Below are 69,948 nucleotides of genomic sequence, written 5' to 3'. Positions count from 1 at the left end.
GCCTTTCCTACCATGTGGGGAGGCTGTACTGAGGGAGGTTCCATGGATCCAGATTTTAATCCCAACTTTGCCCCTCACTGCCTGTGTGACCCTGACTCTCTTGGTCCTCATTTTCCTCATGACTAAAAGGAAAGGGTTGTACTGCATGGATTCAAATGTTTCTTTTAGCTCTTAATTCACAAACCTGGGTTTCACGCCCACTTTCATGTCCCCTGCCTTTTCCTTTACTTTATGGAAAAACCAGAATGTCTGGAAAGATTGTCCACCGATCCCCTGCTGGGTTCTTCTTCCCCCTTCCCACCTTTCCAGATGCTGGGAAGACTTTCTCTGAATGCACCATCCTGTATGGAGACGTCATCCTCAGCCCCTGTCCCAGAGAACTGACTCAGAAGTGTTCCTTGGATCGATGTTGGCCCCTGTGGCTGGGACTAGGGGTCAGGCTGCATCTGCAGACAGGGGACTACAGCTAGGCAGACTAACTTGGCCTCACTGGCTCCACCTCCAAACACCTTAGCTGGGTCATAGCCTCAGAGCTGGAAGGGACTCCTGTCCCACTAATCCAACCCATTCATTACAGCTGAAAAACCTGAGCCGCAGAGCACTGAAAGGATTTGCCCGCCAGGACCCAGGGATTATGGGGAGGAGGCCCAGGGCCTCTGACCCCAGGCTGAGCCCTTTTGCTGCTGAATGAGAAGGAGCAGCAGTTTTAGAATGGACCCTTGTGCTTGTCCTCGCGGATCTGAGTTCAGGACCTGCGCCCATCCCTCAGATGGAGTCTGGGACTCCAGAGGCTCAGAATCTCCATGATGGAAGGCACTTCCAAGGCCACCTAGCTCAAGCTGAGCAAGGATAGATCCCCCCACAATGTCCCAGAAGAGGTGTCCCTGGCCAGCAGGGGCCGGATGATGTTCAGTGACAGGGAGCTCGCTCATTCCACTGTTGTGAACAGAAGTTATTTCTGACATCAATCCAGGTTGGACCTTCTCCCTTTTGCCCTCTAGGGCCAATCCTTCCTGGAAATACTTGAAGACAACCAGCATTCATCCCCTCAGGGGCCCCCTCCCCACCCCCATCTTCTCTTCCCAGGTCCCTTGACTGGCCTTCATGGCCTTGAGCTCTATCCCCATCCTGGGTGCTCTTCCACTCATCAGAGTCCCTCCCACAGCGCAGCACCCAATAGTGCTCCCAGTTCTCTAGCTGGGGTCTGACCAGGCTCTGACTGGAGCTTCTCACTCTTTCCCTGGCTGGCTGGGTGACTGACCAAGCCATCTGCTGGACCTCAGTCTACTTATCTGTCAAATGAAGGCCTTTTCCCAGTCTATTCCAAGTCTCACAAGCATTGTTACTCCAAGGAGCTGTGGCTAGACAGGAGTCCATCCCCCTGCCTCCAGACAGGGCTTCTCCCAAACTGCCTCACCCTGCTTAATTGGTGCCCTGAACAATGGGCTGAGGAGATACAACTGCTGTAAGCCCAGACTAGTAGAGAGGCTGCCCTCTTGTGACCTGACCTAGACTGCCCCAAGCCCCAGTCACAGGAATTTGGACCCTGCTCAGAGCGGGCTTGAGTGGAGGAGATTCTACAAATGGGGAAGCCTGGAGGACCTTGGGAAGGTCACAGTTCCAGGCCTAGATTGTGCTGAATCTGGCCAATTTCTGGGGATTCTGGCTCCTTTTCAGAAGGGATCCTGGGGACTGTGTCCTGCCCTCTGCCCTCCCCACACTTCTTCCCAGCATGATGGCAACAATGGGATTCTGAAGAGAAGGCGTGAAGGGCCCGTGTCCCTGGGAGCTCTCAGGAGCCATGGAGGGTGGCAAGCCTTTCCAACTTGGAATTTGGGAGGAGCCTTGGGATGTGCCCGACTGGTGATTCATCTGCATTCCTGCAGGGTAAGGGGGGGGGGGTGGACAGAAACAAGAAAGCACACTCCTAAGCCCTCATGGCTCTAACCCCTGCTCCCTTCCCCACCACTTGCTGGGGGCCTCCTTCACTTTTCTGGTGGAAGGCTTGGAAGGGCTACCATGCAGAGGGGTCTCGGGGACTGGACAATCCATTTGAAACAGGAATGATGGCGCATAGAGGGGATCTAGCCTTTGATGGCAATCTCATAGAATTCTGGCAGGGCTTGGCAGCAGCCTCAAAAGGCCAGGGCCCTTCTTGGTTTGACTGTGACATTGTGGACTAGACAGTCTCTAAGGCCAGTGATTTGTTGGAAGAGAGGAGAAATGTCGGGGATGGGTGAGATGAATTATATCGGTGTTCAGCATCTGAGGGCATCCCCTCAGCTTCCCTCTCACCAGCCCCCCTGCCCTGTGGATGTGGGGAGGCCTTGGGCAGGACTTCCCTCCTTCAGTTTTTGGTTTTCCAGCTAAAGAACCCCTTTGTTGGGGTCACAAAGAGCAGAACTCATCTTGGGCACTCCTGTCAGGAATCATCAGCCAGTCGATCGATGAACGTTTGTCACAGAATCACGGAGTTTTGGAGTTGGAAGGGGCTTTGGCACCTGTCTGGTCTAGCCCATGCCTTCTGCCACAGATCCAGCCTTGGTTGGAAAACATCCAGGGAGGTCTCTGCCTCCCCTGCCTCCTGCAGACCCACCAGGTGCCTACAAGGCATACACCAGGTCTGGATTCTCCTTGGTGAACCTGGGGGATGACCTATGTGTCCACATCGTGTTTGGATTTCCCAGCCTTTCCCTTGCTGAGAGGAGAACTGTGTATGATTCTCCTTCATGTACTTTACAGTTGGGACAGATTGGCCAGCCCCTGCCTCCATACCTCTTCAAAGGCATCTGGAGTCAACTTGCCTTTGCCCTGCACCCTCAGAATCCTCAGCCTTCCTCAGACACAGCCCAGGTAGTGCCTCCTTCAGGCTCCTCCAGGTGTTCAGAAGGGCCACCTCCTCCAGGCTGCCCACCCTGGGGGGCACCCACTGGAAGGCACACATTTTATTGTTATTTCCTATGTACACAGTGATTCCCTCCTGCCCCCCATCCCCACCTCTGCCCCCAGAACAAGTCAGAGGGCAGAGACTGATTTTTGCATTTGTGCCCCCAAACCCTTGGGTAGTACTCGGCACACAGTAGGTGCTTAATGAGTGCAGGTTAATGAAGGAGGGTCAGCAGGGATGTGGGCTCTGCCGCTTCGGCTTCCAGGGCTGGCAGAGCCGCATCCCGCCACCAGACCAGGATGCTGCCTATGCAGGCTCCCCACATGAAGTAACTTGTTGGGAGCTGCCACTCTCATTTCCTTGCCTCCCTGGCATGGCTCTGCCTGGGCACCTTGCCATTGGGCTCATTGCTTCTGAACTCTAACCACATCCTCCTCCTCCTGGTCCCCAGGGCCTGTTGTCTCAGGAGGCTTGGCCTGGGTACTGACCTGGCTTTTCCCTTTGATCACCTGGGAGCCTGGAGAGCTGAGCTCCAGCACCACCTGAGGCAAAGAGCCAAGGAGCTTCTGGGGGTCAGGTTCAGGAAACAGAGGAGGGGGGCCCCAACCCCTCGGCCTACAGGCTCCTCAGCCTCCCCAGGATTCGGTTTTGGGGAGCCGACTGGGACTACGGTTTCCTCCCTGTCCTACCTCTGAGCTCTTGGCCGTCAGCGCTTAAGTCCTAGACGCAGGGCCTGCTAGGATTGGTGCTCCCACTTCTGGCCCCTGAGCTCCCGCCAGGTGAGGACATGCCTTACCAGAGCCCTAGTTAGGCCCCCTTCGCCAGCTTCCTTATTGGTCAGAATCAGATCCTGGAGAACAGTTCATATAATGGCAAAAATATGGGCAAGAAAAACAGCTTTGAGAGACTTGAAACTCTGATGCAGCCAGTAACCAACCAGTGGACAACTGATGAACTACATTCCAGACATACTGGACACACTCCTGACAGAAAGGCCGGCAACTTAAAGGCAGAATGAAACATGCATACAATGAGGCAGCCAGTCCTGGAGTCGGGAACACTCACTTTCCTGAATTCAAATCCTGCCTCAGATGCTTCCTAGCTGTGTGACCCTGTACAAGTCATTTCACCCTGCTGCCTCAGTTTCCTCATCTGTAAAATGAGCTGGAGAAGGAAATGCCAAACCACTCCAGTGTCTCTGACAAGAAAACCCCACATGGGGTCATGGGAGTTGAACACAACTGAAAACAACTTAATAATGACAAAATGTGGGTATTTGTCGGGCTTAACTATGCCTCTTTGTTATGAAGGTATTTCTCTTTATTTTTTCCAGTGGGCGGGAGTAGCAATAGGGTAGCCCTCCAAAAAAGAGCGAAAAGAGCCTCCCTGAAGCAATGCTGCACAGAAGAGCAGGCAGAAGGAAGGGAGCACAGACCGGCAGGCCTGCTTCAAAAGCTACACGTCCAAGTTCCTGATCGATTCTAAGAGAGAAGCAGGCTGTGGCCTAACAGAAGTTCACCATTGCAGGCTCAAGCTTCTTGTTCAGTTCTCTTGTGGGTGTGGACATGCTCATCTTATCTGGTTTGGGTAAGTTCAGAATAAAAGAAAATGATGGAAGAATCCAGAATCCGTGGCTACTTGGCTTTCTGGGATTTCTGCAAGTATTCCCCCTCCCCCATTTCCTCACTGCCTCTCCATCCGTTGACTCTCACTCAAATGCTCTCTCCCTCCTTGCCACATTTCCCAGAGCAAGTCTGGGCATTTCTGCTCTGCACTGCGTTGCTGTGATGGACCATGTCCTCCACGGGCCCATCTCTGTCCCTGGTTCCTTTCCAAGGAGGAGTGTGAGCCCTGGGGCTGCTGTTGTGGACCTTTAAGCCTCAGGAGTGCCAACGAGGCTGCAGTGCCTCTTCTCAACGGCAGATCTCCCCCTCACTGTGTTCCTCCCGCAGAACAGGAGATCTGAGCCCACTGGCTTTCTCAGCCAGCTGGGTGTCTTCACTGCACACCTATCCCTGCACATAGGCCATGTCCTTTCATTCTTTTTCACTCTTAGTTACTGAGTTACTCCTCCTTTCTCTCTCTGCCATCGAAATCCTAGCCCGCCTGTCCCTGGGAGAATAAAGCATCACGGAATCCAGAACTGGAATATGACTTGCCCCTCTAACGTTTCTCACCAAACGACAATCTGCTTGCTCAATCCCATCCACCCACTTTGGAGCTGCTCTCAGTTAGGACATAGGAAACTTGCCTCTTTTCATCCCTCGCACTCTGAGGTCTGCCCTCTGGGGCCGAACAGCATGAGATCAATTCCTCTCCAATCACTGGATAGAAATTAAGCTCCTGCCAGAAGCGGGGCCCTGGACTAGGTGCTAACACCTCTCACAAGGGCTGCCCTTCTCATACTGAAGAAACTTCGAAGTTCCTTTGATTCAGCTAATTGTTTTGCTAAGCATTCAGGGGCTCTTCCCTTCTACCCTGCTCCCTAACCTCTGCTGCAGCAAGGTGCAGGTGCGCTGTCCTTCCTAAACGGTGCTGCCCGCAAATCCTGGGGGCTTCCTCACGGAAATGGGACTTCAGCTCAAAGCTGCGGCCTGGACTGACTGAGCCACACCCTCCAGCCTGGATCACACACAGCTTTTCTCTTTCGTCACTCTTCATGCAGACAGAAAACGTTGCCTCTCCTCCTAGACTGGTTCTGCTTGGCCCTGGAGGGCAGAATGAGGAGCAGTGGGAGGTGGGGTGGGGGAAGGGGAGGGGAGGGGAGTGGCGGGGAAAAAGACTGAGGCTCTGTGAGCCCAGCAGCTCGGGTTAGGCTTCCTGACAGCTACAGCTGGCCCAAAGGGGCAGAGGCTGCCTGCCTCAAGAGAATTTACCATAGGTCCTTGCACAGAGCTGGATGGCCACTTGTCAGGGATGTTAGATAGGGGTTTTTGGTCTGGGTGACCGGCCTCTGAGGTCCTTTCCAACACACAAATGAACACATAGACACACCCGCTTTCATACACAGTTGGACACACACTCCATTGACACCCTGTTGGGTTGACCCAAACTTACACCCTGCAGGTCCTTGGGCAACTGGAGAGTGGGGAGGAAAGAAGTTGATGGCCTGCTAATTCCTTTCTTGAGATTTCTTACCAAGGGCTATGGTCTCTGGTCCTGTGAGGGAATAAAGGATGAAGCTGCCAGGTACCACAGAATCATGGAAGCAGCCTTGGAAGGCTCAGAGGTTCTCCAACAATCTGGAAAAATCACTGGTTGTTGTAACCAACCAGTCCTGGGAGACCGACCAGCTCCCTGCTTGCTAATACACCCTTTGCATTGTTACAGAAAAAGGTTTATTAAAATGATTTAAAAAAAAAAAGTAAAACAGACCCACAAATGCACATCCCTCTGTCCCAAGCACCAGGCAGTGTAAAAGGCAGAGTCACTCGCAGTTTCCAATGTGAGCCTTCTTTCCCCTGGCTGAAGCGCCACCCCCATCTTGTTTTCACTCTGTTTACTGCTCATTCTGAGTGGGGAGAGAGGGTGATGACGGCTGCCTCTGTCTCCCCGGCTTTCTGCTGGTTTCCTGGGGAAGCAGTGCTCCTCAGCAGGGACTTATCCAGCCTCCATGTGAAGACACCAAATGATGGCAGGATGTGAGGAGGTGTGGGGGGTGCTCGGCAGCCCCTTCCACCTTTGGACAACTCGATCATTATGAGGGCTTCCTTCTGTGGAGCCCAGATCAAGCCTCTGCCCGCTGATCCTAGCCCATCTGTAGGGAGCCATGCGGATATCTTTCCTGTGGTCCCACCCATCATCTGGCCACCCCTCTTGCCCTTCCCCCTCCTCAGCCCCCATTCTGGAATCATGAGCCAGAATCAGTTCAACTTTAACTTTGCTCCCGGGATGGGCTGTGCCAATCTGCTCCCCAAGGGCCCTGCTCACCACCCTGGTGACTTTCCTGGCCAAGCTGCCCTTCCTGCCCAGCACTAGACTTCTTGTGCCCTCTCCCCCATTAGAGTGGAAGCTCCTTGAGGTTTTGCTTTTGCATTTGTGTCCTCAGGGCCAGCCAGCACCTGGCACAGATCTACTCCCTAGCCCCCAATAAGCCGGCTTCTCAGTCTTGTTTTCTGTTGTTATTGTGTTTGGTTTTTTCTGGTCTTACATGCAGTCATATATTTCTATCAATTCCATATTGCTCAACCAATCAATCAATGAGCACCTATTTATTTATTTATTTTGGCTAGGCAATGGGGTTAAATGACTTGCCCAGGGTCACACAGCTAGTAAATGTCAAGTGTCTGAAGCCAGATTTAAACTCAGGCCTTCCTGACTCCAGGGCTGGTGCCACCTAGCTGCCCCTCAGTGAGCATTTATTAAGGGCTCACTAGGTACCAGCCATGGGTACAGATACTGGATACAAAACTGGTTTCTTTTCTTCCCCAATAAACAATTTCTCATTTTGTCTGCATTGAAAACTCAGGACTTTCCCCACTATAACACGACTGGCTGGGAAGCACTGCAGGAGGCCCCACTGCTTGTGGGGTCCCCATGAGCAGCTCTCTGGCTCATTTGGTGCAGGGATGCCTGGGAGGCCCATGGAGCTGGGCTACAGGGGATGAGGTGGTCTTTCCATGTGCCTGGACCAAGCCTGGGGGAGCTGGAGCTCTTCCTGATGCCAGTGCTCTGTTGGATAAATACAGCACAGGATGGGTCAGCGTGTCTTGACTCCCAACAGCCAGCAATAACCAGGCTAAAACACGCTGAAAGGAGCCGGGAGGTCCCAGGCTATGGCCCAGACAAGATGGGCCCCTGAGTGAGGGAGCTTTTCTGACCTGGCCACAAGAAACTGCAGAGGGGGGATTCACTGGTGCCCTTCTTAGGCTTCTTGGTGGCAGGTGCCACCTCCCTGCTCCCCCAGCTCCATTGTCCTTGCTCCCTGTTTGTGGTTACACAGAGGCTCAGATTGTGTATGCCACAGGGGTTCACAGAAGGAGGAGCTTGGGGCTGGCTGGAGTGGTCAGGGAAGGCTTTCTGGAGAAGATGGAACCCAAAGTGGGCCATGAAGGATGAGTGGGATTTGGCCAGGAAGAGGCCGGCGTCTGGTGGTGGTGGTGCTGGTAGATTGTAATTCCAGGTAAGGGGACTGGGGAGAGCAGAAGCAGTGTGGGAGGGACAGCCTCCTGTTTCCTAAATTGGAGCTCAGGGGTAGGATGGGGGAAGGGGGCAGAATGTAGAAAGGCCTTGTCATAGCACAAAGGAGAGGGCGGTCCCCGCCCCTCTAATTCCTGGCTGCCTGCTTCCCTGGCTCCTGACTGAGCTGCACGCATGCTCTGCACCTGTTTTGGGGGCGCAGATGGGGTGAAAAAGGGAATCAGAGATTTTCGCCCCCTCAGAGCAAGTTTCTGCCTGTAACTTAATAGTCAGGGGTATTCTGACTTTATGCTAAAGCATCTCCTTTCCTTTATCTAAGTTGTTCCTGCAAGCCTGTCTCCTCCTCCAGGAAGCCTGCCAGAGCTAAGAAGATAACCCATAGGAGATGGCCTTTGACCTCTGACTAAATCAAGGGTCCCTTAGGGATCACTCCCAGAGAGGTGTGAAGGTAAATGTACTTGCAGTGAGGGGACAGGTAGAGGATCCCAGGACTTAGCTGAGGATAATGTGTGAAATGTCCACTTTGGTCCAAACTCTAGGGTCTAGGCGCCCCCTCCCTCCCACTGGGGACATCAGCTACTCTCAGGAGGGTTGGGGGAGGTGTTCATAGTTCAGCGTTGGCCTAGAATCCCAGGGCTGGGGCACTGCATTGAATTTCTCTGCAGCTCTCCATAATGGACTGGTGGGAGGGACCCTCTTGTGTCAGGGGAGGGAGTGGGTAATCGGGAGCCGAGAGAAACAGGCTCCAGGGATTCCAGGAGGAGCTGTCAGTCCTTGGGGACCAGGCTGAATGAACAGATTGGTGTCAGTATCCAGGGAGATCTCCAGCAGAGTGGCCCAAAGCAAAGTCCTTGGTGTCACTCTTTTCAAAATTCTTATCAGGCCTTGGAGGAAGTCATGAGATGCTTCGCAGATCTGTATGTGAGATACACGTCTGCTATCGAATACAGAGATACAGAAGACATAACTTTCCAGTGGCTTGGACAGATGTGATCTGCAGGACTGTGCCAGCACTACAGCCAGCCCAGCTGGAGTGAGAGAGGGCTGGACAGTATTAAGGACCTCTGAGATGGGGCAATACATCCTCCAGTCTCCAAGTGGGGACATCTGTGTGCCCTTCCACGACATTGTCTAGGGATAGGAGTCTGGGTGCAGAAGGAAGCCATTTTCCTAATTGCTTTCAAGGGGGATGATACCTCTTAGCTGACCCTCAGCAGCCTAGGCCCTTCCTCCCAACTGCTAGTTACATTAAAGATGATCACAGGTAGCCAGGCAACCCCAAAGAAAGCAGTAAACAGAAGGCCGGGAAGTTATACTGATTAGAATAGACCAAAGAACATGGAAGAAGTCCAAGAGCTCTTTGGCCATGAGTCAGAGTAACCCCTCAGCTCCTTGGGGGGGGAGGGAGGGAGGGAGGAAGCCTGCCCACCTGCTCACCTGCATCCCCCCATGCATTACAGAGCCCCCATCCCAAGAGGTGGGCTGGAGTGAAGGCCAAATCCAATGAAGTCCAAGATGCCCCCCCCCGAACATCACTAAGCCTTTGCTATCCCAACCCCAAAGCATCAGAGGTATGACCACCACACCCAAAGCATGCTATGGACACCCTCCCCCACCCCCACTCTCTCTTTTTGGTTGTTCTCTCCCTATTAGACTGTAACTTCCTGGAGGGCAGGGTCTGCCTATCCTCAGTTCTCAGTATTCCTTCCCATGGAGTTAGCCCTTGGTGGATGGCTTCTCATTCACTCATTCATAACAAAAACTCAAAATCCATTTGTTTTAAAGGGGAAAATGATCGTCTTCCTGTTCCCCCTCCCCCATTTTCACTCCAAACATCTTCTACAGACTTTTTAAAGGAAGATGCCAAGCGTGGAGGAGGCAGGCAGAGGGAGGAAGAGGGAGGGAGATGGTGATGAGTGAGTTGAAGAAGCCCTGCTCAGCACAAACATCTCCTTCCTCTGATGCTGAAGCCCTTTAGTTTCAGGGTTTAGGGGGGAGAGAGCCTAACCCTAATTGCCCTCCTGAGATTGGGGGTTTTGGCTTTTTACAGCACTGGGGGATGAGAGCCAGAGGAAGAAGGACTGGCACTGAGCTGGCTGTCCTCTGGTTCTGTGGCCACAGGCAGGGCTGAGGCACTTGGGTCTCGGGCCTTCTTGAACCTGCCAAATCAAGGCAGGCCGTTCTAGGATGTCCCTGGCTGCCTGCTATCCCCCTCCTCCACCCCCCTCCATCAGCCCCCGAGGAGGCAGGATGTGCTCTCTGAAGCCAGCAAGTTGGTTTGGTTTTTCTGACAAAGGAGGCTTGAACAGGTCAGCTTCCAGTTACCATGACCCCTTCCCATTTCTTTGAACGTTGACCTTGTCTGGAAATAATGTGAGACCTCTGGTAGAAACCAAAGCACATGCATGTGATTGCACGTGTATAACCTACATCAAATTGTTCATTGTCTTAGGGAAAGGGGAAGGAGAGAGAGAATTTGGAAATCAAAATTAAAAAATAAACATTAAAAATTTGTAATTGGGAAAAATAAAATATTATTCAAAAAATAAAATAAAGCAATAGGTGAAAAAAAAAGCATATGCATCTCTTGGTTTTTCTGTTGTCCTGGGCCCTGAACAACACTCCCACTCCCCACATCAGAAGTACAGATTTTCCTTCTCTTTGAGGTAACTGCTCCAACCTATCATAGATTTAGAGGGCGGAAGGTCTGACACTACCACTTTGTCTATGAGGAAACGGAAGCCCAGGGCTAGGAAGTGACTGGCTGAAGGTCACACCAGTAGTCCAGAGCAGAGGCAGGATTCGAACCCTCAGCTTTCTGATAGCAAGTGTGGCATGTACGTCCCACCTCGCTGCTTGAAATCTCCTGTTCCCTCCTCAGTCCCATCCTTGAAGACCCACCCAGAAAAGTCAAGTCAAAGCCTCGGGAAGACTGGGCCCAGAGGAAGCTTCTTGCCAGTGGCCTGTATAGGGGCACTGTTGAGGCTGCCAGGATCTTTGGGAAGTGGGTCTCCTCTGTGCACCGTGGATGGATTCTCCTTGGTCCACATGGGACAAATTTGTCCTTGAGGGTGGAAAGAGTTCTCCAAGGTGAAAAATAGGCAGTGGTGATGATTGTCTCTTAAAGGACGAGCCTGGAAGTGTAAGTGCAGGTAGGCAGGGCTGGCTAGGTCTGTTTCACAGTGCAGGAAGTCAGCCAGAATTCTAGTCATCCATCACTGGAGGCAACTCTGTGCCCCTCTTCTCTCCCTCCTCCCTCTTCTGACAACTCCTTCCCACTGCAGAGGAAACAGCTGTGGCCCCTGGGGCAGTGGACAGGTGCTGTTGCAGAGGCCGGACAAAAGGTCAGGATTTGGAAAGATAAAAGGTTTGCAGTTCAGAGGCCGCCTCCACTCCCGAGCTGGACAATACCACAGGGGTAGGACGATCCCCTCCTGTGACTGAGACACCTGTATCCTGCCAGGGTGGGGTCCTCATGGACAAATGCCACAGAAGGCTCACTTCTGAAGGGCAAAAACCTGAATCTTTCATCACTTTGCCTGGAAACATTATTCTAGGGTTTTTTACTTTCCAAGATCCTTCATCCCCAAAGTTTCCCAAACGTCTATCTCCTCCTGTTCCTTTGTCCCTGTCCCCTTTGTCCGGAGGTGGGCATGACCCACGTCATCCTCACTTACCCGGAGTCCTGGTGACTAGCCCTCTTCTTGGACTCACAGAACGTCCAAGCTGGAACAGACCCTGGGGGTCACAAGCCAATCCCCTTATTTTACAGTTGAGGAAATAAAAGCCAGGTGACAGGGTGGGTACACCCGGGCCTGGAGTCAGGAAGACTCATCTCCCTGGGTTCAAATCCAGCCTCCAACACTTACTAGCTGTGTGACCCTGGGCAAGTGACTTTACCCTGTTTGCCTCAGTTTCCTTGTCTGCAAAATTAGCTGGAGAAGGAAAGGACAAACCACTGGAGTATCTTGTCAAGAAAACCTGGAACGAGGCCAGGAAGTCAGACACAACTGCAAACACAGCCTCAGCTACCACCACCACAAAAGGCGGCAAAGAGCTTTGGCCAAGGTGCCCATCCCTGAGCCACAGAGCCTGCAGCTGCAGCGGCAGCAGGAGCAGCAGCAATAGTGGTAATAATAGTAGTGGCTGTTTCCTTGTCTGCCAAAAGGCCCCAGGCTGTAGGGTTGTTGCTATGTGAGGCACCTGAAAGCTGGTAGAGGCTTTGGGCTTTATGACCCCTCCTATTATACATCAGAGAAGCCGGGAGGAAGGGGTGGAGGGCTGGCCTTGCTGGGTTCCTCATTGGCTTAACTCTCTTCATCCCCAGGGACCTGCACAGGGCTTCTAGCTTCCACACTGCTCTAAGGGTGTAGACTTTCCCTGAAAGGAAAATGAGTTTGGGCTTGCTGTCTGGGACTTGGTTCTACACTGTTGTTGGAATAACTCAGATATAGTGAAGAGGTGGGCTTGGCCCCTGGGCCTCAAGGTGAGTGTGTCTGCCTCACCTCTCCTGGAACCAGGCTCCCCTCCCTCACTGGCTGACCCTCTTTTCCTCAAAAGGCTGATTCCCAATCCCCCTTATTTCTTCAGAAGGCTCAGGTTGAGAAGCCCCTGTGTCTGGGCACTCCTGTGCCCTTCTCCTGGGCCATGTTGTTGAGAGCTAAGTCTCTGCAGTTATAGAACTCTGGCTGTGCTGCCACTGTCTGGGCCTACCCCATCTTTCTGTGGTTTCCCCCTCTGGGGCTGGTGGGGGCTGCAGTGAGGACAGCTGGTTCTTGGGGACTGCACCCAGGCTTTCCTGGCCATGACAGAAGTCTGCTCTCTCTGCTCTTCTGGAGCTCTTCAGCTGCATATGAAAACTTGGGAATCAGCTCCCTTTTGTACAGGCCCAGTATGAAAAGGTGGCCAAAGGCCGCAGCCTGAGCTAGTGAAATCCTCCCATATGCTGGCACTTAACCACTCATCTCAGTGAGGGGCAAATCAGCTGGCAAGTGGCTAGGCTCAGGAGATGACCTCAATTCACTCTAAGAGGCTCCCCAGGACCTGTCCACATCCTCCTTAGGTCAGTGTTCAAGACCCCAAACAATAGTCCAGTCTCCTTGACCTCGACCAGAGGATCAGTTACCACCCGGTCCACTCTCTGCATTGCTGGTTTCCAATCTTTATATTGAGATTCCTTCTCACACCACTTTTCCCAAAAATCTTGTTATTCCTGGTTCTCCGTTAGCAGAGGGATGGCACCGCCCATCTGTGGCATGGATGGTGGCAGATTGCACCTTAGCTGAGATTTGATGAGAACTCAGATCTGAGCTCATTTGTGCATGCTGGAGCAAATATTCCATGTGTCATTTGGAGACTTCCTTTGGTTGACTTTGATTTGAACTTTGTTTTCATTAGAAGACAGGGATGTATTTATGTGGGGGTTGCACTAAGAAATCTCCAACAATTTGGGTCATGGCTTTATGCCCCTCCACCCTTCCCCTGTCCTCAAGAGGGACTCCATCCCCCTTAGACAACTGCCTCACACCAGCCACCCAGAGCACACTGAGAAGGTGATGACAGGAATGGAAAGGGATCTGGAAGCCATCTTATATGAAGAAGAGTAAAAGGAATTGGGAAGAGAAAAGACAGGAGTAAGACCTGGCAGCTTGGACCATGTGCAGGAAACACGTCTTGGACATCTTTTCAGGACATTCCTTTAACACCTAGCACAGTGCTTTGCATGTAATGGGTTATTCAATAAACATATGCTAAATGAATGAATCCCCATTTTATAGGTGAGGAAACTGAGATCCAGAGAAATGATCTAACTTCACCAAGATCACATATGCGATTAGTAGCAGACACTCCCATTAAAGAGCTCAGTTTCCTCACAGGACAAGGCTGAGATCAATGAGTATGGAAGAGGAGGGGGGAAGGGACTGAGTATTTATATAGTGCTTATTACATGCCAGGCACTGTGCTAAGTGCTTTTTACAAATATCTCATTTGATCCTTACAACAACCCTTTGAGGTATGATCCCCATTTTACAGTCCAGGAAACTGAGGCAAATAGATATTACAGAGTCACACAGCTAGTACCTATCTGAGGTGGGATTTGAACTTAGGACTTCCCAACCCCAGGCACATTGCTCTATCCACTGTGCCTGCAGCCTGTAGGTTCAGCTCCACACAGGGGGCAGGCCAGCCTTGGTCCTGCTCTAGCAGAGGGGTCAGAAAGGAGGTGGAGGAATTGTGTCACCGAGTGGGAGGCTGGCCTCTGGGCAGCCTCCCAACTCTGAGGCTCCACAGACCCAGCAAGCCTCGGGAGGACAGTCCATTTTGTCCACAGACCATTATTAAGTTCCCAATATGGGATGCTCCTGGAGGGTGAGGCTGCCGTCTCCTCCCCTTCCCCTGATCCCTGTTCTGTCTGCATGCCTCCATGCAGGGGCTCAGTAACACACGTGCCACTGCATGGGCTGGCCCAAGACAGGGATGGGACGGTGGGTGGAGAGGCCTGGCCTGAAAGGCAGGAGGCCCAGGCTGGAGGCACCTTGGACAGGTCTCTGGCTGGGCAGATGCTGCTGCCATGGAAGGAGGCAGAGAAATCTCGGCATCTCCCAGCAACGGTGCAGACTCGCCTGAGCAAAGGCTGCCTTCTGCTGCCTCTCCTGGCAGGAGGGGCCAGAAGCAAGGGTGACCTCAGCCTCTAGGCTCTCTCCCTTTTGGCCACCAGGGGCTGCAGGCTGTGTGGATCTGTGTGCTCGTGCTGCCCCCTGCTGGACGAGATGCGGCCTGCGCCTCCCCTCCAGCCTGGGCTCCAAGGGACTCCAAACTGTGGGCCCAGAAGTGAGAGGGATCTTGCAGCTCACGGAGTCGGAACTCCCTCTTTTTTCAGAGGAGGAAACTGAGGCCTAGATGAATTGTGCAGTGCAAAGAGGGCCTGGGGCAAGTCCCAGCCCTGCTATAGATTAGCTAGGAGACCCTGGGGCAGTCACTCCACCTTTCAGGGCCTCAGTTTCCCCCTTCCAAAGCCAAGCAGCAATTAGACTTGGTCTCTACACAAGCTCTCTGCAATTTGTTCAAGGCCTCCTATTTACAAAGGAGAGAATTGTGGAGCTAGGGCAGGACCCAGGTCTTCTGATTTCCACTACTGTCCCCTGAAGGGGGTGTACCTCTTCTCTCCTGAGGCTGGGCAGGGTAGGACAGGACAGGGCAGGACAGGGCTGGGCAGGGCAGGGCTGGGCTAAGTGGGGCTGGAGGAAAGACTGAGAACTGATGTCCAGTTCCTAGAGAGAAGCTTTGGGAGGCTCTTGCCGCTGGGTCACGTGCCAAAAGGCTGACTGCAGGAGCAGTCCCAGAGACCACCTGTGTGAGGCCGCATCTTGGAGGCCCTGGATGAAGAAAGGAAGGCCCAAAGGGTGAGTGAGGAGTATAGCCAAAACACCAATTGGGCTCTTGGCATCTGAGCTGGGCACTCTTTCCACTTTAGAGGAAGCAGGGATCTGGCTGCCAAGTGCCAGAAGCCCCCGCCTCTTTCTTTCTAACCAGGTCAGACCCCAGGACGATGTCCAGACATGCCCACAGCTATTGCTTCTTGGGCCCAGGAAAGGAGCCAAGTAGAGCTCTCCTGGGAGGCTTCAGGATGCTCCCCCTGTTTGTGCCCATCCACAAGAGGATCCTGCCTTGAGAACCACGAAGATACAGCTTGGAGGGCAGCCTGGGGTTGGGAGCTCCTGGGCAATACAAGGAAGGGAGAAGGTCTTAATTATCAGGGTCTGAGGACCACGATCAACATTGAGGTCTCCTTTTAAATTAACTGGGTCCAAGACTAAGCAGAGGCTGTGTCCTCTGCCCAGCTGAGGTCAATCATGGCAGGCTTCGCGTGGGAGCGACGTGTCCAGGTCGTCTGCAACCTTGGCGGCGGTGTGACTGCTCAGCAGGATGGAGAAGAGCCTCTCCCCGACACACCAAAACCCATCTGTAGCTTCTGGTTAACTCGATAGAGTCAACCCACAGGCTGGTCGAGCCGCCCACCTTCTCCCTGCTTTTGTCACAGTTTTAGGGAGTTAATCTCTTGATGAGCAAGTTCACTAGGGGCCATGGTGGGCCCTCCCTAAACACTGCAGGCACCCTGACCTGCAATCAGCTCAAGCAGAAATGACAAGCAGCTTGCAGAACAGACAGTGAGCCCAAAACACACACAGAAGGAATCATCAGAATTACAATAGGGTAATGACATCCAGCAGCTTTTAGGAAGTCAAGTCCAGGGGCAGCTGGGTGGCGCAGTGGATAGAGCACCGGCCCTGAAGTCAGGGGGACCTGAGTCCACATGCGGCCTCAGATCAAACACTTGACATGTATTAGCTGTGTGACCCTGGGCAAGTCACTTAACCCCAATTGCCTTAAAAAAAAAAAGTCAAGTCTTTTGGCGTTATCTGGTGAGCACTTCCAGCCAAAGCAGGCTAGTGGTGCCAGGCAGCTTGGAGGGACTGTCTAGGTGATGCTGCAAAGGCCAGCTAGTGATGAGTCAGTATAGTTTAGTGAAAGGTGACCAAATCTGGTCAGATTGGCCTTTCAGCAATTAGCTCACAGGGCAAAAACCCGTTCAGACCTTCTGGCTCTCATCCTGTTAACAACAGAGCTATAAGAACACCAAATTAGGAGCCTGTGATTTACCTGAAACTTCTGAGAATTTCCATTTTTACATGGCACTTGCTCTTTCTATCTTTGCCCAAACCCTGTGTCTGATATTAACAAAGGCATCAGTAGGCTGAAGGGAAAATCTTAGAAAGATCCATGAGGGCGTGACCTGGAAGACGGGCCCTTCTGTCCCTTAATATTATCAGACAGAGATGTCAAAATACAAAAAAGAGGCTTTACAAATTTCTTTATAACTATTAATGCAATTCTATAAATAAAATCCTTAATCCAATTTTAAGGTTTATTACTAAAACATGCTCAAAGCCTGTATTTCCCATCAGAAACACTTGAAAGTCAATTGTTTATATGTGTATCCCAGTCCTTAGATTCTGAGTCTAATCTTGTTGCTTTCTCAAAGTTTACTACTCCATTAAAAAAAAAAGTTCACACCTTTATCCTCTCCTTCTCTGATGAGGAAGTATATAGTATGGTCGCATCATCTTGAAAGAATGAGATACTTCAAGCCCCTAGTCTTACGTGTGTTGCTGCTGTTCAGCTGTGCCCAGATTGTCATGACCCCACTCAGGGTTTTCTTGGCAAAGAGACTGGAGTGGTTTTGGTTTTTCCTTCTTCAGTTCATTTGACAGATGAGGAAACTGAGGCAAACAGGGTGAAGGGACTTGCCCAAAGTCACACAGCTAGTAAGTGTCCAAGGCTGGATTTGAACTCAGGAAGACGTCTTCCTGACTCCGCCCCGTGCTCTATGCACTATCATGCCAGCTGGCTGTGCCTATCTTACACATAAACATGTAACTACTAGCAAGGGCTCACCAAGCCTAAGAACTCACTTGTTATTGCTGGCAGTCCTCCAGCGATGTCACGGGGTGATGTCTTGTCTTGCTGTGAACTGGATGTAAGTGAGGCAGAGCTGCACCAGGTCATCAGCCTCACTCTCTCTTCCCGAATCCTCAGAGTCCGGTGGCAGGACAAAAGTCAGGGTGACCAGTGATGGCTTGGGATGCAGCGGATGACCTCGGCGTCTTCCATGTCTAAGCCAACTCTAAGCGCTGCACGGCGCCTGCTTCAGCCCCCTTCATGGCTGCTGGCACAACTGTTCTCATCCACTCATTCTCCTGGGGGAATGCTAATTCACCAGTGGCTTTGAGGCCTGTGCAAGGTTGTCCCCTCAACTTTTCCCAGGCACAGAATCCATCCGTAACAGCTCTAGGGCCACATTCCCTTTTGTCTAACACAGGGCATTTCCTCTGAATGAGGGGCTATTGGTTTAATGACAATTCAGACAATCATACCTGAAATCAAAACTCAGAATAATAGCAAATTACAGTCCCAAGAGATTTTACCTCAAATAGAAAAATTTCCCTAGGCTATTTTTCTTATGTTGAAATAACAGTTATTGATGAACAGATATCCTTCATTTATAAATGAAGAATACTCACATTCTGGAGTTTCACACATACAGTCAATACATGATAGCGACCTGAAAACCCCAGGAAAATGCTGACTAAGTCAGCCTCCAACCTGTCCTGCCTAATGAGCCCCAAGGCAAACGTGACATCTTCGAGTCCAACGCCTGCCATTTCTAACTTGGCTCAAAGATGTAATTTCAGTACATACTATTTACTAAGAGGCACAATTTCATCATTTTCATAGGTGACCACCAAACAGTCTGTCAGGTCAAACTCACTCTCTACTAGAAACAAATTGGTAAGTTTGCCCCACTGGCCGGAGGGCTGCTAGTTTCTCCAACTCCATTCCAAACAGTTCTCACTTAATGTAAATTTGCATTGCCCAAATTCACCTTTAAGTAAAGGATTCTGAAAGAAATCTGCATTCCAAAGACCCACCTATGCTAACTTTTCCATGCAGTGCTGTGCTCTCTCTGCTCAAGTCCCTAGGGCTTGGTCCCCAACAACCCACACCCTCCCCAGACCAACCCCTCCAAGTGAAAGCAGATTGATGCTTAGAGAGATCACCACCCCTGCTGCCAGCGAGAACTTTGCCCCACTCTGCCCACCCACCCGCAACCCTCATCTGTCCACACTCAGTACTGTGAGTCTGTTCCTGGCATCTGTGTGTCTGCTCCCCGACCCCCTGCTCGTTCTTTCTCTTAGGTCTGGCCAGGCCCCATGACTGGCCTCTGCCCTGCTCTTGATTCTGTCCCCAGGCCCCAGGTGTCCTTGAACCATGTGCTGGCTACCTCCCCTCCAGGGCCCCCTTCCTGCTTTCCTCCTTTTCCCCCTGTCTTCCCCATGCCCAAGGGTTCCAATTTGCATTATGTAAAAATCACTTTCCCTAGAGGTCTATGGGACAATCCACTTACTTAAAGAGAGAACTGTCTGTATGCTGGATTTCACATGTTGTCATCAGGGCTAATCAGATCTCATGGCCTTGCCAGAATAGAGAGTCCTAAAAACTTCACAGATGAAGAGGAGGTTGTTGCTACTTCCCTTCCAGTGTCATCATTATTACTCATTTTAAAGAAAAATAGGCCCAATTAAATACAGAACACTTTTCACACATTGGGATGACATCCTTTTCCAGCTCAATTCATAATTTAACAGTACCCAGATTAGAAGAGAAGTTACTTTTCTAACGATACAGTTGTATCCTCTTGGATATATGTATATATATCCAAGCATGGATGGAGCCCAAGCCCAGGCTGAGGCCAAACACGGCCTTTCCACCTGGCCTTGTGGCAGCAGGTAAGCATGCCCAGCTTCCGTTTACCCCTCTGTATGGTGTGGGAGGGGTGGGAGGGGGCTGGGGGCAGCCATCCTGGGCCTTAGTTTACCCTTCTGTGCAGTGTGGGAGGGTGGCTATGATTGTGGGAAAGGTCTTCATATATATATATATATATATATATATATATATATGCAATGTTTCTTATACAATGGTTTCCCAAAATTCACAATGTAAGAAAAACTAGGAGTCTATTGACAATAGAAACAATATCATGGATTGTAAAAAAAAATAACAAAACTTCTTGCCACTCAAATATTATCAATTCATTTGAGTGCATTTCTGAATTCCTTTCTACATCTATGAATTTTGACATTCTATACCAAACACGTTAGAGAGTAATGAGACCTAATGTAATAATCAGTAACATTTATGTGGTGTTCACCACGTGCCAGGCTTATACTAAGCATTTTACAATAATATGTCATTTGACCCTCACTACAACCCTGGCAGGTAGGCGCTATCACTATCCCTCTTTACAGATGAGGAGCGTGAGGCAAACAGGTGAAGTAACTTGCTTAAGGTCACACAGCTAACAAACTTCTGAGACCAGATTAGAACTCAGGTTTCCATGACACGTGCAGTTTAAAACGAGACCACAATATGATTTAGTTTAGGGACAGACTCTAACCGGCCAGACCTGGATTTATGATCACTCATGGTAACCCTCCACATCCGCACTTTCCCAAGGGCCATTCACTGCCGCCGCCTCAGACTTTAGAGTCCATTGCTGTTAGCTAGCTCCCTGCGAAGACTCAGGTGAGCATTTTACATTCTCATTGCCCTATTGTTGAAACTCAGGGGGCTCCAAGGATTGAGACACACCCTCCTCATGTCCTTCAAGGACAGAATTTTAGTATGCTATGCTTGAATAATTTCCTGCTGCAAATTTATTTCTATATTTTCCATATCATGAAGAATGATATTCCTTGTATCATCTTATCTCAATGAGATTAAAAACCCCATCAAAACTCTTTTTCCAAACTTTACACTCTTTACTTTTTTTTTTTTTAGGCAATTGGGGTTAAGCGACTTGCCCAGGGTCACACAGCTAGTAAGTGTCAAGTGTTTGGTCTGAGGCTGGACTTGAACTCAGGTCCTCCTGACTTCAAGGCCAGTGCTCTATCCACTGAGCCACCTAGCTGCCCCCACCCTTTACTTTCAAACCCTCCATTCACATACAGTGCAAACAGACTTCAACTTTCTACCCTTTCTCCTCTCATTGAGAATATTCACTCTCAGTATTAAAAACAAAATACAGACTGTTCTGTGTCCTCAGCCTAGCTCTGGTGCGGTGGTGACACAGGGTGGTGGTGAGGCTGGCTGGAGGTGATGGGGGTGTGAGGGTGGCAGTCCATGTGGCAGCCGGTTTTAAGGGTACTATGGTCTTTGCTTCTGAGACATCCAGATTGGCTGGATCTGGTAATAAGGGGCAGCCTTGGTTTGGAAGTTCCGCCCAACAGCCTCAGGCATCCATTTTGCCCAGTCTGTAGATCTGCAGGTCTGGTTTTTAGCATACACAACTGACAACAGTCAAAGGTCTCACATTTATCTGGCTGAAGGCCTTTCCCACAAGTCCTTGCTGAGCTTCCTTGCTGGAGTTCTGGACATTAACTGACAGTTTTCCCTTGACCCAAGCTTTAAGAATTTGCCTAAGCAGGAGTCTGTAGCAGGTTTAGCTTGACATGATACCAGTATCCCCTTGACCTTTCTGTTCCTTGGCAAACCAGTGTTGGGCAGGACCATCTACTCACCTCCAACCTGCCCTTTATATAAGCAGCTTCCATTTTTCTTTGTGCACAAGGGAGAATCAATTTTGGGCTCATGACGTATGCCTCTGGGAGCCCTTTTCTCCCTCCAGGGAGTTTCTCCCACCAAGTTCACTTCTGGGTATGGTATAGCCAGTAGACCTGTTACTCTGTTTCTCAGCTGGGTTGCCTCTTTGCTGGACTAAGTCAAGCAGGTCATTTAGCTTTACCAGACTCCTTACTAGGCTTGGTGGCTGACTCTGTTACTGACTGGAGCTGCTGGACAGAGCTCTGCAGGCTCTTCTGACCTTTTGAAGTTCACAGAACTGTAACCAGTTATGTCTCCAAATACTCACTCACCCATAATGAGGAAAGAATAAACCTACGAGACAGAGTTGTGTGTTCATAACCATATGGCAGCCAAGTGAGGAGATAAGGCTCACTGACTGGAGGTTCTCTGTTCTTTCTCTCCTGCCTCAGAAAGCTTCCAGGAAAGAGAGTGAGATGCTCCATTCAAACTGTTTTGTATGAAAACTCAGTTTTCCCTTAGTGGCCAATTAAGAGGCTTTTGGTCATAGCAAACTAACAGGAAACATGGAGTATACTGACACTGCCTTGAAAGGGGGGAGCTGGGGAGGGAGAAGAGCTCCTTCCCTTCACACATAACTGGAAGGAGTCTTACCAAGCCTCCACTGGAACCAAAGGGGGTACGCTCTAAGGAAGCGGCCCTCCTCACACTTCCAGATACACTTGTCTTTCCATTGAAATGGAGATTTCTTGTGGGTAGGGATTGTGTCTTTACCCTAGCAATCTTTAAACTCAGCACCTCGCCTGTCACGGAGTTGATGCTTAATAAAGACTGGTTGACTGACTGGTAAAATGTAGTCAGTTTCATTCTCTGTGACACCGTTTGATGGCATGACTTGATGTTCACCACATCTCATGCTTTTCGATCCCTTTTTTGAAGGATGAGTTTGTGGCATCGAAATACATGAGGCTTCTGCGTCATCTGCAAGTCTTTGGCTTCTCACCTGGGCTTTCCCACACATTTCTCCCTTTTGCACCTTTTCCCACTTTTGTGGTGAAGTCACCCAGGGTCACAGGGACTGAGGAGGTGATTTGAACTCTTCCTAGAATTTCTTCCCTACTTTGTCTTTAGTAACTGATGTTGGAGCAAAAACTGTGATTATTTTTATGGCATCTTTTTGCAAATGCCTATCATGAAATATTCATGATGAATCCTGCAATACCGATCACCAAAATGTCCTGTGAAATAATACTTTTTCCTCCAGGGGACATGTGTGTGAGAAATGCTAACAGTTTGGTTCCCATAGAATTGATAAGAAAACAGGACAGGGGGAGATAAGGTTATTGATTAATTGGTTTATTGGTTTATTGGTTTATTGATTTACTGGTTTACACAAATATGTAAACAAGATGAGGGGGAGATTGGTTTTCACAGACTCTATAGAAACAACAGATATTGCATTGCAAACATAGATGTTAAATGGGACGGCAGGAATGTTGGGACAATTTGGGGGTTAAAGTCAAGTGATCCTATAAAACCGCTTACTCTGCTCCTGTATAGGTGTGTGATTCCAATGAGGGAACACACCCAATTCTCACAAGAATTGCTAACAAAAGTATCTCTTTCACTCCACAACTATGATTTCTTTGTGACCCAGATAACTCTTGTGCGGGGAATTCACCAACCCCAGTCTCAGGCTGAATTCTGAATTGAGTCTAGCATTTCTATAACATGTGGAACAGAATGTGAAGAAGGAAGCCATTCAGCTCTTGCAGCCATGTGTTCACTTCTTGGTCTTTGGACAAGGATCTCACATTTAAAGGACCAAATGGCAGGCTAATGTTTGCTGTAATTCTTGGCTCCCTCGGCTAAGCCCCTTTCCCACCAGTCATTACAGAAGTGGAAAGGGACTGCAAGGGTCTGAGAGCCATGTAAAAATTCTGATGCACGTATAGTTGTGACCAAACGTTTCATCAGCAGGTCCACTGGTCCATGTGCTTCTCTGAGATTGGCCAGACTGGTCCTTGGAGAACAGATCTGGGCTGCTCCAGGGCATATCCTCCTGGAAGACTTGGAATTTTGGTAGAAGCTGCCAGAGGTTGGGCTTCATGGTCAGAGTCTTTAGTCACCTCCATGTTATGAAGAATCATCAGGAAAGCCAAGATGGCGGAGTAAAAAGGTAGTCGCTCTCACTCTCCCCTATCAACCTCTGAAAACCCAGAAAATATTACCCCAGAAAAAAACCCTGGAACACTGAACTAGAAGAAAGATGGGAGCAGCGGAGCGGGAGCCCCGCACAAACCAGTGCCTCAGCAAAAAAAAGGGAGGCAGAACTACAAGGGGCCCCAGGCAGATAAATACCCTTCAGCATTCATCTGAAAGGAGCTGAAGAAAGCAACCTAGAGTCTTCCTAAAGTCCCAGCCTTGCTGATTCCAACCCAACACCAGGTGAGCTGTCAGAGCCCTGCAGCCTCCAATTGTGAAGAAATCCTGAAGCCCAGGTGGTAGAGCAGGCAAACACCAACACCTGGACCTCCGAGTGCCTCAGTGAGGGGGGGAACCGTGGAAACCAGCTCAGAAAACCACCAGGTGCCTCGCACTCTACCCAAAGGAATCTCCCAGTGCATTAGCAGAAAAGGGAGACAACACTGCAGGGGCCCCAGGCAGATAAACACCCTGCAGCACCCATCTAAAAGGAGCTGAAGAAAGCTAAAGGAAAGGAAAAGCAGGCAACCTAGAATTGCCTGAAAGTTCCAGCCTTGCTGATTCCAGCCCAACACGAGGTAAGCTGCCAGAAACCTACAGCCTCCAATTGCCAGCATAAGAGGCCCCAGCACACAAAGCCAGTGACCAAGACCTAGGCTCCCAACACAAGAAGCTTGGGTCAGTGCCCTCTGTTCCCCAGCAGGAGAGCTCAATCTCTTTAAAGGCCAGGGAATAAAGAAACACCATGAGTAAAAAGAAACGTACCATAGATTCATATTATGAGAAGAGTGAAGATCAAGACAGAAATTCTGAAGAGGACAACATTGTCAACAAACCCACATCTGCAACAACAAAAGGGAATATGAACTGGTCTGAAGCCCAAAAAGCCTTCTTAGAAGAGCTCAAGAAGGATTTTAATAGTCAAATGAGAGAGGTAGAAGAGTCCTTCAAAAATACAATTGGCCAATTGGAAAAAAAATACACTGAAGAAAACAAGTCCCTAAAAAACACAATTGGCCAATTGAAGAAGGAAGTACAAAAACTAACAGAAGAAAACAATCTGTTAAAAACTAGAATTGGACAAATGGAAACTAATGTCTCTATGAGAGAGCAAGAATCAGTCAAACAGAAACAAAAAAAAAAAAAAAAATAGATGAAAACATAAAATACCTCATCGGTAAAACAACCGACCTGGAAAATCGATTCAGGAGAGACAATTTAAAAATTATTGGACTACCTGAAAATCATGATGAAAAAAAGAGCCTGGACAGTATCTTTCAGGAAATCATAAAGGAAAACTGCCCGAAGTCCTAGAACCAGAAGGGAAAATAACCATAGAAAGAATACCGATCACCACCTGAAAGAGATCCCAAATTGACAATGCCAAGAAATATAATAGCAAAATTCCAAAATTACCAGATGAAAGAGAAGGTGCTGCAAGCAGCCAGAAAGAAACAATTTAAATATCATGGAACCACAGTCAGGATTACACAGGACCTTGCAGCTTCTACATTAAAAGACCACAGGGCATGGAACATGATATTCCGTAAGGCAAAGGAGCTTGGAATGCAGCCAAGGATCAATTACCCAGCAAAAATGAGCATCATTTTTCAAGGGAGGAGATGGATATTCAATGAAGTAGAAGACGTCCAAACTTTTCTGATAAAAAGACCAGAGCTCAACAAAAAATTTGATCTTCAAGTACAGGACTCAAGAAGGACATAAAAAGGTAAATGGGACAGAAAGATACAATATGTTGTTAATAAGGGGGGCTGTTTAAACCCCTACAAGGGAATATGACACTTGCAACCCTTGAGAACTGTATTGTTATTACACCATGTTAAAGGAGTATACATAAAGAGGGTGGATATTAGTTGACTTTGATGTAATGATAAAAAAAAATCTAATCAAGTGGGTTAAATGGATCCAAATAAGTGGATCAATCTGATCTTAGAAAATGTACTGAGAAAGGAGGAGGCAGACAAGGGTAAATTACATTACAGGAAAAGACACAAAATCCTATTACAGCAGAGGGAAAGAAGGGAGGGTGAGCATTGTTTGAACCTTACTCTCATCAGATTTGGCTCAAGAAGGGCATAACATAATCAGTTAGGTATAGAAATCTAACTTGCCCTATAGGCAGTAGGAGGGAAAAGGGGAAAGAAAAGGGAGGGGGAAAGGGGGGGGGAAGGGAAGAAGCAGTAAGAGTAAAGGGGAAGAAAAGGGAAAGGGATAATAAAAGGGAGGAGGGACTGAAGGAGGCAGTGGTCAAAAGCAAAACACTAGTGAAGGGGAGGAAAAAGGAGAAAGAAAAGCATAAATGGGGGGAAAAAGGATGGAGAAAAAGACACAGATAGTAATCATAACTGTGAATGTGAATGGGATGAACTCTCCCATAAAATGGAAATGGATTGCAGAATGGATTAAAAACCATAATCCTACAATATGTTGTTTACAGGAAACACATTTGAAAAAGAGTGACACATACAGGGTAAAGGTAAAAGGCTGGAGCAGAATATATTATGCTCAGCTGAAGTAAAAAAAGGGGGAGCAATCCTGATCTCAGACAAAGCAAAAGCAAAAATAGATCTAATCAAAAGAGATAAGGAAGGAAACTACATCCTGCTAAAAGGCACCATAGACAATGAAGTAATATCATTACTAAACATATATGCACCAAATGGTATAGCATCCAAATTCTTAGAGGAGAAGTTCAGGGAGTTACAGGAAGAAATAGACAGCAAAACTATACTAGTGGGGGACCTGAACCTCCCCCTCTCACTAGATAAATCTAACCACAAAATAAACAAGAAAGAAGTTAAGGAGGTGAATAGAACATTAGAAAAGTTAGGTATGATAGACCTCTGGAGAAAACTGAATGGGGATAGAAAGGAATATACTTTTTTCTCAGCAGTACATGGCACATACACAAAAATTGACCATGTACTAGGGCATAAAAACCTCACAATCCAATGCAGAAAGGCAGAAATATTAAATGCATCCTTTTCAGATCATGATGCAATAAAAATTATATGTAATAAAGGGCCATGGAAAGATAGACTAAAAAATAATTGGAAACTAAATAATCTAATCCTAAAAAATGATTGGGTCAAACAACAAATCATAGAAACAATCAATAATTTCATTCAAGAGAATGACAATAATGAGACAACATACCAAAACTTATGGGATGCAGTGAAAGCAGTTCTTAGGGGAAGTTTTATATCTCTAAATGCTTACATAAATAAAATAGAAAAAGAGGAGATTAATGAATTGGGCATACAACTAAAAAAACTAGAAAAAGAACAAATTAAAAATCCTCAACTAAACACCAAATTAGAAATATTGAAAACCAAAGGAAAAATTAATAAAATTGAAATTAAGAAAACTATTGAACTAATAAATAAAACTAAGAGCTGGTTTTATGAAAAAACAATAAAATAGATAAACCTTTGGTTAATTTAATTAAAAAAAAAGAAAGAAGAAAACCAAATTACTAGTATCAAGAATGAAAAGGGTGAAGCTACCACCAAGGAAGAGGAAATTAAAACAATAATTAGGAATTATTTTGCCCAACTATATGCCAACAAATTTGACAATCTTAGTGAAATGGATACATATTTACAAAAATATAAATTGCCCAGATTAACAGAAGAGGAAGTAAAATACTTAAATAACCCCATCTCAGAAAAAGAAATTGAACAAGCCATTGATGAACTCCCTAGGAAAAAATCTCCAGGGCCAGATGGATTTACATGCGAATTCTATCAAACATTTAAAGAACAATTAATTCCAATACTATATAGACTATTTGGGAAAATAGGTGAAGAAGGAGTCTTACCAAATTCTTTTTATGATACAAATATGGTGTTGATACCTAAACCAGGAAGAGTCAAAATAGAGAAAGAAAATTATAGACCAATTTCTCTAATGAATATAGATGCAAAAATTTTAAACAAAATACTAGCAAATAGATTGCAGCAACTTATCACAAGAATAATACACTATGACCAGGTAGGATTTATACCAGGAATGCAGGGTTGGTTCAATATTAGGAAAACTATCAGCATCATTGAGCATATCAACACACAAAACCAACAGAAACCACATGATCATCTCAATAGATGCAGAAAAAGCTTTTGATAAAATACAACACCCATTCCTATTAAAAACACTAGAAAGCATAGGTATAAATGGAGTCTTCCTTAAAATAATAAATAGCATCTATCTAAAACCTTCAGCAAGCATTATATGTAATGGGGACAGGCTAGAAGCATTTCCAATAAGATCGGGGGTGAAACAAGGATGTCCATTATCACCACTGTTATTCAATATTGTACTGGAAACCTTAGCTTTAGCAATAAGAGAAGAAAAAGAAATTGAAGGCATTAGAATAGGCAAAGAAGAAACAAAGCTATCACTCTTTGCAGATGACATGATGATATACTTAGAGAATCCTAGAAAAAAACTACTTGAAATAATAAACAACTTTAGCAAAGTTGCAGGCTATAAAATAAACCCACATAAATCATCAGCATTTCTATATATTACCAACAAAGCCCAACAGCAAGAGATAGAAAGAGAAATCCCATTTAAACTTACTGTAGATATTACAAAACCCAGGAACTCTATGAACACAATTACAAAACACTTTTCACACAAATAAAATCAGATCTAAATAATTGGAAAAACATCAGTTGCTCATGGGTAGGCCAAGCTAACATAATAAAAATGAGAATTCTACCTAAGCTAATTTACTTATTCAGTGCCATACCAATCTAACTACCAAGAAAATATGTTTTAGAATTAGAAAAAATAATAACATTCATTTGGAAAAACAAAAAGTCCAGAATACCAAAGGAACTAATGAAAAGAAATGCAGGGGAAGGTGGCCTAGCAATTCCAGATCTTAAATTGTATTATAAAGCAGCAATCATCAAAACTGCTTGGTACTGGCTAAGAAATAGGGAGATGGATCAGTGGAATAGGTTAAATATGCAAGACACAGTAATCAATGACTATAGTAATCTATTATTTGATAAACCCAAAGACCCCAGCTTCTGGGATAAGAACCCACTCTTTGAAAAACACTGCTGGGAAAACTGGAAAAGACTATGGCAGAAACTAGGCATACACCCAAATCTCACACCATATACCAAAATAAAGTCAAAAGGGGTTCATGACTTAGATATAAAGGCTGATACCATAAGTAAACTGGGAGAACAAGGAATAGTTTACCTATCAGATCTATGGAGAACAGAAGAATTCATGACCAAACAGGAGATAGAGAACATTATGAAAAGCAAAATGGATTATTTTGATTACATTAAATTGAAAAGTTTTTGCACAAACAAAGCCAATGCAACTAAGATTAGAAGGAAGGTAGAAAATTGGGAAAGAATTTTTACAACCAGTCTCTCTGATAAAGGCCTCATTTCTAAAATATATAGAGAATTAAGACAAATTTATAAGAACAAGCCATTCCCCAATTGATAAATGGTCAAAGGATATGAACAGACAGTTCTCAGATGAAGAAATTAAAGCCATCTATAGTCATATGAAAAAATGCTCTAAATCATTATTGATTAGAGAAATGCAAATCAAAACAACTCTGAGGTACCACATCACACCTATCAGATTGGCCAACATGACAAAACAGGAAAATGATAAATGTTGGAGAAGATGTGGGAAAATTGGAACACTAATACATTGTTGGTGGAGTTGTGAAATGATCCAACCATTTTGGAGAACAATTTGGAACTATGCCCAACGGGGTATAAAAATGTGCATACCCTTTGACCCAGCAATAGCACTTCTAGGGCTATATCCCAAAGAGATCAAACAAATGGGAAAAGGACCCACATGTACAAAAATATTCATAGCAGCTCTTTTTGTGGTGGCAAAGAATTGGAAATTGAGAGGATGCCCATCAACTGGGGAATGGCTGAGCAAGTTGTGGTATATGAATGTAATGGAATACTATTGTGCTATAAGAAATGATGAACAGGTTGACTTCAGAAAAACCTAGAAAGACTTGTATGGTCTGATGCTGAGTGAAATGAGCAGAACCAAGAGAACTTTGTACACAATAACAGCCACATTTGTGCGATGACTAATATTGATAAACTTAACCCTTCTCAGGAATACAAGGATCTAAGACATCCCAGAGGCCTCGTGATGGAAAATGCTATCCACATCCAAAGAAAGAGCTATGGAAGTTGAATTGCTATCATTTTTTTTCCACTTCTGTTGAGTTTTGGTTCCTTTTTCTAGTGGTTCCTCCTATTGTTTTTAATTTTTACTTACAACTTCACTAATGTGAAAATATGTTTAAAAGGAATGTAAATGTATAGCCCATATGAGATTGTGGGCCGTCTTGGGGAGGGTGGTGGGGAGGAAGGGGGAGAAAATTTTTAAATTCAAAAGCATATGGAAGTGATTGTTGATAAATCAAAATAAGTTAATACAATTTTTAAAAAAAATCATCAGAGTGGGACTTTGGTGGATGTAAAGTACAAACTGGCCCTTACAAAGATCACATGGGCTTTTCGGGCAGCATCATCAGGCTGGCAACTTGTAGTGAGCTTGCTGTCCACTGTCCACTTAGACACCCCCCCCATCTTTTTCTTTTCTCTCTTTTCTTTTAGGCAATTGGGGTTAAGTGACTTGCCCAGGGTCACACAGCTAGAAAGTGTCAAGTGTTTAGTCTGAGGCTGGATTTGAACTCAGGTCTTCCTGACTTCAAGGCCAGTGCTCTATCTACTATGAAACCTGGCTGCCCCCACCCAGATCTTTTTCTAGGTGAATTGTGCAGCTAGCCAGCCAGGTGGTAGAGTTTATTCGCTTAACCCAAATGCAGAATCCCACCTCCAAGCCTTACTAGTGTCACACGAGTTTCCATTTTCTCAGATGTAACATGGGGATAATACTGATAACTATGTCACAGGTGGAGTACCATTTGGGGACACCTTCAAACAAGGCTGAGTGAAGAGGGTAGATAGCTGAGCTCACTCAGAGACCTGGGGGATTTCTCTGAGCCTCGGAGCAGCGGAATGGTAAGAGGGACGGTCCAGGCTATCAGATGGAACCCTATCCTTTCACAGATTTGGAAACCGAGGCCTGAGAGGTGGAGTCACTCGCCCAAGGTCTCTCGGACCTCAGAGGTCTGCTGGTCCAGCCTGCCCTCCTCCCCGCCCCCGCCCATTTTACAGACGAGGCCACTGAGGCTCAGAGAAGTTGGGTGACCCGCCCCAGATCACAGCGGTAGCCCAGGGCTCTGGAGAGCTGGGGAAGGAGGCTGCCTGCCCTTCTTTCTGGGGCTCCGCTCCGCCTCCTCCGGCCCCGCCCGGGCAGGCGTCAGTTTCTCGCCCACATCTTTTCAGCCCAGCCGGCTCGCACCTGCGCCCTGGGATAGAGGGTTGGTCTAAGTTGGTGGCGGCAATCCCGGAGGGTTCAGGGGCGGGGCTTCGCCGAGCGCAAGCGCTCACCCTCCCTCCTCCCGGCTTCCCTGGGGCAGGGGCAGCGGCTCTGGCGCAGGCGCAGGCGGAGCGCGGCGCGGCGGGGCGGGGCGGGTCCACTGCACCGATTTCATCAGCCGGGCCGAGCCGCGCATGCTTACGCGCCTGCGCTCTGCCCCCTCTCCGCGCCCCCTCCGCCCCCTCGGGTCCATGCACCCGCGCCGCGCGTTGCTTCTGTTGCCGCCGGTGCTGCCGGCTCTGAGGCGAGTGCGGACTCCGGCCCCGCGCCCCCAGCCCCGCGCCGCAGGCCCTGCCCCCGCCCGTCTCTCCTCCTCCTCCTCCTCCTCGGCGGCCTTCTCGAGGGCACGGCCGCTGGGCCGCAGCATGGACGGGGCCCAGGCGGAGGCCGCGCTCGGCCCTTTCCGCCTGGCCGTGAGGCAGCAGGTAAGCGCCCCCGGCCTCAGTTTACCTCTCCGTGTGGTGGGGGAGGGGCGGCAGGGGGCTGTGGGCAGCCGACTCCGGCCTCGGTTTACTCCTCTGCGCAGTGGGGGTAGGCGGTTGTGAGCTTGGGAAGGTCCTCGTCCTCCTCGGTCTCGGGGAGCTGGACTGCACGGACCCTGAGATGCCCCCAGCCCCAGGTCCGGGAGCTCCTGATCAGTCTCTCTGATCCTCAGTTTCCCCTTCTGTCAAACCGGTGCGTGGCGTGGGACCGGATGGACCCGCGGGTCCTTTGGGCCCGCGCTTCCTTCACTCCTTCTGTGAAGTGTCTTGATTGCGTGGCCCTCAGTTACCGCCCATGTAAAGTGACACGACCCTCCCCCCGCCAGTGACCTCTGGGGCCTTGCGTGACCCGGGGCCAGATGGACCCCAGGGCCCCTCCTGCCCTCTTTGTGTTTCCTTTGCCAGAGGGGTCTCCCCTCCCCCCTCAGATCATCCCCGGTCTCTGGGCTTCCCCGAAATCCGCCCCAGGGTTCTGTGACCTTGTGGCCTCTCCGGATGACCCTCCCCCCTGCCCCGCAAATGCTTGCTCGGTCCTTCTGCCTTTCTCTGCTCGTTGGTAGAGGCAGCCGGGTGCCCTAGGCGCCCACTGTGTGTCAGGCCTGTGCTGGGCACTGGGGCTGCCAGGAAAGAGCAAACCAGGTTCTTCAGGTCAGGAGCTAGGGGGAGGGCTGGGCTCAGGACTTCCCCCTGCCCAGGCGGAGATAGCAGCCAACCCGCATTCCAGGCAGGGATGCCCAAATGGGCCAGGCTGGTCCGCAATCAGGCTGCATAAAGGTGTGTGCTAGCATGGTTCCTGGCAGTGTTGCATTTCCTTGTACACAGAAAACGGTCTGCTCCTTTCTCTAGTCTCCCTTTCCTCCCATCAGACAGACAGTCACACACACACGATTAGACATAGATGCATATGTACCTGCATGCTTCCTGCATACATGCACAAGTGCACCCTTTTTGGAATCTAATCTAGGGGTCAGGAATAAGGGGATTTTTCAATTCCCAATTGAAAGTATGAATTTGGAGGATTGAGAGAAAGAAATGTTTTTGTGCTGCAGGGGCAGAGAAGTCAGGGGTTTGTTGTGGGCGAGGCCAGGAGGGATCATGGATCTGGATTCTGTGTGGCAGCTCCTGGTGTGCCAATTATCAATAATGATTGATGAGTAATTCCTCTTCAGTGGAGAGTTGGCACACTGAGGCTGTGACTTGCTCAGAGCCATCAACAAGCATTTATTAAGTGCCTTCTGTGTGCCAGGCCATATGCTAAGCTCTGAGGATACAACGAAAGGCAAAAACAGCTTTTGGAAACAGCTTTGTATATGTAACAGGGGATAGATGAGCTGTATTGGAAATCACAGAAGGAAGACAGTAAGCTTGAGGAGGATTGAGCAAGGCTTCTTGGAGAAGAAGGGATTTTAGTTGGGACTTGAAGGAAGCCAGGGAAGTCAGCAGCATAATGCCCGGGGCTGAGTGATGGAGATGAAGATAAGGGAGGCCAGGGTTGCTATTGCAGAATACCTGGGGGTTAAAACAGAAGGAGACTGGAAAGTTAGGAAGGGGCCAGCTTTTGAAGGGCTTTAAAAACCAAACAGGATTTTATAATTGATTTTGAAGGTAATGGGGAACCACTGGAGTTTATTGAGTAGGGAAATGACACGGTCTAATCTGTGCCTTAGGAGAATCACTTTGGGTGACTAATTGGAGGATGGACTGCAGTGGGGAGAGACTAGAGGCAGGCAGGGACCCTGCCTCCTCCCCCCAGCAGCTATTGAAATGATCCAGGTTTGAAGTGATGAGGGCCCAAACTAGGGTGGGGGCACTGTCAGAGGAGAAAAGAGGGCTATTCCAGAGATGCTGTAGAGGTGAAATTGAGGAGAGATGAGAAATGTTGAAGAGTTGAAACCAACGATTGATGTTGCATAGGGGAAATTGAGGAGAGATGAGAAAAGTTACAAAGGTAAAATTGAAGGTAGATGTTACAGAGGTGAAATGATAGATGTTGCAGAGGTGAAATTGAGGAGAGATGTTGCACAGGGGAAATTGAGGAGGGATGTTGCAGAGATGAAATAGATGATATTGCAGAGGGAGATTGAGGAGGGATGAGAAAAGTTGCAAAGGTGAAACTAAAGATAGATGTTGCAGAGGTGAAATTGATGATTGATGTTGCAGAGGGAAATTGAGGAAAGATGAGAAAAGTTGCTAAGGTGAAACTAAAGATAGATGTTGCAGAGGTGAAATAGGTGATAGATGTTGCAGAGGTGAAATCCACAAGCCTTGTCAACAGCTTGGATGTGGAAGGTGGGAAGGTGAGAGAAGGGGAGTTGAGAATGATACTGGCGATAATTGTGATCCTGGTAACTGGGACAATGGTGGTGCCCTTTGAGAAGAGAGGAGGGTTTGAGGGTGGTTGTTATGAAGGGCAAACTACAACAACAATAATTTAGTTTAAGATGTCAGTGGGACATTCCTTTCAAGATGTTTAATAGGCAATTGGAGATTGGAAGAGACTTTTGGGCTGAATAAGTAGATCTGTGTGTGTGTGTGTGTGTGTGTGTGTGTGTGTGTGTGTGTGTGTGTGTGTGTGTTGTGTGTGAGAGAGAGAGAATGGTCTGGGTCCTAAACCTTCCCTCTTTCCACTGTACCAGGCTGCTTTTCTGCCCATCTTATAAAGGAACATTTTGGAATTATGGAATTATTTAAGTTTTCATGCAGCGAATGGGCTATGTGAATGGATGCCTTTTTAGAATCAGAATTGAGTAAAGGGATTCAATCCCATCACCAGTCTTGCCTTTGGAAACAGATAGGAAAATGTGTCTAGTTGGAAGTGGATGCACATGTTCAGTGAGATTCATTTAGGACCAAACCTCAAACTGGTTTCTCCTGCAGAGGTGCCTGATGCAATAGTTTCTGCTTCAGTCTAATAGCAGGGTGGGTCCACTGGAAGGCCCAGAGCAGCAGGAGCCAGCACTGCCCCGCTGCAGGCCGGTGCCCTTCCTCACTGGGCTAGGTTTGGGTCTGCAGCCTTCCTGGTGGTCCCCTTTTTCCTTTCTTTAGACTGGTGTCCAAGGCAGTGGGGGGCGCGTCCTTCTCCAGCGCATGTCCTGGCTGCATCCCCTCAATCAGGAGAGGTGTTGGTTGCCCCACATTTTGCTGTGGTTTCTGTAACTCTCAACTTTTCATCCTCCTCTCTTTGGAAACGAGGCATGTTTTTTTTTTTTAAGTTCTATTCCATTTAAACCCCTCCTTCTGCCACGTTAGCCTGGGACTGCAATGCAGACCAGCTGTTTGGGCAAAACCAGTTACCTAAAATGAAAGGGATTGAGTAATACTTGTCCATTGGGAAGAAAAACCGAAATGTTGAGCTTTTGAAAGAAGCACACTTGTTCCACAATTTGTTGGTTCTGTTAAACACCCCAACCTCCTGTTTTAAACACAGATTTTCTGAATGAGGAATTGGCCTCAGCAGCATCTGCTCTTCTTAATTACTGCCTTGACCAGCTGGTTATGTCAGTGGGGAGTTGTTGTGTCTCTTGGCATGGCTGTGTCCCCGGATGGGAAAGTGCTCTGTTGATGGTCAGCTAGCGTGTTGACTTTTTTCTTGTTGCTTTTTTCCCTTTGGAAGCCCTAAGTGGTCTGTCTTTCATAGGGAACTGCGGCAGCTTCTCTCCGGGGATGGGAGGCTGAGGCTTAGGTTGAGAACAAGTGGGGCCTCACAGGCCTGAACAGATAAGGTGCCTTGGGGGAGTGAGGAGGGAACCCATGACCCTGGGGCTCCTTCCATGTACCATTCATTGATTCGGCTTTTAAGGGGCCTGGAGAAGAACTCTGATTACATCCTGGCTCAGATTCCTCCCAGCCTCAGTTTCCTTATCTGTAATTGGGGGTCCTAAGACCGCCTGCCGCCCACGGTTCTCAGAAGAGGCACTGAGCAGGTGAGTGGGAGGATCCACAGAGGCAGCGGGGACTCCATGGAGCCTTCCCTTTGGGCGGGTCTCACCTCATCCTTGGAGGAGGGAGTCCAGCCAGGGCTCAGGTGCTGCGGCGCATATAAAACAATGCACGGTGTATAATCTTGTCCTTAATTGTGAGTCTGAGGAGATGGAGGCTCACTAGCAGAGGCAGATCCTGGAGGGAAGACTCTGATTGGAGCGCCATGGAGGCAGAGAACAAGTACAGAAAGAAAAGCTTTGAGGGATGGGACACTGAGGTGACGGTCCATGAGGCAGTCAGAGAGTGGGTCTGGAGCTCCTGCTATGCGCTGGCGGTCACAAGCACTGGGCCTGGCTGGGCTCATCTTGGAGGTTCCGCCAGATGCAGGCCTCGCTGAGCCCTCCTCCTTGGACCTGTGAACCTCTGGGTTTTGGTAGCCAGTGAAGCTAGGCAGGTAGTGTGGTGTAGACCTGTTTCCTGTGGTAGCACCTGGGAAGTCCTGATGAACTATGCTTGTTAGCGGACCCTGAAAAGAGCTGTCACCAGGGCGTGTGCCTCGCTGTGCCCTCCTTGCCTGCCTCCCTCAGCCTGAGCGCTGAGATGCCCAACAGACACTGAGCCTGGCCTGTTGGTAGTTCACTGCTCTCTCACGGTGGGACAGAAGCCGGGGAGACTGCTGACTCTCATCCCCTCCCCTCCTCTCCCCAGGGAGCCATCCCTTATAATACAGAACCAGGAAAGGACAAAATCCAGTTAAAAGCGTGTCAGCCTGCCCGTGTGTGCAGCACTCCTCACCCATAGGCTCCCACTTCTGTAGAGAAGACGGGTGGATTTTCTGATCATGAGGACTTCCCTGCTCTTCTGTTGCCTTTTTCTGGGTTCAACCACAGGTCCATAAGCATTGATGGAAAGCCAGGCCCTAGGCATACAGAGACACAGATAAATGAAGCTACCCCTGCCCTCTGGAACAATGAGAGCCCAGGCCCTTAGTGAAGAGGGCCCATCTGGGGTGGAGTTTGGGAGGAATCATCCTTGCTGCTATTTCTGTAGTATATTAGGGATTGCAAAGCACTTTGCATATGAGGCTGCTAAGTGGCACTGTGGTGCATGGAGCGCTTGGCCTGGAGTCAGGAAGACGTGAGTTCAAATGTGGCCTCCCACACTTATTAGCTCTGTGACCCTAGGCAAGTCACTTCACCCTTTCTGCCTCAGTTTCCTCATCTGTAAAATGAGCTGGAGAAGGCAATGGTAAACCACTCCAGCGTCATGAAGAGTCAGATATGACTGAAAAGCAGCTGAACAGCAGCAAAATGAAATGGCCTGTGTGATTGCATCTGATCCTCACAAAACCCTGGGAGGGGTTTTGCACCACCTGACTGAGGCCAAGGTGGGGAGGGAGTGCAGGGGCAGAGCAGGAGACTGGGTGTTGTAGGTGAGGAGCAGCAACATGGCCAGTTTGGACTGTGGTGTACAAGTCTGGAGAGAGGTCGGGCCCCGCCAGACTGAGGGATTTATGTTTGATCCTTGAAGGTGAGAGTGGACCACAGAATTAGTTATTGAGTCAGACGGTGAAGTGCCTGCTTTCTGGCCCCTGGCCTGGAGGAAGCTGAGGGGTGCCCGTGGGGTGGACGCTAGAGACTATGGCTGTCGTAATCACCTGAGCAGCAGAAGTCGAGGTGTTCGGAGGAAGAGAAGCTTTGGGGGGAAGAACAAGGCCGCTTAGGGATGTGTCTCTGCCACAGCCCAGGTCCTAACGCAGTCAGTGATGGAGCCTGGGTGAGGCTCATTTGGGAACCACCGGGGCACAGGGAGGGTCCCTGAGCCCGTGGAAGCCCCCAGAAGGGGAGATGAGAGGGGCTGTGAGAGAATGGGCATTGGGACGTTCCAGCGTGGAGAGAGCCGTCGCAGCTGGCCCCTGCCATCCGGTGATCCGTGAGGCGTAGCTGTGGGAGCGCGGACCTTGGGAGGAAGGGAGGCCCCAAGTCCTCTGGGTTTCAGGGCCCTGGATTTGTCTGCTGAGGGTGGGCGTTTCTTGACTGAAACCCCGCTGCGATGAGCACTCTATCTTCGTTGTTTTTCCTCCCTTCAGTGTCTTTGAAACGTGTGTCCCCGACTCGTGGACATTGTCTTTTCGTCTCTCTCTCTCTGGCTTCTGAGAACGAGGCGGGAGGCTCCCCCTCCTGACCAGGCCTGGCGTTGATGCCTGGGTTTTGGCAGTGCCTTGTCGGTCACTTCTAGAGGGAGGAGGTGAGGGTTCCTGTGTCCCATGCATCTCCTCTTGCAGTCTGTGCCTTCCCTGTCTCCTGTGGGCCGGCTGCCACAGGGACCTCTGCCTTCCCTTCTCCTGGTACAAAGGGGTGTTCTGGGAGCTCTCCCCATCACCGTTATCTTCATTAACTACAGAGAGATCAGTTGTGCCTTGGGAAGCCGAGCTCAGCCCGCCCCCAGGCTCTGCCCGGTCTCTAACGTCAGTCACTCAGCTCACTCGAGGGAGGGGGCTGCTCGCTGCTCTGCCCTGCCCCCCTGCTCAGCGGAGGGCGATGTTTGTGGGCTGGAGTTGTCATTGCTGGCCATGACGGGACAGCGGGAATCGTCCTCTGTGGCTCTTCAAATTCGGGGGTGATTTTTAGCCAGGCTCTTTAAAAGGAGGAGGACCGGTCCTTGTCGGTGCCCTCCCGCGGATGCCTTTCCTGTGCCTTTCCTGGCTGACCCTGGTTCTCTGTGTCCTTTAGGGGGATCTGGTGAGAAAGCTGAAAGAAGACAAAGCCCCCCAGGTCGATATCGACAGAGCTGTGGCAGAGCTCAAGGCCCGCAAGAGGATTTTGGAGGCCAAGGTGAGGCAGCGAGCAATCCCTTCTGTCCAGGAGCTCGCTGCTAGCAGTCACCCAGGTCCTTTGGGCAGGTGGGCATCCGCCCACACGAGGTGGTGTTAGCTACTCTGGGCACGGGTGATGCCAGGGCAAAGGCGTGGAGGTGGGAGATGGAGGGTCCTCTGTGTGTGGGGGAGGAGTGACCATCCGAGAGGCCCTAAGGGCTTTGTTTGGGGCCAGGGTTTCCTTTTATTCTGCTCTGCTTTAGTTCAGTGGGGTGGGGGGCAGGGGATGGATTATGAATACAAGTACATGGAAGTGAAACCAGGGTTTATGTTTTCACTTCCAGGCTCTAGGGAGTTGGGGGAGTTACCTGGTCAGGTCTGCAGGTCAGAAGAATCCCTTTGGCCACAGAGTGTAGGATGGGGGTTGGTCGGAGGCAGGGAGGCCAAGGAAAAGGTTACAGGGCAGGAGGAGGTGTGTGAAGAGGAGGGGCCACCAGGGGTGTAGAATGAGGGAAGTGCGGAAGGCAGGAAGGTTGATGCCCTCGCTTCTGATCACTGGCTGCAGGTGTATGAGGCTGGTGGTGATTTGGGCCCAAAGCTCAGAGGGGAGGCTGGGCCGGCTGTGGGGACAAAATCAGGGACTGAAGAGGGTCCCCAGGGAGAGAACAGAGGGCCCGGGACAGTGAGGAAGGGATGTGGCGGAGAAGTGCAGAGGGACGGGGGCAGGAGCAGTCAGATGGGGTGGAGGTGGGGGTGACCCAGGAGAGAACATTCGTGGAAACCAAGCTGAGGGTAGGGTGACAGACAGTGGCAAAGGGGGAGAGAAGACCATCAGATACACATGGTCGAGGCCTTTGGAGAGCAGATTCTGTTGAGTGATGAGATTGAGGGCCAGGTTACTAAGGGCTGGGGAATGAGTGAGAGGAGAGGGGGTAGAGGCAGCCATTGTAGACGCCTTTTAAAGAAGTTTAGCTGTGGGGCAGCTGGGTGGTGCAGTGGATAGAGCACCGGCCCTGAAGTCAGGAGGACCTGAGTTCAAATCTGGCCTCAGACCAGACACTTGATACTTACTAGCTGTGTGACCCTGGGGAAGTCACTTAACCCTAATTGCCTAAAAAAAAAACCCCAAAACAAGCAAACAAACAAAAAAATAAGTTTGGCTGAGAGAGAGGAGAAGGTGGGGAGGGGAAGTAGGGCCTGGTGAAGGCTCTTCAGGGAGAGGAGAGACTCAGGCCTGTTTGAAAGGGGCAGAGAAGGAGCTGTGGAGAGGAAGAGGGGTGGAGGACCAGCCTGCCAGAGAGACCTGGGGGGTGGGGTGGGGGCAGCTGCCAAGGGTCTCTGGGGAGGACCTGGTGTGGGGTAGAAGAGGCGGTGAGGACAGGGAGGGTGCGCTGAAGAGGGTGGCGTGGAAGGCTCATGAAGGGAAGAAGAAAAGGTTAGGAGTAGCTTGTGGGGGCCAGGGGCGAGTTCTAGAGTTGGGGGGGGGGCACAGGGACTGCCTTGCAGCAGGGAGGGCCTGCGTGGGGCTGCGCAAGCTTGGTGAAGATGAGGCTTCCTCCAGATTGGTTCATCCCTGTGTGTATGGAAGCAGGGAGTCCTGGGAGGCTGTGGCTGAGGTGGCAAGAGGAGAGGGGCCCCGGGTGGGGGACAGGGGTCCGAGAGGAGAGGACAGACTCTAGCTGGAGTGGGAGGAGAGTGATCTCAGGCCCAGAGTGATGGCTGGAGGAGACGGTCCTGAGTGACTGGGGGGGGGGGGGTCAGGGAAGGGGGTGCGCATTTAGTAAGCCCCTACTGTGTGCTGGGCCCTCTGCTAAGAACCTGGGAGGAAATGACCAACTTTCCTGGTTGTTAAGCTAAATTGTCATCCTGGGGCTCTGCAGATGCAGCAGGGCTGCTTCCTGCTTGACAAAGGCCAGTCTTATGCCCAGTAACTGTTACAGAAAAGCCTGATCCCTTGTGGGCGTGGGTGTGTGGTTTGGGCGAGCGCTCATCGCTCCGTGTTGTTCCTTTTCCCCCCAGGAGTTGGCGCTGCAGCCCAAAGATGACACCGTTGACCGCGTTAAAATGGAGGACACCCTCAAGCGGAGGTTCTTCTATGACCAAGCCTTTGCGATTTACGGAGGTGCGGGAGTCACGCCAGCTCACGCGGGGTCTGCTCCGTGCTGGTGCTCTAGGTTTGGAGTTGGGGGTGTGACGGCCAGTTCAGTTCTCGTTTCTTGAGTTGCCTGAAGGTTTCAAGCTCGATTCTTTGACTTGGGGATCCCCAGGGCCCTTCCCAAGCAGGAGTCCCTGTGTCCTCCCTCACCAGGCAGACCTGGGGTCGCTCTGCATGAACTCTTGTCTTCTAGCTGCCTCTGCCTGGAGAGGGCAGGGCTGAGGCTTGGAATTGGCTCAGCTCTGAGTGTAGTTGAGGGCTTCTGCTCAGAACCCTGGCCCTCGGACTCCCTTTGGATCCTGGTTCTGTTGCCAGCGTCTGTTGTAGGCCTTTGTCCAAGATGTCTGGGCCCAGTTTTGGGGGGGGTCTGGTCCTCTGGCCGTGCCAGGCCCGCCTCCTGTCTTGTCCATGAGGTTGCAGTAGCCTGCACGCAGATTAGAAGGGCCCTTCTGTCCTCGGCACTAGATTTCTTTCTGCCATGACAGTGGAGGGAGGGTTGGGGGGCCTGGGTGAAGGCTGCCATGTCCACCAGAGCTGTGCTTCCTCGGAGGGACCTTGGACTGGCTCTTCTGGGTCATACTGAAGCCCCTGCTTGGGCAGTCTCCAGACTGGGGGGGTAGGGGGCACTGTGTGTGTGTGTGTGTGTGGGGGGGGTCTTTTCTCTGTGGGTGCTGTGGGCTGCCACTGTCTGCCTAGGAGGAGAGAGCCAGATGTAGGAATCCATGTAAGGACAGTGCTTTTGTGACTGCCCTAACCTTGACCCCACGGTCAGTCTGACCAAACCCGGGACTTGAGGTTTGAACTCGAGAATTAAACAGCACTGTTGCATCTGTGGAGCCCCAGCATGACAATGTAGCTTAACAACCAGGAAAGTTGATCATTTCCTTCCAAGCTGTTAGCAGAGGGCCTGGCATACAGTAGGTGCTTACTAAATGCGCTCCCCCTTCCCTGACCCCCAGGCTTCACTCAGGACCGTCTCCTCCAGCCATCACTGGTCCTGAGGTCACTGTCTTCCCACTCCATCTCGAGTCTGTCCTCTCCTCTCAGACCCCTCTCCCCCCTGCCCGAGACCCCTCTCCCTCCTGTCCGAGGCCCCTCTTCTCTTGCCACCTTAGTTTGGCTCCAGGCGTCCACGCTGGCATTGGAGACATTGATGCTGGAAGTTTAAGTTGGTCGTTAGTGACAGCTTCAAGAGCAGAATGCTCATTCACTTCTTCAGCAGGGTGACACAGAGGGGCAGGAAGGAGAGGGAGCTGAAATGCAGCCTCCTATAGTGCACGGCAGCAAAGCCCCCTTCCTGACGTCTGTCTGTCCTGAGAACGTGGCGGTCCCCTCCCTGCAAGTGGAGCCTTGGCCCTGGGGGCTCTGGCCTGGCAGGGACAGCCTGTGTTCCTCCCTTCTCTCTTTCCTCTCCCAGGAGTCAGCGGCCTGTATGACCTGGGGCCTGTGGGGTGTGCCCTGAAGAACAACATTGTCCAGCTGTGGCGGCAGCACTTTATCCAAGAGGAGCAGATCCTGGAGATTGACTGCACGATGCTCACCCCGGAGCCTGTTCTCAAGTATGCTGGTGTCTCCTCCCAGCTCACGTGCTGCCCATGTTGGCTGTGCCCCTGGGCTGGCTGGGCAGCTGGCAGACCACCGAGATCCTGGGAACACAGTGCGTCTGTGTGGGGGCTTCCCGGGCTTGGCGCTCACTTACCAAAGAGGAAGTTATTAGAGGGCTTAGGTTTCGAGCCAGGAGGGACCTTGGGGGCCAGGGAAGGCTGGCCTGCTCATTTTACAGAGGAGGAAACAGAGACCCACAGGTCACACCAGCAGTCAGGATCTGAGGCAGCATTGGCACTCGGGTCCTTGTGATGCCAGATCTAGCACCTTGCCCCCAGCTACCTGAAAATAGGGAGGACTTCCTGCTGGGCATATGCGTTCCTGGTAGAGTTAGTGTTGGGTGTCAGCTGCCCAAAGCTCAGCCTGAGCGTGAAGTAGCACATTTGGTAAAGAAATGCCGGTGGACGCTGGCCTGCAAAAATGTTTCACCGCCACGGCGGGTTCCCTTGTCACCCACCTCTCAGCTCACAGCTGCGAGAGCTCCCCTGGGAGTCAGGAACACCTGCCCTTGGGGCGCGTGGGCTTCAGCTGGGTACTTGTTTTTACAGGACATCTGGCCATGTTGACAAGTTTGCTGACTTCATGGTGAAAGACGTGAAAAGTGGAGAATGTTTTCGTGCCGATCATCTCTTGAAAGGTGGGGTTTCTATTTCAGAGGACCAGGCTTCCCCGCTTGGGGCTCCTGCAGGCCCAGGAGCATGGGAAGGGTATCGGGGCGCCCCCTTTCATTCTCCAAAGCCTAACGTGGGGAGTTAAGCACAGCCCAGAGAGTTAAATGAAACGGCTGCCTCTTAAACACAATTATGATTTCTTATTGTTTGTGTTTGCATTTGTCTGTGTCTCCTGAGGCCTCCTACCAGAGAGCCGTCTTAGGGTAGAGAATAAAAGCTGGAGTGCAGAGTTCAGCAAACCGTCAGGCGTAGTTGAGTGACTCTGACGTATGCCCTATTCCACACTCGTAGTCTCCCACTACTGCCCACAAGTGGCATGGGGGAAAGTGCCTTCCATCTTTTCTAAGCTTGGTCATTCTAATTTTTTCCATTTAATTTTGCTTAATTTAATTTACCATTTAAATGTGGGCTAAATGCTTAGCGTGAGTGCCAGGCTCTGCTGCTGCACTCTGTCCTGCTCCTCCTCTCGTCCTAGAAGGACGAGGTCTTGTATCCTGGGAACTGTCCTGCAGTGACCCAAACCGGACATCTCGAAGGGTGGCCGCATTCCTTGTTAGGCTGGCCTGTACCCCCAGGCCTGAAGGCTGACTGCACCTTCTCTGTTCACAGCTCACCTGCAGAAATTAATGTCTGATAAGAAATGTTCGGCTGAGAAAAAGTCTGAGATGGAGAGCGTCTTGATCCAGGTGAGCGCTTTGGAGAGCTCCCCAGTGAGCAGGCTGGGCCTGGGCCCTGCTGAGAGGCTGGCCCCTTCTTGTGAGCGTAGCCAGGCCAAGGGCAGCTTCCTGTGCTCCAGACCTGTCCTTCAGGGCCTTGCCTTGATAGGGGCCTGTCTGTGACCTGCCTCAGGTGACCTCTGGGCCTTCCCTGGAGGAACTTGGAACATTTCAGGCAGCTGGGGCTGCCTCCTATTACACACCGTGATCAATCTGTAGGGTGGGAGGGGGCTTTTCAGCCCCTTTCTCTCCTACCCATGTTTTCCTTCTGGGCCCACTGACCCATAGTAGAGAAACTGAGTCTGTAAAACTTAACCCCATGTGAAGATGGCTGGCTGCCCTCACAAAGGTCCTGTTCTAACGTGAGAGACATGAGACAGTAGGGTCAGTGGTTGGACAGCTGTCGGCTCCATTTACCCCTCAGCTTCCAGAGTAGTGGTGTCCATCCTGTGCTTTGGGAAGGTGACCTGGTGGCTGTGGGTAGGGTTGTCCGGGGAGCTTAGACATTTGGGGCTGGGGGAGATGGGAGGGGGGCCTGAGCCGGGGTGACTGGCAGCCTTGAGAGTGGAGTCGAGAGAAGCTGGGAGAGAGGCCACGTGAATTCCCCATTGCTTGGCTTGGTGGGTGACAGACAGTCCTTATGGGAGTGGGTTGGGGGGGCTGCTAGGACATCCATTTTGGGGTGTCCATCTTCAGGAAGCCGGTGCTGCAGGAAGGAGAGTGGGGCTGCCTGGGAAGGTCGTGGAGTCCACGGGAGCTGGGGGGACGCTCTCAATTGAGTGGACCTCCGATGGGGATCTGAGCCAGGAGAGGGTTAGAGAGGGGAGTCTTGTGAGGTCAGGGGGTCATGGGCCGAGGAAAGCCTTTTGTCTGCTGGCTGATGAGATCATTGGTCACCACTGGAGAGATGAAGTCAGAGGCACACGGAAAGGGCTTCATTGGCTGCCGTGGCCCTTCCCCCTTTCCTGTGGGGGGGGTCTCTGAGGAAGGTGGTTTCGGAGCTTGCTCAGGGAGCTTCCCCAAAGGTCTCTGTGCAGTTTGGGACACCCTCTTTAGACCATCTCATTTGACCCTCACAATGGCCCTGGGAAGGGAGGTGGTATTGGGATCCTCGTTTTACAAATGGGAAAACTGAGGCTGGGAGGTCTAATTCAGGGTCCCTCTGCTGACTGCCTTTTTCTGTGGCTTCCTCCCTGGGACTGAGAGCGCCCTGTGTTAGGGTGCTGGGAAAGCGGGGCAGCCACCGACAGGGAGTGGTTGGGGGTCAGCTGGGATCCACTGGTCAGGTGAAGGCGCCATGATGGGTCAGGGGACATTTGCGTGGGTGATGGGAAGATGGCGGCCTGGGAGTGAGGGAAGGGAGAAGCGGCCACGGTTATTTCACGTGGTCGCCGCAGGCTGCCGGCCATTTCTGCGTGGTACGGTGGAGGCCCTGGGAGTCCGTGGGGACAGCTTTACTCAGGACCGTCTCCTCCAGCCATCACTGGGCCTGAGGTCACTCTCCTGCTGACGATCCGTGCTCCGGGCTCCTCCGAAGCGTGCTTGTCACTTTGTCGCCGGCTTCCTTTCTCTGCCGCTCTGCGGGCTCCTTTGTTAGGCAGCGGTTGAGCCGCTTGGCGAACACTGAGGAACCGCGAGCCCGAGGGGTCGCGGAGGGGAACAGGATCTGGTCCCTCCCCTGCGATGGCCCCCTGGAAGCCAGCTGGGGGGGGGGAGCGTGCCATCTGGCGGCGTGTGGGGATCGTTCAGACGGGTTTGACGCTGACCGCTGTGCCCTCGTGTGCCTCGGCAGCTGGACAACTATGGGCAGGAGCAGCTCGCAGACCTCTTTGTGAACTACAACGTCAAGTCCCCCCTGACCGGAAATGACCTGTCCCCCCCTGTGTCATTCAACTTAATGTTCAAGACCTTCATCGGGCCTGGAGGGAACATGCCTGGGTATGTCACCCCGCCCTGAGGCCTCCCGCAGGCACCTGACCCAGGAAGCCCAGCGGCAAGGCTCCCGAGGCTGGCTGGGGGACTCCAGAGGGGGTGTGTGTGTGTGTGTGTGCGTGCGCACGTGCATGCGTACATATATGTGTGTGAGTGTGTTTGTGTGCACGCATGCATGTGTATGAGTGTGTGCATGCGTGTTTGTGTGTATGTGTGCGCGCATGTGTGAGCAAGGAGCCTGGGCCCTCAGCCCAAGGGCTGGGCCTCTCCCAGCATCTCCTCTCATAGCGTGTTCAGGCTGTGCCTTTAGGTACAGGCATCGTACTGGGCAGGACCTGGAAGGGTCTCTGGCTGTCAGGTCACACAAAGCCTGTTCCCAGAGGGGACCGGATGATTTAGAATCAGCTTGTCACTGGGTTCTCCTGCGCGTGGCCGTGGCTGCCACCCCAGGCTCCGGGGGTGTGAGAGAATGCTTCGGTGTCCTGTAGATGGAGGGGTTTTGAGATTGTCAGTCTTGCTGGCGCTGCAAACCTTCCTGCTGGCGGTGGGGGTGGATTGTCTCTGCTGACGACTGCTTCCTTCTCGTGTCCAGGTACCTGAGGCCAGAGACCGCCCAGGGCATCTTCCTCAACTTCAAGCGGCTTTTGGAATTCAACCAGGGGAAGCTGCCCTTTGCGGCTGCCCAGATCGGCAGCTCCTTCCGCAATGAGATCTCCCCGCGCTCGGGATTGATCCGAGTCAGGTACCACCTCATCCTCTGCGTGCCCGGGCGGGGGGGACGTGCGGCCGGCGGAGCAAGTGCTGGGGGATGCCCCCTGCTCCTCCCGGATGAGGTTGGTGGAGATTTCACCTAATACAGACGTAGTGGCCTCTGGTCTTTGGTTCTAGAGAGTTCACTATGGCAGAGATTGAGCACTTCGTCGACCCCAAGGAGAAACACCACCCCAAGTTTGACAGCGTGGCAGACCTCACCCTCTCCCTGTACTCAGCAAGAGCCCAGGTCAGCGGCCAGTCTGCACACAAGATGCGCCTCGGGGATGCGGTGGAGCAGGTGAGGAGGGGCATCCTGGCCGCTTTCCTGGCAGTGGGGCTGGATCTTCTCCCATACCAAGGGCCTCCATCGTGCCATGGATCACCTTGGGCGTTTGGGCTTGGCAGGAGTGCCCCCTCTGGAGAGTTGATGGGAGAGTGACTGGCACTCATGAAAACACTGGAATGTGGGGCCTGCTCTAGGGTGGAAATGTTGCTGAGGACAGAAGTCACAGAAAGGCTGAGTCCAACCCCGGGGGTTTTGTGCCCCCTTGGTGTCCAGCCTGGGACCCTGGGTGGCCGTCTCTGAGGGTGGCTCCACTGGACTGGATCCCATGACTGGTTGTCCCCGCAGACTCTCGGGGCTTCCTTGTCTGCCCCCAGATGCAGCCTTTCCCTGACTGGGGCCAGGCCCAGGAGGATGCAGAGACTTCAGGACTCCTGGGACACTTCCCCCTCTTGGTGTCCTCTGTGCAAGCAGGGAGTCTCATTTTCAGACAGCTGGAGGAAACGCTTTCGTTAGTTGGGGACGCCATATTGTGTCTTGAGATGCCTTGGGGCTGAGGCCTGTCATGGAAGCTGGTGGCTTCTCCCGTTTGGAGGAAAAGAGCTAGAGATGCAGAAGTTGGGCCCGTTCTTTGTAGCGGTTCCTAATCTTGCTGCACAGATTTCCCTGGGGGCCGTGCAGCGCATTCAGTAGGCGGGGAGTGACTCCAGGCTTCAGCCGCCAAGCATGCCTTCAGCTCTTGCCATGCTAGGCGCTACTTGAGGCACCAGGGACCCGGAGACAAGAAGACAGTGCCTGCGCTGCCTGCCCTCAGGGAGCTGACATTCTTGTGGGCAGGTGGAGTGACCATATGCGAGGAGGCTGTGCAGAGGAGAGGGAAGGGAGTCATCAGGGAGGGAGAGGACGAGGTGGCCCGATGTCCTTGAGAGCCCACGAGAACTGGGTTCTTAGTGAGGGGTAGAAGCATATGGGACATTGATCTTGTAGGAACGAGTCTTAGAATCCATTCGTTCGTGTTGGAGGGCTGTTTACCCAACATTTATTTAAATGCCTCCTCTCTATCATATAGACTGTTTGGGAAAATAGGTGAAGAAGGAGTCTTACCAGATTCTTTTTATGATACAAATATAGTGCTTATATCTAAATCAGGAAGAGTCAAAACAGGAAATGATAGACCAGTTTCCCTAATGAATATACATGCAAAAATTTTAAAGAAAATACTAGCAAATAGATTGCAGCAACTTATCACAAGAATAATACACTACGACCAGGTAGGGTTTATACCAGGTATGCAGGGCTGGTTCAGTATTAGGAAAACTATCAGCATAATGGATCATATCAACACCAAAACTAACAGAAATCACATAAATGCCTCTTGTCAGATGCACGGAGCCGCTCAGACGCCAGTATGAAGGAAGAAAACCTGTTGAAAAAGTGAATTTCCATCTCCATTTCGCTCTTAGCGGTGCTGTGCACAGAGCTCGGGCACAGATTAAGGAACCGCAGAGAAGGTCGCTCCCACTGCATTGACTCTCCTGTCTCTGTTCTTTCCAGGGGGTGATCAACAACTCCGTGTTGGGGTATTTCATCGGCCGAATCTACCTCTACCTCACCAAGGTTGGGGTGTCCCCGGAGAAGCTTCGATTCCGGCAGCACATGGACAATGAGATGGCGCATTACGCTTGTGACTGTTGGGATGCTGAGGCTAAGACGTCCTATGTAAGTGGACTGAAAAGACCCTTGGTCACCAAGCAGCTGGTTCTTCCGGGGGGGAGGTGGGGCGGGGTCCTCACCAGCATTCGTTTCCTTGATGCTTTGGGACCTTGGACTGAGGTGGGGAGGGGTGGTGACAGCCATTGAGCTGCCATGGATCAAGGTGGCAAGGAGGCCGAACTCAGTTCTGTGACGCTCTTAGGCTCCCTGAGAGCACCTAGAGCCGGGCCTTGAATTGGAGTAGGCACTTAAATATTTGTGGGAGGAATTCAGTGCATTTAAGAAAAAACATATAACTCTTGACAGCTGTAAAAAATGGAAGACTTCCTACTAGGAATCCTGCAAACTTCTGGAAAGGGTGCTTGGGCAGGGCTGTGGGTTCGGAGGAGGATGGAGCCCTGATCCAGTATGGCGCTGTGATCCAAGGTGGCTCAGTGCTGACCTGAGCCAGGCCTGCTCTGCTGTTTTCCCAAGGATCCCAAGAAAGGGGTCCATCCCGCCCATCAGGCAGCAGGCATCAGTTAAGCCCCTACTCTGCTCTGGGCCCTGGGCATTCTCCTCTAATTCTTGTTAGGGCAGAAACCACACGCCTCCGTTGACAAGAGAGTGAAGTGTGTGTGATGGGCAGCAGAAGGGTTTCAGGAGTAGATGAGGGAGCAGTAGGTTTCTGAGAAAGTTAGGGTTTCTTCCTAACCTGTTTTGAGTGCTGTATTTACAGATCGTTTTAAAAACCCAGTCCCACCCATTCTTTAGTTCACTTTCATTACAGAAGCGAAAGTAGCGCCATCCATCCTGATTCTCTTTTGAGGCAATGAGTGATTTCCTCCATTGAAATCAAGTGACCTCAAGCCTGGAGATCAGTCTCTGGCCTGCCTGTGCGTCAGTGATCCATAGCTTCACTCCCTTCCCTGATGCACGTTGCTACCCCTTGGTCATTTTGTTGGAGAGGGTCTGTAAGCAGGGTGATGGCCAGGTCGCAGTCTGCCTCTGCCCAGGTCTGCCGCCTTTACAGGGCCTCGGGACAGGCCTCCAGAAGTCCTGGTTACTAGGCCCATTCCCCACGTGGAGTCACCAAGGACAGACACGTCTTGGTGCATTCTGCCTATCCCCAGGTCCAGCCTGAGCTGATTTCCCTCCCTGCCCCCCACCCCGTGCCACAGTCTGGGCCCTCTGGAGACCTGAAAGCAGGGTTGGGGCCAGCTCTGGGTGGGTGTAGGAGGTTATGCAGCTCTGTAATGCCTTTTCCGACTTAAAACATATTTGCAAAATTAGGGCTAAATGGGGCAGCTAGGTGGCGCAGTGGATAGAACACCGGCCCTGAAATCAGGAGGGCCTGAGTTCAAATCTGGCCTCAGACCAAACACTTGACACTTACTAGCTGTGTGAGCCTGGGCAAGTCGCTTAACCCCAATTACAAAAAACAATTAGGGCTGAATCATCAGGATGGTGTAACTAATTGGAGTCCTCTTGTCACTGCCTCAGCACATCTGGTGACAGGAGACCAGAGTAGAGCAGAGATTTCTTTTGTTTTTCAAGTCTGCCATTCATTCATTTGTTTAGCGTTCAGGTTTTCAGTTTTGAGTTCCAAATTCTTTCCCTCCCTCCCACTGCTCCCTCACCCATTGAGAAGGCAAGCGGTATGTTAACGATTATGATGTGAAATCATTTCCATATTAACCATGCTGCAAAAGAAACGAACCCCCAAAAGCTAGAAAGTGGAAGAAGCCTGCTTCTGTCTGCTCTCCGTGGACGGGGGGAGCATTTTCCATCTCTGTCCTTAGGGACTGTATGGAGCAGGACCGCTGAGGCTGCCCCAGTGGATCTCTTCACTGTCATCTGGTGGTTCTGCTTGCTTCACCCTGCAGCGGTTCACGCGAGTCTCCCCTTCACGTTTTTTTGTCCTCCAAGCTCGTTCAGCCCTTCCCCCGTGTTTGGGCATCCCCTCAGTTTCCAGATCTTTGCCACCTCAAAAAGAGCTGCTGCAAATATGTTTGTACTGTGGGTGCTTTCCCTTTTCCTTTGATCTCTTTGGGATACAGACCTGTCGGTGCTGTTGCTGCATCACAGGGTGTGTGCAGTTTTAGAGCCCTCTGGGCATAGTTCCAAATTGCTCTCCAGAACGGTGGGATCAGTTCTCAACTCCACCAACAATGCATGAGTGTCCCGGTTTTCCCACATTTCTTCCAACATCAACTTTTCCCCTTTCTGTTCTGTTAGCCGGTCTGGTGGGTGTGAGCTGGTGCCTCAGAGTTGTTTTAATTTGATTTCTCCATGGGGGCAGCTGGGTGGCACAGTGGATAGAGCACCGGCCCTGAAGCCAGGAGGACCTGAGTTCAAATCTGGCCTCAGACCAAACACTCAACACTTACTAGCTGTGTGACCCTAGGCAAGTCACTTAACCCCAATTGCCTAAAAAAACAAACAAACAAAAATTTGATTTCTCCGATCAGTAGTGATTAGAGCACTTTTCACGTGGCTGTTGATAGCTTCAACTTCTTTGTCTGAAATCGGCCCGTTTGGGTCCTCTGACCACTGGTCAGCTGGGGAATGGCTCTTCTTCTTCCACGTTGGAGAGCAGAGATTTCTGACGCTTCTCTACTAGGGCTGGATTGAGATTGTTGGCTGTGCCGACCGCTCCTGCTATGACCTCACCTGCCACTCGAAGGCCACCAAAGTCCCGCTGGTGGCGGAGAAGCTGCTTAAGGAGCCCATATCCTTTCTGCTGTGGCCTCTACCACGGCATGGGCTGAGGAGTGGGGGCTCAGCTGGCCTGGGACAGAAGTTTGTGAGCACTTAGTACATCCTAGGTGCCCGGCACTGTGTTAGGTTCTGGGGGTGCTGGGGCAAAAAGGAAGCCGTCTGGGGGCACCCAGAACGTTCATCCAGGAAACAGAGTGGGATTCTTGCTGGGGGTGGGGGAGATGGCAGGGCCAGAGCAGGATCAGGATGGACTGCTTGGAGGTGGTGTCTGGGCAGAATGAGGACCAGAGAGTGTGCACTGGACGTGGAGGACAGGCTGTACAAAAGCATGGAGGTGGGAAATGGGTGATGTGTATGGAGAACCGCGTCCTAGGTGCCCGGCACTGTGTTAGGTTCTGGGGGTGCCGGGGCAAAAAGGAAGCCGTCTGGGGGCACCCAGAACGTTCATCCAGGAAACAGAGTGGGATTCTTGCTGGGGGTGGGGGAGATGGCAGGGCCAGAGCAGGATCAGGATGGACTGCTTGGAGGTGGTGTCTGGGCAGAATGAGGACCAGAGAGTACGCACTGGACGTGGAGGACAGGCTGTACAAAAGCATGGAGGTGGGAGATAGGTGATGTGTATGGAGAACCGCAAGCAGGCCAAGTGTGTGGAAGAGGTGGATGTGCGGCAGACCTGGCGTGTGCCAGAGCGCAGAGGGCCTGAAGAACTGACAGAGAAAGCTGAAGGCCGCGTGATTGGGAAGTAATGGGAGCGGATTGAGATGCCAGGGCCGGGTATTCAGGACAAGCGCCTTTCCCTGGTTTGGGTCTGGGCAGGAAAGCGGCCTGTGACGCTCTGGGGGCTCCCCTGCAAGGTCTGGGGTCAGCGCTTCTCTTGGTGGGGGTAGCAGGACCGGCTCAAGGTGGCCCTCTGTCTTCCCTCTCTTCACCTTTGAAGAAACAAAATGGTGGGAATAGGTAGACCTTGCGGAGGACAAAGAACAGATTCTGTTAGGTGATGACATCTGTCACCCCAAGCGCCTCCTGGTCGGTGCGCACGTGTGGCTTCCTTGACTGCCTCTCACAGAACGGTGAACGTGGTCCAGTTTGAGTCGAGCAAGGCCGCCGTCGGCAGGGCCTACAAGAAGGATGCGCGGCTGGTCCTGGACTACCTGGCCGCCTGCGACGAGGCCTACGTCACTGAGATGGAGAAGCTGCTCAGTGAGAAGGGGTGAGCACGGGTGTGGGCTGCGTCTGGAGGGGGCCTGCCTCGGCCGGCGGCGGTGGGGGGGCAGATACTCTGGAGATGGGGGGGAGCCTTGCTCTGGGTCCTGTAAGGTTGCATACATACACATGAAGCATCTGGTGCTTATAGTAGTAGGTCCCCCCCTCCCCCAGTACATACTGATGTGCACGCCACACACACACACGTACATACACACACCACGCGCACATGCGTGCGCACACACTCCACATACTTGTAGCACCCCCCACATATGCATATGTATACACTGACATACAATCACGATACATATCTGTATATATGCTTACACACATACGTGCCTCACATTCACACACCACACACACATATGCAAACAGATCCGTGTGCATATTCCTTCTTACAGACACACACACACACACACACACACAGACATAGTTACACGCATGCACGCACACAGTTGTTTATATTCTGACTTATGTGAAGCGCTTTGGGTTTCTGTAGGGAATTCACCATTGAAACAGAAGGGAAAACATTCCAGGTCACCAAAGACATGGTCAGCGTGCAGAGATTCCAGAAGACGCTCCACGGTGAGTGCCAAGGGCATGGTCAGTGTCCTGGGGGCAGGACGCCCTTTTGCTGGATCTGCCTCTCGTTAAAAGAGCAGGGAGATCCAGAAAGGGGGTGCCTGGGCTTGCTGGGCTCGGACCCGGGACCCCTCGTCAGGCTAATCAGGCGGAGGGTTTCTTCCCAGCGCTGCCGGGGATGGAACCAGAGCTTCCCACGATTAGGCGCTCTCTTCCCCAGCGGGACACCTGGGGTTTGGGCAGTGCGCTGTCCGCAGTCGTCACTGGTGGGAGGGTGGCCGCTCTGGCCGCATGTGGAGGTGATTATAGATGCAGAAGGCATGGGGCAGAGCTGCGAGCAGTCCCCGGGCCTCCCTTCCTTCAGTTGACATTGTTCCCCGAGGTGCAGGACTGTCCCTGCCCCTTCCCGTGGGCAGTGGACAGTGCCTTGGGGCAGCCATCTTCCCAAACCAGGAAGCACCAGGGCATGAGGCTCCTCAGGGATGAAGGCGGGCCGCGGTCTTCCTGTCCTGGGGTCTCGAGCAGGCTTGTCTCTGCCCTTTTCAGTTGAAGAGATTGTTCCAAACGTCATTGAGCCATCCTTTGGTCTGGGCAGGATCATGTACACGGTGTTTGAACATACGTTCCATGTTCGAGATGGGGACGAGCAGAGAACGGTAGGTCCTAGGTCTGTCTGTCGGAGGGGAAGTGCTCTGTCCCCACGCGGCCCATTCATCTGGATGGGTCTTTGCGCAGGAGTGGTGTTCTGTGTGTCTGTGTGTGCCACTGCCTTTTCTGTCCTCGTGGTCCATCATCCCTCTTGTCTTGCTCATCATCTGTCACCAGCGGCCTCCTCTCGGTCTCCATGTTTACCACGTCTCTGTCTCTGCGCCTCTCGTCTCTGAGTTGTCTCCAGGCCGTAGCCGCATGCGGGGCACCCAGGAAGTGCTGAGTGAATGCCCTGCGCTGCCCCGCTGCTGGCACTGGAGTCGGGGAGGGGTGGGTGTCAGGACCTTTGGGCCTCAGGTAACCCGCCCATTGACGCTCTGTGACCTTCCTCCTCATCCAGTTCTTCAGCTTTCCTGCCGTCGTTGCCCCGTTCAAATGTTCCGTCCTTCCGCTGAGCCAGAACCAGGAGTTCATGCCCTTCGTCAAGGAGCTATGTGAGTGGGTCCAGCTGGTTTGGGACGGATGTGGACATGTGTGTGCGCGGGCTTGAGCATCTGTGTGCGCAAACGTGTGAGCATGTGAGTGGGCATGCGTGGACGTGAGCATCTGTGTGTGTATGGGCATATGCTTCTTTCTCCTCTGTCTGTACCTGACTTACTGAGCATCTGAGGCATGCCCCTGCTTACAGGCTTCCCTTTGGGGCGACTCCAGACCGCGCTGTCGCCTCCTTACTGTCTGAGGAGGCCCTTTGTAGGGAAAGCTGCTGTGGGTGGGGCTGGGAGGCAGCGCGGAGATGAGCCCGGACCAAGTCCAGACAACCTGCTCGAGGTCCTTTTCAGCTCCTCTTAGCGCCGTGGTGTTCAGCTTCTCTTAGCACAGAAGCTCCTCGCCTTTCTCTTACAGATGGGGAAACTGAGGCAGAGAGGGTCCCCTAGTGACTGGTGACAGCCGGGCCTGGGGCGGGCTTCCAGGGTGGGGCCTTTCCCATGGTCCGAGCACCCCCCAGGCTTGGCTTGGTTCCCTTGAGTTGTAAGCTGGGGTGCACTTCTCACTTCCTCTCCGTGTCCCCCCTGACAGCCGAAGCCCTGACCAGGAGCGGGGTGTCCCACAAGGTGGACGACTCTTCTGGCTCCATCGGGAAGCGCTACGCCAGGACCGACGAGATCGGGGTTGCCTTTGGGATCACTATTGACTTTGATACCGTGAACAAGACTCCGCACACGGCCACACTGAGAGACCGGGACTCGATGCGCCAGATTCGTGCCCAGGTAGCTCTCTTCAGCTTTGCGTCGGGCTCAGCGAGGTCGGGCGCCTTTCTGCAGGAAACGTCACGCCCTGTCCGGTCGGGGTGGGAAGCTGCACGCTGTACATTAGCCCATCGTACAGACAGCAGTGAAATGCCAGCCGAATGTGTCTGGGGCTCAGGGCCGTGGGAGTCCTTGCTCCTGGAGGCCCAGTTGTGGGCCCAACAGTGGGCCAGCTGTGGGCCCGGCGGATAAGAGATTCCAGTTGGGAAGGCAGGAGGAGGGGGCTTCTGGGGGCTCCACTGTAAGAGCAGAGAAGGTCGGAGAAGATGTAGAAAACGGGCAGGGTGGGGGCGTTCCTGGAGGGGGAGGGGCTGTGCTGGTGTGGGCATCTTAGGCAAGGGGCTGCAGTGATTCCGCTGATTGTGGCCTCTCTCGTGGGGCTTATAGTCAGCCCCGAGACTGGGGCTGAGTTAAGGGCACACAGAGCATTCTGCCCCATTGGTGGGAGGTGGGGTGAGGCAAGGCATCGGCGGTCACAGGCCAGGAAAGTCTGGAGCATCCTGGTTGGTGAGATTGGGGTGGGGCCAAGGGCGGGGTGGGGCCTGGGGTCCTGGCTCTCTGCCCGGCACTGATGTGAACCTCTCCTTCTGCTTGCCTCAGATCACTGACCTTCCCAAGGTCATCTGCAGTTTGGCCAACGGCTCCATCACTTGGTCCGATGTGGAAGCCCGCTACCCGCTGTTTGAGGGGCAGGAGACGGGCAAGAAGGACACCATTGAGGACTAGGACTGGTGCGTCCTCTCCTCATCCTGCTTACGCGATAACCCGTAAACTTGTATCATGTGACCGTCTGTGCTGGGCCCCGACACAAATGACGATTAAATTAAAGGTTGCGCACAGCTGAGGCTGCCTCTGTCTGCTTGTTTCTGTACAGCTGCCCTCCGTCCGTCCGGCCTTACTTGTGGTGCTCAGTGGGCCGACCCTGCCGCGTGAGACAGCTCCCCCGGCATACATCAGACCACTTGTCTGCGTGAGGGCATCTCGTCTTTCTTTGTAAACACCGTCCTCATCACGGAAGGCTGTTGTTTTCCCCAGAGAGCCTTCAGGCCTCTGGGCAGACAGCCAGGCTCCGCCAGCTGCTGCCCCTGGTGCCCCCCCACCCCCCGGGCCCAGGCTGCTTGTTCCTGCCCTCCCCCCCCCCAGGGCCTCAAACGTCCCCCAGACCCCCATCTCAGGGAAACTCTTGCCCCATGTTGCTGCTCTGCCCCTTTCCGAGTGTAGGAAGGGTGGTTGGGCCTCGGGTGGGGAGGTGGGTGTGGGCGTGGCCCCTGGGCTGCCGGGCTCCCTCGCCCTGTGGCCCGTGTGATTGACCTCGATCTTGTCTGACTGATGTGGACGGAAGACGTTCCCTGTACCGTGGGTCCGAGGCTGGCCTTCCGCCCTTCAGCGTGCCACCAATCTCTGGGCCCGCTTGGGGAGCGACGTTCTTACCGTGTCCTCCCCAAGCTTCCGGCCTGATTGGTGTTTGGTTCAGCTGTCCAGGGCAGCGAAAGACGTGATCGCTTGTTGGCGGTATGACCCTTGGGCTCGCAGGGCTTTCCGGGACGCAAGCTCGACACCCTGGCTGGCTCCCCTCACCTCTTTGGCCGTTGCTTTCCTCCCCATAACATCGGGGGCTCGGATGAGATGAGCCCCAGGGTCCTCCCCTGCTCTGACGGTCTGTGGCTGTGGGCTGATGGTCTTGGAGGGGCTCTGGAGTCCATAGACATCTGACGAGCTGGCTCCCGACTGCCTCAGGTCCGAGCTAGGTGACAGGGATGAGCAGGTGTGTCTGGTCTGAATGTGGGTCTGTTGGGCTTTCCTGGGAGTCCCTCCTTCCGGGAGCCTAAGGCCGTCCAGGGTGGGGGGATCTTCCCAGGCTCGGACCAGGAAGGGGTGACAGACAGCCCCGATGATGCCTCCTCTGCCCTCGCCACTTCTTTGTGCTCTCCGGGCTCGCGGGGCTAATCAGCCGCACCCAGGCCGCTGAATGGTGACTGATGGTCAGCTGAGAAGCTCATGCCACGTTTGTACTTGTTCTGAGCCCTAATGTCGCTCTCTGGGCCGTTGGACGCTTTCCCTCTAGGCCTTTAGATGACTTGTATGTCTTGTGCGATGGGTTGAGCTGACGAAGGCTAGGATGGGTCAGGTCCCCTTTCTGGTCTCCTCACAGCGAATGCTGGGAGGAGCCCCTCCCCCCTGGGCTCACGCCTCGGACAGTAGAGGGACTGAGCTTCGCAGCCTTAGATCAAGTAGAGACAGGGCCCAGTTGGGCCCCCAGGGTGTTGCAGGCCAAGCTTTTATGATACATAAGACTTTTGATTTGGGGGGATTTTGGGGGGCTGGTATCTTACTAAACTGAGCAAGGGAATAGAATGACTTTCTCCCCAGAGATGAAACCACCTTGTGTGTCTCCCAATACGTTGGCCTGGTGGTCTGAGAGACATCTCTGATTTTTGCGGAAGGAATTTTTGAAATCTTTGTGGAATAAAGAATTAAAGTAGATCGATGCATGCCTTTACCCTTATTGGCACCTTACTGTCAATTCCTAAGACAGGGAGTCACCTGGGTAGAGCTGGGCAGAGGCCAGCCTTCATTGTAAGGGGGAAGCCAACTTTGTTTTAGCTGTCTGGGGGCCTTTGCCATTGCAGAAGCCAGTAGCAGGGTCTCTGCTGACCCCGCCTGCGGCAGGTGTAAGTGACACGGCCATCAGAGAGCCTCTCCCCCTGGAGTGAGGTGGACTGGGACATTCTGTTACTTGATGGATGGCTTTGCTTTGGGGAACTTGGCTCTTGTGACCTGTGGGTAATTGTCTGACACTGCCTGCATTACCTTAAAAGCTATGGCTCAGCAGAATGTAAGCCCCCTAGGGGTAGGGCCCGATTCTCACTGTCTTTGCTTTGGAAGAAGTGTAACTTGGAAGCTTGAACCAACATGGGGTGGAATGGAATGGAAGTCTGCTACGGGGGAGCCCGTAGAATTGCTGGCCAGAAGGTTCCCCTGTGGCCTCATTCTTTTGCAACAGTGGGACCACCCCCTCCCAGCCATCCCAAGAGACCACCTAGGTACACAGGTGTCTTTTTTCTCTTCAGGGTTTGTATTTTTAAATGCATGATAAAGGATATCACCTTTCCTAATCCCTGGTCACAGTAATAATTTTAAAAAGTTTGCACAATCAGTGCTAAAAGTGCATTGAGTTCAACCCACAGCAGGAAGACGCACCAAGCAGCATTTGGTGTGGGAGGAGCTGAAGAACTGAGAGGGGCTTTCAGCAGGGAGGGGGACGGCTGATCTCAGCCCAGGTTTTCAGAAAAGCTGAATGTTCTGGTCTCGTTCATGTATGACTCCACGTCGAGGTGAATGTGATGCCCTAATAAACCTTGAACATCTCTCAGACTGTCCTTGGTCTTTTTGTGAGTTTTCCCTGGGGTGCCCCCCATCCCCATCCGGCTCGGCGCCCTCCGGGGCTTTTTCTCAGGGTTATCTCAGTAATGGAGCTATGTACAGGGAGTGAGGCTAAGTTTGCGTCACCGCTTGAGAACAGAAGGGAGGGTCACTGGGGCCTTTTTTGGGAGGCGCTGTCTCCTGGAGATTCTTTGATCTGGGAGTCCCAGGTTCAGGTACCCCGCTCCAGTGTGTGGATAAAGGCCCCAGGAGCCCTGCTTGGAGTGTCTCCTTGAAAGCTGGGTCTATGTTTATATCATCTGAAAAGTGGGGGTGACAGCAGCATCTGCTTCCCAGAGTCAGGCACGCTCTTACGAGGGAACCCTCAGAAAGCTGAGGCTCTTGTCAGTGCTGGCTATTGATTGTTGCTAACCTGGGCAGATTCGGGATCTGGCAGGTAGGGCCTCACCTGACCCATCCATCTGCTACCCAGGACCATTTTGTTACAAAACGTCCATCTGTGTCTAGCCCAAATCCCCTTTATTCTTTTAAGTCTTAATTTCTTTTAAGTGCTTTCCTCATGAATGGGATGGCATGATTGGGCCAGGTCATCATAGAGTCGGGGTCTCAGGCCAAGGAAATCATTCAGAGGGGAAGACAGATCTTAGAAGTTGTCAATGGATGCAGAAGATGGGGCCTGGAATCCTCATGACGACTCAGACCATAGGAACCAGGGTGTTTTTGTTATTCCAGGGATGGCAGTCACTGAGCAGGAATGTTGTTTGGTACCTGGCCAGTCTCCCCCAAGGGGCCTTCAGTGAGCAGCAGCCACAGGAAAACAGTCTGTACCCACTAGACTGTGCACCACAGAGTGGCCGCCGTGTTGCACAGGGCCTACCGAGTCGAAGGTGCTTAATAAATGCTTATCAAATTAAGCCCAATAACAGTAGGGACATTCAGAAATCCACAGGAGACCATATTCAAGGGGGTCCAGTGAAAGCCGAGGGCAGCCCCCTGGGCTCAGCATTGAAGCCTGAATGCCAAATCTGCGCCAGATGAGCGCATGATCCTTATGGGAGGAGGCACCCCTGACCCCCGGCTGCCCAGAATGTGGCTCTGTTAATTCAGAAGATGGCACAAGCGCCTACGAGGTGACAGGCGTGCAGTGTTTTAGGGCACAGATGAGGGGATGAGGGAATCACAGGGAGGGAACCAATGAAGAAGCCTTTAGTGAGTGAGGGGGAGGGGCTGGCAGCAGCCCAGGCACAAAGGGACCCTCCAAGCGGCAGCCTCTTCTCAAACTCAGAACTGCAGGATCTGTACAAAGGAGCTCAGCGACCATCTGGTCTGAGTCGTGGCTGAAAGGAATGGCTCGCCTAACGGGCCTGACCACGGCGCATGCCATAGCCTGAAGGTCACCCTGGAGGGCGGGCAGACCCACCACCTGCACTGACTGCCACTGACTTCTAGCCTGAACTGGCCTTTGGGATTTTTCTCCTTTGCTCCTGGTTCCAGAACCACAGGCCTTCTAACTCTTAAGAAAGGTTCCCCAAGTCCTCTTTGTGCAACTGATGGGGTTGTGGATGAAGACCTGAGTTCAAATCTAGCTTCAAGCACTAGCTGTGAGACCTTGGGCAAGTCATTTTGCCTCAGTTTGCCTCAGTTTCCTCATCTGTAAAATGGAGATGATAATAGTATCTATCTCCCAGGGTTGTGAGGATCAAATAAGATCATATTTGTAAAGCACAGTGCCTGACACACAGTAGGCACTGTACAAATACTATTGTTATGTTTGTAAAAAGTGTGTAACATAATGCTGGGCACCTAGTAGGTGCTATATAAATGTTTATTCTCTCACTTCCCACTAGAATAAACACCCTCCATCTGCTTGTCATATGGAATAGATTCCAGGCTATTCACCATCCTGGTAGCCCTGTGCTGGGCCCTCTCCAGGTCACCAGTGTTGACCAGAATTCTCCAAATGTGGTCTTGTTATACCGAGAAATGAGCGAGTTGACGACCCAAGCTAATTTTAAATTGTGGACTTTATTAGCGCATGGCTGCCAGGGATATTCACATCCAAATCAAGCAGCCCCCATCAGGGGTTGAGCTAGGGTTTATACAGGGAGTATACAGGACGGGGAGGGGGATGGATCTTTGAAGTCTGGCAAGAGGAAGAGGTTTTTTTGGGGGGGGGGCTGGTCAAGGACACCCTTCTCCCTCTGTGTAGATATGATAATGCTCTGCAAACTTTCTCACAATGGAGGCTTCCAGAGATATGATCTGAGGGCTGTGGCCTGAGCAGCCAGATAAGGGTCTTGCTAAGGAATTTGGAGGCTTCCATGGCCTAAAGGGTTCTACTACCCAAATGGTAAAATAATGTTCTGCATTACAGTCTGACCAGGACAGAGGTCAGAGGGACCATCCCCTGCTTATTCCCGAGTATATGCTAGGATTAAATGGTCATTTGGCTGTCACATCACCCTGCTGATCTACCTGGAGGTTTTTTAGACACACTGCTGTCTAACCATGCCTCCGCCATCTTGCTAACTTTTTGAACCAAAGTATGACTTTACATTTGTCCATACTGAATTCTAAGGTTCACCCTGTTGCTCTAACTAGCTGAGATCTTTTGGGATCCTGACTGTCCTCCAGTGTGTTAGCCATCACTCCCAGCTTTGATTAGCCTGCCATCTGTTCCTTTATCCAAATTACTGATAAGAATATTACTCAGAACTCATCTCGGGGAAACCCAGCCAAATAGACATCCAATCTTCGTGTGTGTTCTCTCCATGTATGCACTTTCACCATTAAAGTGGATTTTTCTGGTCAGCTAACAAGCATTTATTAATTACCTACTGGTCCTGGAGTCAGGAGAACTCATCTTCCTTGAGTTCAGATTTGATCTCAGACACTTCCTAGGTCACTTCACCCTGTTTGCCTCAGTTTCCTCATCTGTAAAATGAGCTGGAGAAGGAAATGGCCAACCAGTCCAGTATCTTTGCCCAGAAAACCCCCAATGGGGTCGTGAAGAGTCAGGACTGAAAACAAATGAGCACCAACAACGATACACTGGACACTATGCTAGTGCTGAGAATACAAATAAAAGCAGAATTCCAGCCCATCTCCATGGTGCTCATGGTCCAATGGGGAGGAGGGCCTCAACGTGCAAACGATTATGTACAAACAAGATACACACGGGGTAGGCTGGAGAACATCAGCAGAGGGACTGCGTTAGCCTGAAGGGGATTGAGAAGGGGGATTGCTTTTGAAGGAGGCCCCAGGAGCTAGGAGGTGGAGAAAAGAAGGGAGGGCATTTCGGGCATAAAGGACAGCCGGGGAAAACATCCAGAGTTGAAGATGGTGCTTTCAAAGTCCAGCTAGGAGGCCGGGTGGCTGGATTGCTGAGGGTGCGGCGGGGCGTGAGGTGGAAGAAGGCAGGACCTTAGGGTTAGGTTATACACAAAGGGCTTTAGGAGCCAAACAGAGGATTTTATATGTGATCTTGGCGGCTATGGGGAACTACCGGAGATTATCCAGTGGGGGGGAGTGACATGGCTGGACCTGTGCTTCCGAAGAATCACTTCAGCGACTGAATGGAAGATGCAGCGGAATGGGGAGAGGCTAAAACTCAGCAGACCCTCCAGCAGCCTGAGGTGATGAGGGTCTGCACCAGGGGGTGAGCATCAGTATTGGTGGAGCGTGTTCCCCAGCCACTGTCAGGGAAATGCCTCCTTACCTTTCTCACTCTGCCAGCTTCATTCAATGCCTTTGTTTTGAACTAACGGTAAAATAAATAGAAAAATGTGAACAGAATAATTGATGCGGGTTCTTCAAGTATGGCTTTGGGGGGGGGGTGAGCCCAGAGTACTTGAACCTCAGCTTCCCATTCTAGGAGGTGCCCATACCTTTGAGTTGAGAAAAGAGTCCTGCCAGGGGCAGACCCAGGTCTCCCTTGAAGGGCGGCTGGGTCACGGTGGGTTGGTGTCCAGGGCGATGGAAGGGGAGGGCAGAGCAGGCTGGAAAACCGGAGGGGCGGGATGGAGGCGGATGGCACGAGGGAGCAAGGTCTCAGAAAGGGAGGCGTCGCCTGGCTCGCCTTCCGCGTGGAAGCGCAAGGGTTTGGAGGCGCGTCTGCTCTCCCCCTTCTCGGTTATAACAGCAGCTTCCCCCCCAGGATGATGCCTTTCTCACCTTAGAGGAGTCTGTGGCCCCAGGCTGGGCTGGGTGTCCGGGAAGAACACACGTGTGCAAATGCGCGCATGTGTGTTTATGTATGCATGTGCATACGTGCACATACATGTAAGTGCCGTACGATTCAAGGAGCCCGGGGGAAGGCGTGTGTGTCCTTTGTCGTGCCTTCATGGCGCCCTCCAGTGGTCAGTGTAGGCACGGGGCTCACGGCCGCGTGCCCTGCCTGCTCCACGAGCTCCAGGCTCGCCTCTGGCCGGCGTGCTGAGCTCTTCGCAGCCTGGCCCCCTCCTCCTTCCTACTGCCCTCGCCGGACCCCACGGGCCGGGTGAACAGCCTTCTTGCCTCCCAGCCCGGTCCCCGCATTCGCGGGGCCCCGTGCCGGAATGCCCTTCCTCGTCATTGCCCCTTCTGCTCCCAGGACCGCCTTCTGCGCCAGAGCGGCCTGCCGGCCCCCAGCGCGGCCCAAACAGATGAAATGTCCAAACTCAGGAGACGGGGCCCGGAGCCGCAGCGCCGGGGATCCGCATGGGCCGCGGCCTGTCAAGTGATCTCCAGCGAGCTCCAGTAATGATTCGGCTTGGCCTGGTGGAAGGACCTCGGGAAGCGGGCCCGCTTCTGGGAGCGAATCGCTGACAGCTCTCCCCAGCTCAGATTTCCTAGCTGCGGCGGCAATTAAGCAGATGCAGATTCACTCGAGTGTTACTGGGTCCACAGCGTCGTTTGTTGTCAGATCTTAAACAACAGACAGATACTGAGAGCACGAAGCTTGGGGGAGGGGGTGCGGGGAAGGTAGCTCCCCCTCTCCCCTTCTCCAGGGCAGCAACGTGGAGCTGCAGTGAATAGAGCGCTTGGCCTGGAGGCAGGAAGAGTCCTCTTCCTGAGTTCAAATCTGACCTCAGACTAACTTGTGACCCTGGGCAAGTTATTTCACCCTGTTTGCCTCAGTTTCCTCATCTGTAAAATGAGCCAGAGAAGGAAATGGCAAACCGCTGCAGTCTCTTTGCCAAGAAAATCCCAAATGGGATCACAGAGAGTTGGACAGGACTGAATAACAAGAAAGCCCTCCTCCCTTCCTGCCCAATTCCTGACATTAGCAAGGAGTCCTGAGACTGGAAAAGTTTGGGAAGCTGGTCCCTTTGAAGACCAGGTCTTGTGTTCTTTCCGTTTCTCCCTTAATGATCCCTTCCAAGCTAACCTCAGGTGAGTCTAGTCCAAGGCTCCTTCCCATCCTTGCTCCCTCTCCTGTGGACGAGCTCCTACTGTCAGACTGGGTTTCAAATCCAGGTTATCTGACTCTACCCTCAAACCCTGAAATGGCTCTGAACCAAACTTGAGATTCACCTCCAGATAAAAGGCATCTGTGGGCAGGCTGGGAAAGGGGGAGCTCGGAGAGCATCTGGGACAGATGGAGAGCCAGCCTCCCTTCCCTATGCCCCTTCCCCCAGCTGATCCCTTCCTCTCCCGAGCCCAAGAGGGGGCAGCCAGGAGGGAGGAGAACAAAGGAGATAATTGTCTGCCTTCACCAGGTCTTTCCCTGGCAGCTCTCCAGATTGCAGGTGTTGGCCTGCATGGCCTATTGGGGTCAGCAATGCCAGGCTCCCCCATTCTAATGCAGGGCTTCAGAGACGAGCCAAGGGCTGCTCCCCACTGCCTGGCAGAGCTTAATTAAGAAGCCCAATTAATTACTTTATTATATTTTTAGCAAAAGGGAAGGGCAAGAGTGTTTTGGATAATTAAAAAGACCATCTCTTGTCTCTGTCTCAGTCATTCATTGATTCATTTGAGCATATTGGACATGGACAAAGATCTCGCCCTTTGCCTCCCTTTGGACCACAGGGGTCAGGGCATCAACTCTTCGTGTGCATTTGTGTACAGTATGAACAAGGCGGGCTATCAGGTCATTCGTCCTTCTGAAGACTCTTTACTGGCATTGATGGCGGGAGCCTGGGTAGCAGAGCCTTGGAACTGGAGTGAAAAAGACAGGTTCGAATCTGGCCTCAGATACTTACTAGCTGGGGGACCCTGGGCAGGTCCCTTGACCTCTCTCAGCCACAGTTTCCTCACTGTAAAATGGGGATAATAATAGCATCTGTATTCCATGGTGGTTGTAAACATCAAATGAAATAATCTATGGAAAGTGCTTTGCAAATCTTAAAGTTCCAGGCAAGTGTATTAGCCATTATCATTATTATATCTGACCCTTCCCTGTGTTGTATCATGCTATGAAGGACACATGGGGTGCCCTGAAGGAAAGGCAGGGGTAGCTGCGCTAGTGTGTGCTAGGCAGGTCAGACTACCTTGGCCACCATCTTTGAACTGTGATGGATACAGCCCACACCCCAGAGCTCAGGAGTTTTGGGAGAAGCAGTGCCCCGCCCCCGGCTACAAGACCTGCTTCCAGCCCAGCCCCACAAGCCACTGGGCTCTTCACCCAGTCTATTAGTATTTTCTGCCAGCCTTCAAGTAATATGCAGATTTGATAAGCATGCCATCTATGTCTCCATCAAAGCCACTGAGAAAAGTATTGCCCATAACAGGACCAATGACTGAGCCTTTTGCTGTTCCACTAGAGACCTCCTGGTTGATATTGTATTTTGGGGTCTGTTTATTCAACCAGATTCAAATTTGGAGGAATGAAGTTCAGAAATGGCACCCCCATGTTTGAATTAGAGCAGAGAAGGAAAGAGAATGCTTGAGTTTTCATTGATAAAATCATTGGCTGTACCCACATTTTTCTCCATGTTCATGATTGATCACTCAACAGCAAACTTTGCAGACTGTTGATAGATATAACTGGGTGAACACTGGAAGGTCTCCAGGTGCCAAAAGCTTCCCTGAACCCAAGATGAATAATCAGGCACATCCATTAGCTGTGGCCATGATGCAAAATGAAAGAAAACACATTTAAATGAGATTTCCAGCCCCAGAAAGCTGTCACCTAAAGGCAGCTTCTATGTCAGTGCTGGAACTGAGAAGCAAGGGGTAAGTCTCCTTTCAGGAGGGATGCATAAAACACCTTGCTTTGCCCAGACATCTTTTTTCTCCGGGCCTGATGGCTGACCCATCTCGTTGTAGCTTCTTCAGACTGTTGGGGGACTGGGAGATGTTTGGGCATTTCTTTCTTTTTTTTTTTTTTTTTGGTGAGGCAATTGGGGTTAAGTGACTTGCCCAGAGTCACACAGCTAGCAAGTGTTATGTGTCTGAGGTCAGATTTGAACTCAGGTCCTCCTGACTCTGGGGCCAGTGCTCTATCCACTGTACCACCTAGCTGCCCCTTGTTTGGGCATTTCTAAGTGTTGGTCAGAACCAATTTCTAGGCATGATGAGATGTGCCAAGATGTGACCCAAAGTGAAAGGAAGACCCGTGCGTGGCTGTGTTGCCCACTGGTACATCTATATGAGAACAGAAAAAGAGGAATTTATTCATCCAGAGAACCATGGGTTTTATTGGGGGCACTCTCCTCCAGGGACCTTAGTTTAATCCCTCTTCATGGGGTTTTAGCTGCCTGATGGCAGAACTACCTCTGATCACAGGCAGATCTCCAGCCAGCTGGAAAAGCCTGCCTATACCAGGCATCTGGACAGCTGCTGTGGCCTGCATCAATTACATGCGTCAATGAGAAGATGTGGAATTCGCCCTGTTTCTAAGAGATTTCCAGCTACAGATGAGTTACTACTTTGAAACAGCTTCCACAATTCCAGTCTGTGGGAGGAGAGAGAAGAAAATGCTCAATTTTAAAACAAACACACTTTCAGTGCCTTCTGTCCAGCCGGGATGGACTTGTTTGGTGAATTGGATTGATTAAGAGCCGCTTCCTTCGGAGGCCCAGCTTCTCTGTGCAGAGGAACCAAACCAGCTTATTGCAGTTTGCTTCAGAACTTGGAGAGGAGGAAGTGAATGATCACTGGAGGAGCCAGTCAGTCTAAAGGTTTGCGAGAACTGCAGATACTGTTCCAAATTTCCTAAATGGGAAGCAAGTGCATTCTTCAAACCCTCAGCCAGTGATCTGGACCTTGGTTTTTGGCCAAATCCTAGAAAACTGTATTGAAAGAATGGTTTGTGGTCTCTTAGAAAGAGAAGCACGATCTCGGTGGCACAACACGGGTTTGTCAGGAACAGGTCGATCCTGTCTAAGCTCATTGCCTTTCTGGGCAGAATGGCTAGTCTGGTAGATGCCCGCATGCCTGACAGAGTGAAAATCCAGATTTCTTTAAGACAAGTCTCTCCTGTTAGCCTTGAACAAGATAGAGACAAAACAGGACAAGGATTTGGAACTCATGGAATGAAATCTTCAAAGAGTCGTGATTAATGACGCAATGCCAGATTGAAGGGAGGTCTTTGGGGGGAGTGCTCCTGGGCTCTGCCTTGGCATGCTTCTGGTTAGCACTTACATCAGTGCTATTCAGGTGAAGATGAGCTCATTACTGCTCAGGATGACACAGGAGGCAGGCACTGCTGGTATCATCTCCTCATCTTACAAATTACACTACTGAGTTTCAGAGAGCTGCACAATGAGTCCCTGCTCCTGTAGCCTTGCCCCTGTCATGCACCTTGCAGGTGTGAGAGGAGGGACGTGAGTGTGGCTCTAACACAAGCACTCCACAGAGGCTCGCAGAGCTTGGGTGAGTCACTTCTTCGAATGCCTTGGTTTCCTGCCTATATGACACCACCCCTGCCTGCTGAGGGTCACAGAGTCATAGGTTTAGAGCTGGAAAGGAACTCAGATGCCATCTAGCTCAATCACCTCATTTTCCAGATGAGGAAACTGAGGCAGAGCTGAAGTGAAGTGACCAAGGTCATATAGGCAGAAAGTGGAAGAGACAGGATTTGAACTCAGATGTCCTGACTGCAGCCATTGAGGTGAGAAGGGAAAACAAAATGAGGGAACCACCAGAATTTCAGTCCAACCTCTTCCTGCACAAGAAGGCTCTTTTTTGGACAAATGGTCATGTAGTCTCTGCTCAGAGTCACCATAGAGGGAGCCTGCTCTCTTCCCCAGGGCTGCCCACCCAACTCTGGGATGGCTCCTGCTGTACTATTATGATTCCCTTTTTACAGTTGAGGAAACTGAGGCATTACAAATATGTGTGTATGTACGTATATATCCGCACACACACATATGATTTGTTGTTCAATCATTCAGTAGTGTTTGAGACTTCATGATCCCATGGACTATACTGTCCATGGGGTTTTCTTGGTGAATATACTGGAGTGGTTTGCCATTTCCTTCTCCAGTAGATTAAGGTAAACAGAGGTTAAGTGACTTGCCCAGGGTCACACAGCTAGAAAGTGTCTGAGGCTAGATTTGAACTCAGGTCTCTGTGACTTCAGGCCCAGGACTCTATTCATTGATTCACCTAGCTGCCTCTCTTGCCTCTCTCTCTCTTTCTCTCAATAAATAAAGCTATGGATACTACCCAATTATCCCTCCTCCTATAACAACAACAAAAAAAGACAGTTAAGGAAAAATGATGGATACTGTGACCATATCTCATGTTATATACAACATTCTGTTCCCATAGCCCCCCGCCTCTTTCCTAAGAGGATGGAAGTGGACAAGTGTGTTCCATCATGTGTCTACCAGGATTAGCCCTGGTCATCTTTGCTGGCTTTTTGTCCTCCCACTCTCTCTCCATACCCTTCCTTGGCCCGCTCCCCTCCCCTCCTCTCCTCTCCTCTCCTCTCTTCTCCTCTCCTCTTCTTTCCTCTCCCTCTCTCCTCTTCTCTCCCCACCTCCCCACCTCTCCACTCCCCTCTCCTCTCCTCTCTTCTCCTCTCCTTTTCTCTCCTCTCCCTCTCTCCTCTTCTTCCCCCACCTTCCCACCTCTCTTCTCCTCTCCCCTCCCTTCCTCTCCCCTCCTCTCCTCTCCTCTTCTCTCTGGGCACACTCTTTGTAGAAGATGTGCTATTGTCTCACCTCCTAAAAGGAGGCAGCTGTGGAAGAAGAAAGGCTTGGGGCTTCAGCTGCCGGGGGTGGGGTCACTTCTTGGCTTAGGAACAGAGGGAAGACCCTTCTTGCTCTGAGCTTTTTTTATTCCTTCTTAAAGAGGAGCTCCAACCTTCCCACACCCTGCCCTCTGCCATGTCTGAAGCATCATTTGTGGTCCTTTCTAATAGACTTACACTGTGTACTGCAGGCACCCAAGGATCATCTCCCTCTTCGCACGTCCCATGAGGCCAGGCCAAGGATCAGGACTTGTCTGTACTTTGTATCTTCCCCAGGGCTCACAGATCACACACATAGTAGGTGCTTAATTATTGTTTGCTTTTGTTCAAGGATGAAGAGGCCCAGTGACATCGTGGGCAATGTCTTGACTTGCCCATGAGTTGGGTTTAAGGGAGGCAGAGCTGCGCCAAGTTGCTGGCCTCACTCTCTCCTCCAGTCATTGCAGTCAAGAGGCCGACGTGCGATGGCCTGGGACACAGTGAATGACCTTGACATCTTTGATGTCTGACCAAACTCTAAGCCCTCCTCAGTGCCTGCCTCTGCCACCTTTATGGTCCTTGGAACACATTGTCCTCATCCGCCCCTTGCGCTGGGGAAATCTCCCAGGCTTGAGGCAGACGGCTCTCCCTGAGAGCTCTCGTTCCCCTCAGCCTGCTTTAAGGGCTTAGTTAACATTTGTGGAGTGGAGCCAAACCCTCTTCTCTGCATTTTCAGCTCTCACTTGACACCAAGGCCTGGATTTGCAGTTCCAGCTTGTTCAGGTACATCACCATTTGGATGCCAAGGGATCTCTCTTCATCTCCTCCTCAGCTCCCTGTCCTGGGTACTGGGCCTTGGTCCTCTGCCTGGGCAGGTCACAGGCCCTGGGTGTCACCATTGCCCAACCCCAGATGAACTTGATTAGACCATGTGTACCAGTCTTAGGGGGAGGGGGAGAACCACAGTTGAGCCCCTCTTAGAATTTCTCCAAGGGCCTACCACAGCCCCCACCCCCCTTAGCAGATGCCAAAAGAAATGGGGGTTGAATTGAGCAGAGAATAAAATGTGCCAGCATTAAGTGGATCATGAGAAGTGACCTTCACGACCCCCCAACCTTCCCCATTGGGTTGCTGCTTTCCAGGAGCCCCTGGGGCCTTGGCCTAGCCCCTGAATCACTCTCTACAATAGCCTGTTTTCAAGAGCTGCATGAGGGCTGACTTCACACTGGAAGAGGAATTAGTTCCCTTCCACTTGGCCCCAGAAATCAGAAGCAGGAGTACTGTGAGGGAGGGCTGAGAGGCATCTGTGGCTCTCCTAGAGAGGGTTGTCCAAAGGTGGGGCAGGGAGCTTTGGGGGAAGGCTCTCCAGGCTGGGCTGGATGCACTCTTGATGGGGAGGCCAAAGGACTGAGGCTTCGCCCAGATCAAGATTCTATGCTCGTGAGAACAGCACTGCCTGGCTTCCAGTGACCCCTGCTGGAAGCCTGCAGATGTCTGGACTCCTTCCTTTTTTCCATCCCATCCCCAAGCAGTCACTAAGTCCTCCCAATCCCTTCTCCTAAGACCCAGTGGGCTTCAGTGGAAACTGGAGGGGGTGTCAGAGGATGCAGGACCTGTGAGTGAGTCACAACTTGTCTGGCCTCAGTTTCCTCATCTGTAGCATGGGAGAACAATGGGCCTGTGAAGTCTTCTTTGCACTCCCAATGTAGGACACTCAGACTTCAACCTGGGCCTCCCATCCGTTCTCTCTGCTGCAAGCCCGTGGTGTTCATGGAAGGCGTGCTGGAATCGGGACTGAGTGCTGGCTCAGACATGGACCAGCTGTGTGACCTTGGGCGAGTCACCTCTGTGAAGTGGGGCTCCAGAGCGCGCACCTCTTTAGCACAGGGTTATTATGAGGACAGTGCTTTATACCACGAAGTGGGGCAGCAGGTGCTCATTGTCATGACTAGGGCTGTGCCCAGCTAGTGCCCTGTCTTCACTGTCCTGGTCAGTTCCCACACCTTAAAATCTATTTCCCCTGCTCAAATGCCCTTCCCTTCTTCTCCCTCTGTCCAGCCCCCCCCCCCCAAGGCCCTACTAGACCCAGCCTTCCCTGCCCACCCCAATCT

The 69,948-nt window shown here is 51.4% G+C and overlaps 1 protein-coding gene across 3 annotated transcripts; it reads left to right on the top strand.

The window, feature by feature from the left end:
* Window positions 1–31,014: 31,014 nt before the first annotated feature.
* Window positions 31,015–57,727, top strand: GARS1 (glycyl-tRNA synthetase 1). 3 transcript variants are annotated; one of them, XM_078152014.1, is made up of 18 exons: window positions 31,015–31,293; window positions 38,004–38,105; window positions 40,106–40,208; window positions 41,659–41,800; window positions 42,395–42,483; window positions 43,127–43,203; window positions 45,026–45,171; window positions 45,758–45,907; window positions 46,054–46,216; window positions 47,756–47,920; window positions 50,517–50,625; window positions 51,680–51,824; window positions 52,317–52,402; window positions 52,946–53,055; window positions 53,448–53,541; window positions 54,125–54,315; window positions 54,955–55,085; window positions 55,229–57,727. In XM_078152014.1, exons 1-17 carry the CDS (start codon window positions 31,060–31,062, stop codon window positions 55,078–55,080), a joined length of 2,232 nt encoding a protein of 743 aa, XP_078008140.1. In that variant the 5' UTR covers window positions 31,015–31,059; the 3' UTR covers window positions 55,081–55,085; window positions 55,229–57,727. The 3 variants fall into 3 exon arrangements, with proteins under 3 accessions (XP_078008140.1, XP_078008138.1, XP_078008139.1); XM_078152012.1 differs by lacking the exon at window positions 55,229–57,727 and having other exon boundaries at window positions 54,955–55,198; XM_078152013.1 differs by lacking the exon at window positions 55,229–57,727 and having other exon boundaries at window positions 50,517–50,629; window positions 51,684–51,824; window positions 54,955–55,198.
* Window positions 57,728–69,948: the final 12,221 nt, after the last annotated feature.

Source organism: Phascolarctos cinereus, unplaced genomic scaffold (assembly GCF_003287225.1).
Source record: "Phascolarctos cinereus isolate Bilbo 61053 unplaced genomic scaffold, phaCin_HiC Scaffold_4;HRSCAF=312, whole genome shotgun sequence".
NCBI classification, from domain to species: domain Eukaryota; kingdom Metazoa; phylum Chordata; class Mammalia; order Diprotodontia; family Phascolarctidae; genus Phascolarctos; species Phascolarctos cinereus.
The sequence above is the reverse complement of the archived record's forward strand: the minus strand, read 5'-3'. Positions and strand labels throughout refer to the sequence as shown.

Bases quoted from the DNA above. Each gene is read 5' to 3' on its own strand.
- GARS1 (XM_078152014.1), top strand. From the start codon at position 31,060: ATGCACCCGCGCCGCGCGTTGCTTCTGTTGCCGCCGGTGCTGCCGGCT. The intron at 40,209-41,658 runs GTGCGGGAGTCA...TTCCTCTCCCAG, and splicing joins AGCCTTTGCGATTTACGGAG to GAGTCAGCGGCCTGTATGAC. The intron at 53,542-54,124 runs GTGAGTGGGTCC...CCCCCCTGACAG, and splicing joins GCCCTTCGTCAAGGAGCTAT to CCGAAGCCCTGACCAGGAGC.